This window comes from Triturus cristatus, chromosome 3_2, assembly GCF_964204655.1.
Source record: "Triturus cristatus chromosome 3_2, aTriCri1.1, whole genome shotgun sequence".
Lineage (NCBI taxonomy): Eukaryota > Metazoa > Chordata > Amphibia > Caudata > Salamandridae > Triturus > Triturus cristatus.
This window is the reverse complement of record NC_140584.1, coordinates 75,234,295-75,305,092: the sequence shown is the minus strand read 5'-3', so window position 1 is coordinate 75,305,092 and position 70,798 is coordinate 75,234,295. Positions and strand designations below refer to the sequence as shown.

The following is a 70,798-nucleotide window of genomic DNA, read 5'->3' as shown; positions in this document are numbered from 1 at the left end:
AAACCTTTTCGCCCTGTGACCCTGGCTACTTTAGCTAGATGGGTCAGATGGCTCATGGGTGAGGCAGGTATTGATGTTACAACATTTGGTGCGCATTCAACTCGTAGAGCAATGGCTTCCAAGGCTTTTTCTATGGGAGTGACCTTAATAGATATTATGAAAGCAGCTGATTGGTCAACTGACTCTATGTTTAAAACTTTTTATTATAAACCTATTTTGGATATTGCTTCTGTTGTGGTGGCTCAGCTTTGAACAAGCATAATCGGAGCCTCCGGTCCTGACATAGAATTCAAAATTTGCGAACATACGTGACAAGAATTTTCAATTCTATTAAGGACACAGAGGCGAGGATTATCCCACCCATTTTTTCTGTCGTGTAATTTTGCACATATATCTTTGCATATGGTAATTTTTCAATTCTATATTTTTCTTGTGTATTGTTATGATGTATTTGGATGAATTCCTTGTTTTTTCTTCCCTCCCCTTAGTATCTATACCTTTTTCTTTCATTTAGGAATGGTATATTACGACTTTATATCTTATTTCAGGTTCTGACCCGAAGTAAGTTGCGCTCCTCTATTTTTTCTTGGATTATCTTTGGGATACCTGCTGGTTCCGGTTTTGGGATGTCGACTCAAGCATCAAGTCAGCTGTTCCGACCTGTTGGTCGTTCCGACCTGTTGGTCTGTTGTTGCAGTGATCGAGCTACGTTGTTTCTTCCAAGCTCTTTCCAGATGTTGAACTATTTTCTTCTTCTAACTGTTCTAACTACCAAAGAAAGAGGATGTGGTATTCTCTTGGTGACCTTTTATACGAACATACTCTATGGTTATTACGTCATACCCAGTGGGTTCATGGGTATTGTAGTTTTTTATTTATTGTAATATGATTGGCTGCTGAGCAAATTTCTAGTAAAGAAATGAGAAGCATAATCCTCGCCTCCGTGTCCTTAATAGAAGTGAAAATTCTTGTCACGTATGTTCGCAAATTTTGATTTCACACCCACACCGTGTAAGGCATGGGTACTCACAAACTTTCTCTCGGGGGCCAAATTTACAGTGTGGTTCGTGGTCGAGGGCCGCACCGGTGGGGGCGGGGGCAGTGGGGGAGGGGGCGGGGCTAGAGCAAAAAAATAACTGTGACCATGAGGTTGAACACAGGCCCCTGCAGCGGATGCCTTCATCCACTGAGCCACCAGACACGGCATTCTATCTATCTATCTATCTATCTATCTATCTATCTATCTATCTATCTATCTATCTATCTATCTATCTATCTATCTATCTATCTATCTATCTATCTATCTATCTATCTATCTATGCATCTATCTATCTATCTATCTATCTATCTATCTATCTATCTATCTATCTATCTATCTATCTATCTATCTATCTATCTCGGTCTCCCTCCCTCTATCACTCTCTCTCTCTCTCTCTCTCTCTCTCTCTCTCTCTCTCTCTCTCTCTCTCTCTCACTCTCTCTCTCACTCTCCCTCTCTCTGTCTCCCTCTATCTATCTATCTATCTATCTATCTATCTATCTATCTATCTATCTATCTATCTATCTATCTCTCCCTCTGTCTCCCTTTCTTTCTCCCTCCCTCCCTCTCTCTCTCTGTCTCCCTCCCTCTGTCTCCCTCTGTCCCACTCACTCTGTGTCTCCCTCCCTCTCTCTGTCTCCCTCCCTCTCTCTGTCTCAGTCTCTCCCTCCCTCCCTCCCTCTGTATGTCTCCCTCCCTCTTGTCTCCCTCCCTCCCTCTGTCTCCCTCCCTCTCTCTCTCCTTCCCCCTCCGTCTCCCACCCTCCCTCCCTCTCTCTCTCTCTCTCTCTCTCCCTTTCTCTCTGTCTCCCTCCCTCTCTCTCTCTGTCTCCCTCCCTGTCTCCCTTCCTCTGTCTCCGTCTCCCTCTGTCTCACTCACTCTGTGTCTCCCTCTCTCTGTGTCTCCCTCTCTCTCTGTCTCCCTCCCGTCTCCCTCCCTCTTGTCTCCCTCCCTCTTGTCTCCCTCCCTATGTCTCCCTCCCTCTCTGTCTCCCTCCCTCTGTCTCCCTCTCTCTCTGTCTCCCTCTCTCTGTCTCCCTCTCTCTCTGTCTCCCTCTTTCTGTCTCCCTCCCTCTCCCTCTCTCTCCTTCCCTCTCCCTCTCTCCGTCTCCCTCCCTCTCTCTCTCTGACTCCTTCCCTCTCTCTCTCTGTCTCCCTCCCTCTGTCTCTGTCTCCCTCACTCTGTGTCTCCCTCACTCTGTCTCCCTCACCCTCTCCCTCACTCTGTCTCCCTCTCTCTCTGTCTCCCTCTCTCTCTGTCTCCCTCCCTCTCTCTCCTTCCCTCTCCCTCTCTCCGTCTCCCTCCCTCTCTCTCTCTCTCCCTTTCTCTCTGTCTCCCTCCCTCTCTCTCTCTGTCCCCCTCCCTCTGTCTCTGTCTCCCTCACTCTGTGTCTCCCTCACTCTGTCTCCCTCACCCTCTCCCTCCCTCTCTCTGTCTCCCTCCCTCTGTCTCCGTCTCTCTCCCTCCCTCTGTCTCCCTTCCTCTTGTCTCCCTCCCTCTTGTCTGTCTCGCTCTTGTCTTTCTCGCTCTTGCCTGTCTCTGTCTCCCTCCCTCTGTCTCCCTCCCTCTCTCTCTGTCTCCCTCCCTCCCTCCCTCTGTCTCACTCACTCTGTTTGTCTCCCTCTCTCTGTGTCTCCCTCCCTCCCTCTCCCTCCCTTCCTCTCCCTCTGTCTCCTTGTCTGTCTCCCTCTCTCTCTGTCTCTCCCTCTCTGTCTCCCGCTCTATGTCTTCCCCCCTCTCCCTCTCTCTCTCCCACCCTCTGTCGCACTCTGTCTTCCTTCCGCTGTAAACTCACCCGCTGCTCTCACTAGCTGCTGCCCCCCCTCACCTCACCCTGCTGTCCCTGTCACCTCACCCCACGCTGAGACAGCTTCCCTGGAACACACACAGCCGCCACACCCAAGTACTTTACAGGTCTTTTAAAGACCATTCACTTGTAATGAGGCTTTGTGGAATTTCACCTCTTCTTAGCGCCCCTGCATCTCCACTCAAAAGCGCCCCCGCATCTCCACTCAATCAGAGTGGAGATGCAGGGGTGCTAAGAAGTGGTGAAATACAACAAAGCCTTATTAACAAGTGAATGGTTTTTAAAAGGATCTCCCGGCTCCCATTGCTCCGTGCTGCTGCAATCGGCGATATAAAAAAACAGAGGTATGTTGCCTGCAAGGTCCGTGGGCCGCCACGGAAGGCTTGCCGGGCCGCTGGCGGCCCGCGGGCCGTACTATGAGTATCCGTGGTGTAAGGCATACTCGGAGACTGGCCTCGTGTGACCACGCCTCCCTTTATTACCGCACCTGGACCACGCCTGGTCCGAGCGCATTGGTGCGACACATGCAGCCCACGCAGGGGTCAACCACTACAATGCTGACTCATTACATCCCATCTTAACTCAGTCCTTTTTTTTCCTCACCCCCCCCCCCCCCAAAGCAGGCCAACTCACTCAGCATACAAAGTCCTTCAGTCGGGAGCTCGGGGAGGAAGCCCTCCCCGGGGTCCGAGAAGCGGGGGTCGCCGATGGTCTGGCTTGTCTTCCTGAGTCAGGGGAGATCACGCTGGCCTCCGGATGGACTTCTCTTGGTCTCCTTTTTTCATTACTAGGCGGGGTGTTCAGATCTTCTGGCCATGAGTATTCATCGTCTGCACCTCCTGTGTCCGGCCCTTAGTCTTCGCCTGAGGTTTCGCCTATTTTCTTGAACCACGAGATATTCCTGGTTACTTCTTCCCCGTTCTTTTCCACAGTAACCATGGTCCCTTTTACAGCCACGACCTTGTAGCCTTGTCCATATGGGGTCCGGAACTTTCCTCCTTGTCTCCGGTTGCGCACCATTACTCGGTTCCCTCAGAGCAGATCATGGAGCTGGGCCCTCCTTCGGTGACTGGCCTTTTGGTTCTGAAGTTCTCTCCTCCCTAGGGCTTCACCCTCATTATCCGGGGGTGGGGGTCCAACCAGGACACGTAGGGATAGTGTCCCGACGGGGTCAATTGAACATTAGCACCCACAGGGTTTGGTGCGTGGTGCTGTGTGGTGTGCTCCTGTAGGCCTGGAGAAACTGCTGTAGGTGGCGTTCAGGGTCGGTGTTTTCAGCCACTGCGATGCGCAGGGCTTTGTTGAGAGTCCTCATAAACCTCTCTATTTCTCCGTTAGCCTACAGCCATTGAGGGGTGATGCGGCAGTGTTGTATCCCATAATGTTGCACAAACTCTCCTCCTTGAAATGGGGGCCCATTGTCGCTTTTGATCTCATTGGGGCATTCAAACAACGCAAATATCTTCTCCAGTATCAGGGCAATCCCTGCAAATGCCGTGGAGCTGACAACCTCAACCACTGGATACTTGGAGAAGCTATCCATCATGACCGGGGTTGCCCGTCCGTCCGGGAAATCCCAAAATCGATACTTATTTTCTCCCATGGCATCGTACCATTTTCTTCTGTCTGGACAGGCGGTCAGCTGGCACGCCGGGCATTTCCTCACCATCTCCTCTACCCGGCTTTCGAGTCCTGGGAACCAGACCTTCTCTTGTATCCTGGCTTTCATCTTCTCCATTCCCTGGTGTCCTCCGTGAGCCAGCTGGGTTGCTTAATGTTGTAATGCAGCGGGGATAACTATTCGGGACTCTTGCAGAAGGAGTCCATCCTGGGTGATGCTCAGCTCATGCCGGATCCTCCACATTTTCGTGAGGTACTCTCTGTCCGGCCCGACCAGCTGTTGGCCGCCTGCAGCAATCGATTCCAGCTGCCCACTTGGAACGCGCTCCGTACCTTGGTGAGGACTGGGTCTAATGCGACAGCCGCCATGATTTCTGCAATGGTCAGAGCTTTTGGACAGGTGATTGTTGAGATCATATCCAGGTGCGCTTCCAGTGCTTCGACTTCTTCCTCTTCCCCTTGGTTATCCTATGGAGATTGCTGTTGGGAGAGAAAATCGGCTGGATTTTTGGCACCAGGCCTGTATGCGACCTCCATGTCGTACTGTTGGAGTCCGATGGCCCACCGTTCGATACGTGGGGGGCGGGTGGGGCGCCGATCCTTTGAACAGGGGCACCAATGGCTGGTGGTCCGTGATGACCTTGAATGGTTGTCTACAGACATACAGATGGAAATGCTGGCACGCCCATCGGATGGCCAAAGCTTGTCGCTCGATTTACGCATAGCGTTTCTCCGTAGACGAGAGGGACTTGCTGGCGTAGGCTAACGCGGCCCACCTTACCGGCTCCTGTTCCTGTGTGAGTACCGCTCTGAGGTCCACCGGGCCTGCATGAACGATGAGCTCCGTGAGTTTGGTGGGGTCAAAATACACCAACGTGGTGTGGTTGAGGAGGGCTCTCTTGACTTGCTGAAACACTTCTTCTGGATGGTTCCACTTCCATGTGGCGCCAGCCTGTGTGAGGTTCCGGGGGGGCTCTGCTATGGTGGCCAGATCCGGGATGAATCGGCCACAGTCTGTGGACATCCCACGGAAACTTCGGACCTCCAACACTGTTGAGGAGGGTGGTTCATCTTTTATAGCCTGGGACTTTCCTGGGTCCACCTGTATTCCCTCCTGAGTAAATAAGTATCCCAAAAATTCTCTCTTTTAGGAAATAGAGACATTTTTCCTTGTGTAGGGTGATGCCGTGCTCTTGGAGTCATTTCAGCGTGGCTCTCAGGTGCTGATAGTGTTCATCGGCAGTGGCTGAGTGGACAAGGACATCATCACTCACATTCAGCACTCCAGGTAGACCTGTCAGGATCTCCCTAATAAAGTCCTGGAACACCACTGCCGCCGAGGATATCCAGAAATTGAAGCGCTTGTATCACTGCAGCCCCAAGTAGGTGCTGAATGTGGTGATGTACCTGCTCGCTTTATCCAGAACTAATTGGTGATATCCGGCGTTCAAATCCTATTTAGAAAACCATCTGGACCCATTTACGTTAGCCACTATGTCGTCCATTGTTGGTGTTATATTGCGTTCCCGTCGGATTGCCTTATTGGGGAGGCGCATGTCGATACATAATCAAATTTTCCTGGCTGCCGTGTCTTCTCTGCTATGACCATGGGTGACACCCACTGAGTTGGTTCTGACACCTTCTTGATGACCCCTTGGTCTTCAAGCTTTTGGAGTTCTTGCTCAACGAGCGGCCGCAGATAGAATGGTATCCTCCTGTGGCGTTGGGCTGTTGGGGCAACTGCCTGGTCGATGTGGAGCTTTACTGGGGTTCTCTTAATGCAGCCTAGGCCTTCGAAAAGGTTTGCAAACTGGTCCAGCAGCTCTTCCGTCTGGTTCGCTCATACACTCCTCGCAAACGTCACCGGTCCTGGGTCCTCGGCTGCGTATCCGCCTCTTGGACGATGACATGAACCACTGTGAGTATCTCATTGTCTTCCGATCGAATCAGTACGATCATCTTCCCCCGCAATGGTAGGGGCGAGTCGCTCCCATATGCGAAGATCTTCGTCTTGGATGGTGTCAGTTATGGTTTGGGTCGCAACCTGTGGTATTGCTGTACCCCCATGACATTCACGGAAGCCCCCGTGTCGATGACCGCCTTCACCACCGAGCCAGCTATCTTTACGGTGCACGTGGGTTGTGGTCGTCTCCGACGTTTGAGTTCTTTAGTGAAGGACACCAGGTAGGTCTTAGCTTCATCATCCTCATTTGACGTGCCTCCCACTTGGTAGGATGCCTGTTGGGGTCGCTTGGCACTGTTCGAAGTTGTTAACGAGGAGCTTGACAGTTGGCGCACTAGATTCCATACAGGTTTTCCCCCTTTGCTGTCTTTGCGTTGACTTCTCTTCCGACAGACTGGCGCTAAATGATTCGGGATGCCACAGTTCGAGCATGTTCAACCCTGGGCAGGGCACGCATGTTGTGGTTGTTCTTTGAGTCCGTAATACCCACATTGGCCCGTCGGGGTCAGGGCGTAGCGTCCTTGCTGCTTGGTCACACGGTCTTGTGTCCTCACAGCGTTGACTTTCTCCGTCTTGACTATCGTGTTTCTCTGGGGGTCGTGTCAGGGCTAAGTCCATCTCATCAGCCCAGGCTGCTGAGAGATCGTGTGTCCTGGCTAGGACCAATATGTCGTTGAGAGGGGTATTTGGCTGTCTCAGTATCAGCTCGCGCAGTGCATTGCTCTGGACGCCCTGGATGATTTGGGAACAAATTTCTTCAGTGGCCCTGTCGTCTGTGACATAGGTGCCAGCCAACTCTCTCAGGTGTGCGTAGAACGCATCGATCGATTCCCCTTCCCTCTGTCAGGCCTAATGCAACTTGAACCGCTCAAAGTAGGGGTTCAGCTGCAGGTCAAAGTGCTCGTTGAGCACGGCCACCACAGCGTTGTAGTCTGTGGGTGCGCCGACGTTCGGGAGGTGTTTAAACAGGAGGTATACCTCCTCTCCTGCGTAGTGGAGTAATAATGACCGCTTCAGAGCTCTGTCCGTCTCTCTTGTTGCTACAAAATAATTTTCGAGCCACCCTATCCACGTCTTCCATCGTGGGGACGCAGTGATGGGGTCAGCTGCTTTGCTGAATGGGGGCAGGACCCCTGTTGGAGCGTGCTGTGTGAGAACACATATGGGTGGCTGGTCCGCATTTGGCATGGGGTCTCCCATGTCTTCCTTTTAGGGTGCCGCACCCGTCCAATAAAGGAATGACCTGTTTGGCGTTGTGGATGCCGGCTGGTGGTGCAGGTATGTGGCTGGTGGCACCAGTGTGTTCCCCTTTCCTCTTTACTTTTTGTTCCCGACAGGAACGCGTAGCTACGAGTGAGGAGCCAGGAGAGGAAAACTGTTGTGGGACGGTGTCTGTTGTGGCCCCCCCAGTGCTCGTGCAGCAGGGTGCGTTTACCTGGGGTTTCACCTGCCTTGATTAAGCTACTGAGGCAGTGATGGTGACGTCTGTGCCACTTCTGCTGCAGGGTATGCACTGCTGGTGCTCAGCTTACCTTAACTGAGATACTTGTGTAGCCATCAGATATAAGAGCTGGTTTCCCTCGGGTGGAGAAGCATTGCGTTAAGTGCACACAAGTTGGGCAACGCAGTGGGGCTTCCAGCGTCTCTTCAGGGCGGGGCGAACAGGGACTGCGGGGAGATCGCGCTCTCCAACAGTGCCTGCGATCCGAAGGGCGCTTCGTTCGTCGAGCAGTCACCTCCCTCATGTGCCCACGCCTCCCTTTATTACCACACCCGGACCACGCCTGGTCCGAGCGCGTGGGTGCAACACATCCGGCCCACACAGGGACCAACAACTACAATGCTGATTCATTACACATACCAAACAACGTTGCCAGCAGTGCAAGTTCACACAAATGTTGAATTCCAGGTGTTTCTACAGCTGTAAAGTAACCACATTTTCCAGGATTTGTGAAAAAATGAGCCTCTGACTATGTCAACAAATAGCAATGTAGAAACAGCTTATTTGAGAGTCAATTAACGAAACACTAGAACCCTATTCGCCAAATGAAGTCATTTATTTTTGCGCCTAAACTGGGCAAGATTGTATATTCGCACTTCGATGAGGCAAGATTGCTATGTTGCTTTTAACTACAGAAAGAATGGATGTGATGTGGTAGTGAATTAGTCCCACATCGAGTGTTACTGAAGGTAAGCACATTTTTTCTGTGCATGTATTACAAAAGGGTGTTGAGGGCCAGCAATTATGTTTGCACAGTAGTACAAAATGCAAGACCTATTTTCTTTGCCACTGCTTTTTGCAGGTGCGGCTCCTCCGCTAAGGTGGAGGAGCGTTGCCCCACTACTCTCAGGACAGTAGGAAAAGGGAAAAATAAAATGATAATAACAACGTTATTATCATTTTATTATTTGTTGCTGCAGGGCTGGGTTAGGGCGGCGCGGGGGAGGGGACGGGTGGGATGTGTGTTTTTTACAAGTTTGAGGCTAGGCCGGTGATTAAGCACCGGGTCAAGATGACTTTGATTGAGTAGAGATTGTAGCTCTGGCATGTGGGAAGAGATGACTCAGAAGTCGCACATCCATACTTTTTGTATTCAAAAGCAACATAATCTTACACAGTGAAGTGCAAATATACAATCTTGTCTACTCTGTCACTTACGGGCAGTATGGAGATGTATGATGTCACCTGCAGGCACACTGCTGTTAAAGTTCTATCAATCATGTTGGGAACCACTGGATTTTCTAAAGATGAGGAATATGTTGTCCTATAGGGTATCCACCAGAAGCAGTGTTACTGAAGGTAAGTAACTTGTTTCTCTGTGTTTGTGAGAAAGAGTGTTGAGGGCATGTGTACAAGAGGAATACGTTACTTACCTTAGGTAACACCTTTTCTCGTAGAGACTAACTGCAGCGTCCAGCATATAAAGTTTTGCTAGATGGATGCCTGGCTGCCAGAATGACACTGTTAGAAAAACACTCCCACACCGGAAGGGTGGTGGTGTTCTCCCAGACATACACTGTGGTAGCTTGGCTCGAGTGGTCAGGGATCAGGCACCGTGCTAAGCATACGTCATACCCACACAATAACCATGCGTGCATCCGTTCCAAAAACGACACTACACCTTAAAAATTATACTGAAAATATATCTCTTTATCTTCTTTTCTCTTAGTTGCTGATTAAATAAATAATAACACAATCACAGTACACAAGGCTTTTCCTGTGGAAGGGTAAGTCAAATAAATATTACTTCAACGATTCAATAAATAAGGTAGATCATAGATAATCAAGGCATAAATATAAGTGCATTACATAAAAGGCAATTAAATATTACGAGGCAATAAATACTGCGAGACAATAAATACTGTGCGACAATAAATACTGTGAAACAATAAATACTGTAAGGCAATAAATACTGTGAGGCAATAAATAGGATGAATACAATAAATACAGTGCTCTCAATAAATAATACAAGCCAACAGTGACACTTGAAAATCAGTTCACATTCCTGAGGTACTATGGGGTGATTTGGCCCAATCCCAGCTTGTAGAGTTTTGGATGGCCTGAGGGGTATACTCCCTGGCTTGGACAAGGTTGAGGCCTAAACTGAGGTAGATCAAGGGGGAATCTAGAGATCTGGCTCTCCCACACTACACAACCCCTCTGTATTAGTCTCAGCTCACCCCTGGCACTATCAAGCTGGTTCCAGCACCTCTCTAGCCTCTAGGATGGTCTCTTAGGGCTTCACAGGGCCTTAGGCGCCCTCTATTCCACTTACTGCCCTTTTCATGAAGTTCCGACGCCGCTGGAGTCGTGTCGACGCCGTGAGGCGGTTCCGGTTCGATGTCGGCGGCCTCGGCTCAATGACAGTTCTTGTCGACGCCGGGAGGCGGTTCCAGTTCGATGTCGGCGGCCTCGGTTCGATGACGTCGGGCGGTCTTGGCTCGATGTCGACTTCGGGCGGCTCCGGTTCGATGACGTCGGGCGGCCTTGGCTCGATGTCGACTTCCGGCGGCTCCAGAGTGCGATCTCCACTCCCGACCTCCGGTGCTCCTTTCCTCAGGTTCCGGCGACTCCGGAGTGCGACCTCCACTCCCGACCTCCGGCACGATTCTCTTCAGGTTCCAGCGACTCCGGAGTGCGATCTCCACTCCCGACCTCCGGCACGCTTCACCTCGGTCTCCGGCGACTCCGGAGGGCGGACTTCACTCCCCCGTCGACGCCGCACACTCGACCTCGGGTGACTTCCTCCTCGACCTCTGGTACTCTCCACGACCTCGGTCGGCGCCCTCTCTCGACCTCTGGCGGCTCCGGGTACGACGTCTGCTTTCCAGTCAGCGCCGCTTCTCCACCTCGGGCTCCAGGTCTCCAGGCTTCTCGACGTCGGACTTCAAGAAGTTACCAGTAACCAGGTCAGGAACTTGCTGTTCTTTACTTTTAAGGCCTGTTCCTGCTGTCCAGGTCCTTAAGATGTTTTTTCCTGCTTTCTCCCACACAGGGCTCCAGGCTGGGCTCAGTCAGTAGGGACTAGTATCAAGGGTGGGTTTATGGACCCCACTCCAGGCACAAGTTTCCACCCCTGCTGCCTCACTCCTTCCTCCTTCAGGTTTCTGCTCCTCTCTCTTCACCAGTCAGGTGCCAACTGCCCACTCCAACTGTCAACTCTGATTTAGCTTCCCAACATTCTAAACCGCCTCCAACTGTCACAGGGTTCCAGAATGTTGCAGAAGGTTCTAGTAGGTTCCAGTGATGTCACAGGTGACAATGGGTGGCCACCATTTTGTGTTTCAGGTCCTCAGACAGAAGTTCCAGCGGTAGATAAAATGGCTCCCTGAATCTGCATCAATACTAAAAAGTCTGGTGGTTCCCAAAAAGGAAAAATACTAACAGGGTTTGAGGCAAAAGTGGGACAAAATAAATAATGATGAGGAGGGACCACCCAAAGGGCTGACAGGTCTAACACGCGTCCCCCCCAGCTGAAAGTGGGGAGAGCTACCCAACCCCTTGGGAGTTCTCATCACTAAGGCGGAAATACCTTGAGAGACCGTCTGCATTGGCGTGGTCCACTCCAGGCCGATGTTCCACCTGAAAGTCCATTCCCTGTAGGGAGATAGACCACCTCAACAACTTGGGATTCTCCCCCTTCATCTGCATCAGCCAACGAAGGGGTCTGTGGTCGGTCTGAACTAGGAAGTGCGTGCCAAACAGGTATGGCCGCAGCTTCTTCAGAGCCCATACCACTGCAAAGGCTTCACGCTCTATTGCACTCCACTTCTGTTCCCTGGGAAGTAGTCTCCGGGATAGGAAGACCACAGGTTGATCCAGACCCTCTTCATTGAGTTGCGATAACACTGCCCCAATGCCATGTTCTGATGCATCTGTCTGGACAATGAACTTCTTGGAAAAGTCTGGGGCCCTTAAGACCGGGGCCTCGCACATGGCTTGCTTCAGCTTTACGAAGGCCTGCTGACAAGCCTCCGTCCAGACTACCCGTCGAGGTTGTTTCTTGGACGTGAGCTCCGTGAGGGGGGCTACAATGGTACCGTACCCCTTCACGAAGCGGCGGTAATATCCCGTGAGGCCCAGAAAAGCTCGGACCTCAGTCTGTGTCTTGGGGGGTTCCCAGGCCATGATGGCCTCGATCTTCGCCTGGAGGGGTTGCACCGCTCCCCTACCCACCAAGTGTCCAAGGTACACTACCGACCCCTGCCCGATCTGGCACTTGCTGGCCTTGATCTTCAATCCAGCTTGTCTCAGGGCCTGGAGAACAGCTTGCAGGTGACGCAAGTGATCCTCCCAGCTGTTACTGAAGACGGCTATGTCATCCAGATAAGCAGCAGAGAAACTCTCCATTCCGGTGAGGATCTGGTTTACCAGGCGCTGAAACGTGGCAGGTGCGTTCTTGAGCCCAACGGGCATCACACAGAACTGGTAGTGGCCATTGGGCGTGGAGAAGGCTGACCTTTCCCTTGCTCCATCAGTCAAAGAGATCTGCCAGTACCCAGAAGTAAGGTCAAAGGTACTCAGATATTGGGCAGCTCCCAGCCGGTCAATCAATTCATCCGCCGTAGGGATCGGATGAGCATCAGTTTTGGTTACTGAATTCAGTCCCCGGTAGTCCACACAGAACCTCAGTTCCGGTTGGGCACCCGGTGGTGCGGCTTTTGGTACTAACACCACCGGACTGGACCAGGGGCTGCTGGAAGGTTCGATCACTCCTAGCTCCAGCATCTTAGTGACTTCACTGTTAATGCTGGCCTTCACCTTGTCTGACATCCGGTAGATCTTGGACTTCACAGGTGGGCTGTCTCCTGTGTCCACGTCATGGACGCACAGGTGAGTCCTACCCGGAACAAGGGAGAACAACGAAGAGTACTGTCTCAGGACCTGGCGGCAGTCCTCCTGCTGTTCAGGAGTTAGAGATGGGGAGAGAATCACTCCCTCCACCGACCCATCCTTCTCTTGAGACGCAAACAAATCGGGGAGAGGCTCGCTTTCCGCGTCCTCTGCTCCGTCAGTCACCATCATCAAAATGACTTCGGGCCTCTCGTGGTGGGGTTTGAGGCGGTTGGCATGCAGCACCCGTAGGGGCTGACGAGGGGTCTTAAGATCCACCAAGTAGGTAGCCTTACCCTTCTTCTCCAATACCTCAAAGGGTCCTGACCAGCGATCCTGGAGGGCGCTAAGCTCTCCTGGTTCGATCACCCACACCTTCTGGCCAGGCTCCAACTCCACCGGGTGAGCGTTGTGGTCATACCACGCCTTCATTACTGCTTGGCTGGCTTCCAAGTTGTCAGAAGCTTGCTTCCACAACTTAGCCATTTGGCTCCGGAAGGCCAGCATGTAGCTCACCACGTCCTGGGGAAGCTTCCTGGGAGTTCTTTCCCATCCGTCTCTCACCAGGTTGAGAGGTCCACGTACAGGGTGCCCATACAAAAGCTCGAAGGGGCTGAAGCCCACTCCCTTCTGTGGCACTTCCCTGTAGGAAAACAATAAACAGGGTAGGAGGACGTCCCATTTCCTCCGCAGGCTTTCAGGCAGACTTCTGATCATGCCTTTCAAGGTTTTGTTAAACCTCTCCACCAGACCATTGGTCTGGGGGTGGTAAGGAGTTGTGAACCGGTAGGTCACTCCACACTCCTTCCACATTGCCCGCATGTACGCTGACATGAAGTTGGTCCCCCTGTCGGACACAACTTCCTTGGGAAAACCCACTCGGGTAAAGATTCCCATCAGGGCCCTAGCCACAACAGGTGCAGTAATGGTCCTCAGAGGTATTGCCTCTGGGTACCGTGTGGCATGATCCACCAGAACCAGGATAAACCTGTGACCAGCTGACGTAGGCGGATCTAATGGACCCACAATGTCGATGCCCACCCTTTCAAAGGGGGTGCTAACGACAGGAAGTGGTTCCAGGGGAGCTTTCAGCTTCACCCCTGTTTTCCCACTGGCTTGGGAAGACACACATGTCCGGCAGTAGGTGTCGGACGACACTTTCATCTGAGGCCAATAAAAGTGGGGGGCAAGACGGGCGAAGGTCTTGTCTTGCCCCAGGTGTCCTGCCAACGGGATCTCGTGAGCCAACTCCAGCAGGAAGGCTCGATAACGTTGAGGGACTACCAAGGCTCGTGACGATCCATGTAGGGGTGCCTTGGGTTCACTGTAGAGGAGGCCATCCTCCCAGTAAACACTGTAGTTCCCTTCAACGTTCCCTGCTGCCTGGGCTTCGGCCTGACGCCTCAGTCCCTCAAGGGTAGGGCACTCCCTCTGGCCCTGGCAGAATTCCTCCCTGGTCGGGCCTCCCTCCACGTGCCACTCGGCCGGGATGGGTAGGTCCTCCAGTTTGGTAACATCCCCCACCGCGGACTCCTGGTCCACCACCTCCGGTGGCCTATCCGTCACACGGGGCGCGGATGCCGAGGCAGGCTCCTCCCGTCCTCGGTTCTTCCCTTGACTGGCAGCTGGCTGGGCCTTTGTTCCAGGCTCCAGCCGAAACGAACTCCCTCTCCGGGTAGTCGCGGACCCTGTGCTCACACAGGCCCAGTCAGGTGTACCCAGCATCTCAGTATGAGTCCGGTATTCCACCTCCTTCCAAGCATTGTGCTCCATGTCATTCCCCAGTAGACAATCGACTGGCACGGCAGGGCTTACGGCAACTCGAAGTGAACCTGCAACCCCTTCCCATTCAAAGGGAACCTCGGCCACCGGATAGTGGCCGATTCTGCCGTCAGCCATCGCGGCAGGGTGGAGTACATCGGGAATTACCTGCTCTGGAGACACCAGTTGGCTACGTACCATAGTCATACTGGCTCCTGTGTCTCTCAGAGCCTCCCCTCTTTGGCCGTTGATGGTGACCCACTGCCCATACTTTACGGTATTTGCGGGCACCTGGATCTTAGGAACCATCTCCCGTTCTCCCAGGGACACTAAAGTGACACCCGCCCACTCCCTTCCCTTATCTAAAGGCATCTCCTCCCCGAGCACTACACTAGCTACTCCGGGGACCTTTCCTCCGATGGGAGGGGGTGGTCTTTTCGGGCACTTCACATCTCCCTTATAGTGTCCGACACCACCGCACTCGTAGCAATGGACAACCCTTGGCTGCTGACTCTGGCCAGGATTAGGGTTTCTGGGTGGGTTAGCCCTAGGGGTGAATCCCGTTCCCTTCCCTTGGAAACTATTTTGGGGGCCTTTGGAGAACTCCTTTTTCTTTCCCCCCCCCCCTCTTTCTTCTGGGGGGCGCCCTGTCCGGCCTTTTGAGTTTCCCCTCCAGTCCCCCTTGTGGACACCCGGGTACTAGCCCAAATGTCCGCCTCCTCAGCAAGCTTCCGGGGATTGGTCAGCTTGCTATCCACCAGGTGTTGACGCAGTTCAGGGAAACATTTTTCGAGCAGGTGTTCCTTCAGTACTAAATCAAACAACCCCTCGTAGTTCCTCACTTCACTGCCCTGAATCCAACCCTCTAATGCCTTCTTTGCATAGTCCAGGAAGTCCACCCAATTCTGTGTGCCCAGTTTGTGGCTACCCCGGAACTTCTGTCTGTATTTCTCGGGTGTTAGTCCAAACTTTCGTATGAGCGCCACTTTCATGGTGGGGTAGTGGGTCTGCTCATCCTGCTCTAGGGCCAATAATGCATCCCTACCAGCTGGAGGCATGTACCTGTACAATCCCCCTCCCCAGTACTTCTCTGGAACCCCATGGGCCCTTAATGAGACCCCATAGGCCGCTAGCCACTTGGCAATATCGTCGCCCGCCCCATAGCTAGCTACTATGTCCTTCGGCAAGTATGGTTTGGGTTCCCTAGTGAACTCTCTTTCTTCGCTGCCACCATTAGGAATAGGGTGTGCCCCGGCTCGTAGGATCTGGAGATCTATCTCCCTTAACCTCAGCTCATGAGCCATCCTCTGTTCCTCCTTCTCTTTCTCCAGCCTTGCTAAGTCCCATGTGAGCTGTCTTTTCTCCCTCCGGTCTGTTAACTCCACTTCAGACAAGCCACCGCTAGAGGCACTGCTGCCCTTCCTAGAAAGTGTCCTGGGCCCCGCTAACAGGTTCCCCACCTCAGGTTGGTACAAACCAGCTCCCTCACTGTCGGGCTCTCTATCCCTGTCCTCCTCCTCAGCCTTGCTTTCTCGTCGTGCCTCCCCCCAAGCCCTTAAGCTGGTTTGGAGTGCACCCTTCTTTGCTCCTGGGGGACAATACACCCCCTCCCGCTGACAAAACTCCCTGAGTTGGGCCACAGTGTACGTTTCTAAATTCTCCAGTACAAACTCCATCTTGCCCACTCAGGTCAGAGGACAGTTATTTGCAGAAGCTATGCAGGGGGGTACCTTTTATAATACCTCCTCCCACCACCAGAGTAAATTTGGAAAAAAACAAAAACTCACAATTAGGAAGGCCGCTTTGAGAAAACTCCCGGTGTAGGCCTATGGACTACCCACAGTTATTGTCGAGTATACGTAGGCACAGCTCTATCCCACCGCTGAACACCAATTATGTTAGAAAAACACTCCCACACCGGAAGGGTGGTGGTGTTCTCCCAGACATACACTGTGGTAGCTTGGCTCGAGTGGTCAGGGATCAGGCACCGTGCTAAGCATACGTCATACCCACACAATAACCATGCGTGCATCCGTTCCAAAAACGACACTACACCTTAAAAATTATACTGAAAATATATCTCTTTATCTTCTTTTCTCTTAGTTGCTGATTAAATAAATAATAACACAATCACAGTACACAAGGCTTTTCCTGTGGAAGGGTAAGTCAAATAAATATTACTTCAACGATTCAATAAATAAGGTAGATCATAGATAATCAAGGCATAAATATAAGTGCATTACATAAAAGGCAATTAAATATTACGAGGCAATAAATACTGCGAGACAATAAATACTGTGCGACAATAAATACTGTGAAACAATAAATACTGTAAGGCAATAAATACTGTGAGGCAATAAATAGGATGAATACAATAAATACAGTGCTCTCAATAAATAATAAAAGCCAACAGTGACACTTGAAAATCAGTTCACATTCCTGAGGTACTATGGGGTGATTTGGCCCAATCCCAGCTTGTAGGGTTTTGGATGGCCTGAGGGGTATACTCCCTGGCTTGGACAAGGCTGAGGCCTAAACTGAGGTAGATCAAGGGGGAATCTAGAGATCTGGCTCTCCCACACTACACAACCCCTCTGTATTAGTCTCAGCTCACCCCTGGCACTATCAAGCTGGTTCCAGCACCTCTCTAGCCTCTAGGATGGTCTCTTAGGGCTTCACAGGGCCTTAGGTGCCCTCTATTCCACTTACTGCCCTTTTCATGAAGTTCCGACGCCGCTGGAGTCGTGTCGACGCCGTGAGGCGGTTCCGGTTCGATGTCGGCGGCCTCGGCTCAATGACAGTTCTTGTCGACGCTGGGAGGCGGTTCCAGTTCGATGTCGGCGGCCTCGGTTCGATGACGTCGGGCGGTCTTGGCTCGATGTCGACTTCGGGCGGCTCCGGTTCGATGACGTCGGGCGGCCTTGGCTCGATGTCGACTTCCGGCGGCTCCGGAGTGCGATCTCCACTCCCGACCTCCGGTGCTCCTTTCCTCAGGTTCCGGCGACTCCGGAGTGCGACCTCCACTCCCGACCTCCGGCACGATTCTCTTCAGGTTCCGGCGACTCCGGAGTGCGATCTCCACTCCCGACCTCCGGCACGCTTCACCTCGGTCTCCGGCGACTCCGGAGGGCGGACTTCACTCCCCCGTCGACGCCGCACACTCGACCTCGGGTGACTTCCTCCTCGACCTCTGGTACTCTCCACGACCTCCGTCGGCGCCCTCTCTCGACCTCTGGCGGCTCCGGGTACGACGTCTGCTTTCCAGTCAGCGCCGCTTCTCCACCTCGGGCTCCAGGTCTCCAGGCTTCTCGACGTCGGACTTCAAGAAGTTACCAGTAACCAGGTCAGGAACTTGCTGTTCTTTACTTTTAAGGCCTGTTCCTGCTGTCCAGGTCCTTAAGATGGTTTTTCCTGCTTTCTCCCACACAGGGCTCCAGGCTGGGCTCAGTCAGTAGGGACTAGTATCAAGGGTGGGTTTATGGACCCCACTTCAGGCACAAGTTTCCACCCCTGCTGCCTCACTCCTTCCTCCTTCAGGTTTCTGCTCCTCTCTCTTCACCAGTCAGGTGCCAACTGCCCACTCCAACTGTCAACTCTGACTTAGCTTCCCAACATTCTAAACCGCCTCCAACTGTCACAGGGTTCCAGAATGTTGCAGAAGGTTCTAGTAGGTTCCAGTGATGTCACAGGTGACAATGGGTGGCCACCATTTTGTGTTTCAGGCCCTCAGACAGAAGTTCCAGGGGTAGATAAAATGGCTCCCTGAATCTGCATCAATACTAAAAATTCTGGTGGTTCCCAAAAAGGAAAAATACTAACAGGGTTTGAGGCAAAAGTGGGACAAAATAAATAATGATGAGGAGGGACCACCCAAAGGGCTGACAGGTCTAACAGACACCAACTACTTGGAAGGAAGATGAAAAATCATCAACTGTCACTGCTAAATCTCCAGGCATTAAGGTGTAGTTTGGCAGACCCGGGTGCAAGACCCATTCCTGCTGTGCGACAGGATGCTCTCCCTAAGGGGCAGCTGGAATGAAGGACAAATGCTCATGGACAAACGTTCTATGTACCACTCTCTCCTGCCCAGTTCAGAGCCACAAGTGTGACTTGGGGCCCAGTCTCTCCTGATGTTCTTTAGTACTCTTGGCAGTAGAGGGAGGGGCGGTAATGCGTACACGAGTCCCAAGAACCAGCATTGGGGGAAGGTGTCTCCTAGAGTAGACTGCCTTGGGAATTCTAATGCACAAAAGTTTTGACAGCAACCTTCTCTGCCGTGGCTAATAGATCGAGCCAGTGTTCTCCCCACTGGTGGAAGACGCTTTATGCCTCCTCCAACTGTAACTGCAATTCCTGATCGGCAAGACAAGGGTGGCTGACAGTGGTGGATGCTTGTGAACCGGGGTGGAAGGGCGGTATGAAAAAAATTCAAGGTTAACTTACCTTCTTTGCTGTCGCTGCCTTGCTGCACACCTTTCTCTCACCTCTCCTCCGTCGTCTTCTCTGCTGGAAGAAGCACTGGATGCACCCAGGCCTGAGCAGCCTGTTTGGCCACTCAGGCAGTGCCTGGGGGGGCTGGCCATGTTCTCCATGGGGCTGTGCAACACAGCACAATGGAGAACATGCCATGTGCGCATGACCGTTTAGCCAGCACTAGAGGGCTGGTCAAATCGTCATGAGCACGTAGGGAGGGAGTGCAAACCACTACTGCTCCCTTTGCAGTGAGCCAGCTAGCCAGCTAGCCAGCCCTGCCCAACCTGGCTGAAGTCGCAATGAAAAATTATCATTTTATTTTTGTTTTCCATTGCTCAACGAGCAGTGGGGTGACGCTTGTCTGCCTTAGCGGAGGAGCCGCCACTGGTGGCTGTGTCTGTCCGCCTTGGCGTTCAAAGACCTTACCAGGTGTACGATGAGGGATATGCCCTGAGCATTCAGCCATTTCCAGAATCATAGAGCCTCCTGGGAGAGGGCAGCGAACTCCCACCCTGTTTGTTGAAGTACAACGTGACAGTCATGTTGCCTGTGAGCACCTGCTCTTGTTCCCTTTTGATGGTTGATATGAACCCCTTCAGTGCCAAGCGAATCACTCACAACTCCAGCAAAATGATGTGGAAGCGAGCTTTCGTATTGAGGCCAGAGTCTTCTGATTTCCACTTCTTAGCGATGACCTCCCCAACCCAATAATGATGCACCATCATTAGTTCTGGGTGGGGTAGGGAGAGGGAAATACCGCTGGTCCAACTGCGGACAAACAGCCATCACAGCAGGTCTTTCATAGTCTCTTTTGACACTTGGATGTAATTTGACAGATTGTGTTGGTGCTGAGCCCACTGAAACTTCAGATGTGACTGCAGAGCCCTCATGTGCCACCTGGTGAGGTCCACATGCAGATTGCAGGAGGCCAAGACGCTTCAGAGCCTATCTCATTGGGACCCAGGCTACAGGTTGAAACATTGGGATCATAATCTGAATGTCCGGTGCTTGGTAAGGTACAGGAATGGCTAGGAAAAGCACTATATCCAGGATGGCACCGATAAAGAGAAGTCGCTGTAAAGGAGTCAGATGTGACTTGGGAACATGGATGGAAAATCCCAATGAGGTTAACAGGTCGTTTGGAGACAGTGTATGACCAGTTGAGGTGAGTCTGCCTTCAGCAGCCAGTCCTCAAGGTATGGGAGGACTGGTAGTCTCAAACTCTGCAGATGAGGTGTGACCACCACCATCACCGTTGTGAACACCCGAGGTGCACTGGTCAGGCCAAAAGGGAGTGCGGAAAACTGAAAGTGCTCGTGGCCTACCGGCAACTACAGATGGCATCTGTGGGACTGCCGGACAGGTATGTGAGAACAGGCGCCTTGAAAGTCACACACCACCATCCAGTCTCTAGGATCCAGAGCAAACAGAACTTCAGCCAGCGTGGCCATTTTTACTGGTCTTTGTGAAAGAATAAGTTCACAGTGTAGATCTAGAATGGGACAGAGGCCTCTATCCTTTTTCCACACCAGAAAAAAACAGTAGTAGCAACTAGTCCCGATCCCCGATTCCGGCACGCTTTCTACTGCTGCCTTGACCAAAATAGCCAGATTTTTTTCCTTGGCGAATGTACAAGTGGTCCTTCGGGAGGTGTTGCTGTGTGGGTGGAACGTCCAATGGGCAAACAGGAAGGTTAGGGAATAGCCATGTTCTACGATCTGGAGGACCCTTTGATCGGACATGATGTTCCTCCAGTCAGGGAGGTGAAAGGTGACCCCACCTCCTACCAAGCGATCATGTGTTGGTCAGGGCAAATTAAAGCAATTTAGTGGCACCTGTTGGATACAGGGGTTGGGTTGAGCATTGTTCTGGATGTTGGCAGCCTGTTCCCCTGTCTGTACCTCAAAAGGATTGGGAGGCTGGCTTTTGCTACTGCCGAGGACTGTATTGGTGCCTTTTCTGGTAAGCCCGTCTGAAGCTTCAAAAGGGGTGAGTGGTATATTGAATCTGGCAGAAGGCAGAGCTAGTCCTAGAGAGGGAGGTCTAGAGTTGAGTCTGTCTTTGCACCAAACAGGCAAAAAACATTGAATGGTATGTGTATTACAGTACTGGAAATCTTAAGAAAAGCTGGTGGTGGGCATTCAGGCATGGTGGCTTAGCACCAGATTGATGCCCAATGCCCTACCTAGCCAGTCGTGTCCAGGCCAGAACTGTTGGTAATTTCACTGCATCCTCACTAACCAAGATTAGTCTCTGTAAAGTTACCCACACGTCATTCGAGACAGGCAGCAGAACATATGCCATTTTGTCCCACAATGCATGCCAATGACTGCCCAGAAGATAAGATGTATAAACTGATCTCAGGGTAAGGCTGGAGAACAAAAACAGGAGTTTTGCTAATGTTTCCATTTGCTTTGACTCTATCGGTGGGAGCTGTTAGTGCAGGCATTCACCATCCGATGAAATCCACATGCTTTTCTATTACGCTTTAAGGGAAGGGATGTTGCATTAGAAAATCTAGGTTTCAGAAGCAGCTCTATATTGCCTTGCCACTTGCTACAGACCGGGGTACGAACCTGGATTTGCCCAGGTGCCTACCAGCACATCCATCAATGCTTCCTGAAAGGGCAGAAGAGGTTCTTGGTTTGTTTCAAGTGTTTGAGGACTTCTGTAAGCAGATTAATTTTGATCTCTGTTTTTGGGAGGATGAAGTGTAGGACTTCCAGTGTTATCCTGATTACTGCCGAAAATTAGGTGGAGTCAAATTAAGTCAAAGTAAACTTTATTCATCCAAAAGCCATGAAAGCACACACAAGATAATAAAACGTAATTAAAAATTTCATCTTATACAAGGGTCATATACAATATCCATTTTTCATGTAGCAATTTTATAATAAAATTCAGTTTAAAAATCAAAAACAGGTGCACTATATCATATCTCAAACTTTAATGTTAATCTAGGAAGCTGGCTTTGTATTTACTATATCAAAATGAGATATAGCGTGCACAGATGTATCGGTCAGAACAATAAGATCTCGGTTTTGTCAGAGTTGCACAGCAATTTATTGGCTCTGAGCCAACAAAGCATCGACTTCATGCAAAGTACAAATGGTTTTAGCACTTGCAGAGTCCACATCCTAAATGAGCAGGAGCTACATATCGTCTGTCTATGATATGACCTTGATGTCAAAAGATTCAACCACATATGCAGAAAGGGTCATATAAATGTTGGAAAGAGTAGGACTCAGGGAGGAGTCCTGCAGCAACCCCCACTTCAACAATTCGGCTCCAGAAGCATATGGCTTCATCCAGACTACCTTCTCTCATCTCTCAAGAAAATAACCCAGCCAGCCTAAAGCTGAAAACTGTCACCACCAAATGTTCTAGCCTGTGCAGCAAGATGTTATGGTCCACTGTACCAAATGCAGCTGACAGGTCCAACAGAACTAGAGCAACATTAGATCCTGAATCCAAGCTGGTCTAATAGATTTCTCCAACCTCCGTTAACGTCGTCTAGAATCTAGATACTGTGATCAGCTCTAAAGACAGATTAAGATGAGTCGTACAGTTGTTTTCAGCCAAGAAGGTGGTAAACTGTTGGTTCACCACATTTTCCTGGATCTTTGTAATTGTTGGGATCAGAGAGACTGGTCTAAAATTTGCCAGTGTTTAAGGGTCAGAGTAGGAAGCTGGCTATGTATATGCTATACTAAAGTAAGGTATATTGTGCAGAGTCTAGTGGATACCCAGATGTTTTACAGAGGCAAAAGTAGATAATACTAATGCTCTCTTTTGTGGAAGTGCGGACAAGCAGTTAGCCTTATCAGAGGGCTGTGTTAAGCATGTTGTTGTTCACATTCAGGCAAGAAATGATTACAAACATTCAATGGCTAAATCTGAGACCAATTGTTTGTAAAAATATTATTTTTTGTATGTTTATTACTTAGAACCATAGATACTTTGTTGCAGTAAAATAAGTTTTGCAATATCACAGTTTTTCAGGATAAAAAGTGGACACTGAAATTTTCAAACAGTTCAATGTTAACCTGTAGATGGAAAACAATCATGCAAATACACAGTTAATTACACAACTTACAATTCCAGTTTCGAGTTTTAGGATCAACACTGGGCAAGGGTCAGGTAAGTGTAGAGATTAGACCACCAGCAGCACTGAGGCGGCCGGGTGCAGAAGTCCAATCCGGTCACTGGGGCCCAATTGTGATCAATGGAGACTGGGTATTTGATGCCGATGTCCCATCCCACATGAGCTCAAATCTGATGTCTGCACAGACATAGTGGCTGACTGTGATTTTCCCTTTCCGCAGCCAGACATTAGTAGGGACTCTATAGCCATGCAGTCACAGCACGTTCAGGTCTCTTCTCCTGCTGTAGCTACCACCTTTTTATTTTGGAATGTGGCGGGGTTACGCCATAAATGTAATACGTCTGAGTGGCTTGAATTCCCGTACAAGTTTCATATTCTCTGTCTACAAGAAACATGGGCTTTGGACCCAATTCAACTAAATGGCTTCAAAACATAAAAATCCAGCTATTCCCTCCCCTTGCAAGAGACCTAAAGGGGGTTTATGCATTTACGTGTCTAACAAGACGTGCCTACAGAATATATTGTTGTGATTGCGACCAGAGTTTACTATCATATTATCTCATTCCAAATTAACCAATATACTACTCTGGTTATAGTTAACTTCTATAATAATGCCTCCACGTGCAATATTATACCGTGCTTCATCAACTAGACACCGATTTTGATTCAGCTTTCCCCTCTGGATGTAGGGACCTACTTGTTTTATGGGGTGGCGATTTTAACTTACATCCTTGTCCTCAACCATCTAATTAGATTTGTGGGTTAGCTGCCCCTGACAATGGTGATATCACTCATTTTCTACATACTGAGCATGGGGACTTATTAAATGATTTTCTTTTTAAAAATAATTTGTGTTTCTGCAATTAATCAACTAATACACCTGTTGAAGTTAGGAGTACCTTTAATAGTAGGGGACAGAATAGTGTTATAGATTTTTTGCTGTTTCCCTCAAGTTACTCTGAATTGGTTCTAGATTTTGTTATACACGATACTGCAATTAGTGATCACTTTCCACAAAGAATATTAACCGTCTCATACAGAAGGGTGCTACTCAATGTGTGTTAACTGTGGAGAACATTGACAAACCCCCGCGTAATGGGTATGCTTTAAGATGGTCCCTGGTAAATCCAAATATTTTTCTAACAAAATTAATTTCTACACAAAAGGCGGCTTTTTATATCGTCTTGATTCTGTAGAGGCTCATATTATTATTACGGACTTTGAGCAAATAAAAAAATGTATTAGTGAAGAACTTACCGTTAAGCAGAATAAAGCCGTCCCTAGGAATTGCAGTTGGTTTGACACTGTCTGCACGAAGGCTTTAAGAAACCTAAAGTCAGCTCTAGGTAAATACCCATGGTCTTTTCAGGAAGTTGGGAGTGCAGACAAGCCTACAAGCTTGCTATCAAATACTGGGAAAGGGTTTGAAGGAGGAGACTTGGAACCACCTACTCGATGCGAGCATTACAAAAGATCATTTTACTTTCTGGCGCATTATCAACTCTTCCTTTCTCAACACAGCAGATAGCCCTTGTATTGAGATCGCCATTACAGAGGCTGAATGGCTTAACCATTTTACCAATCTCTATTCAACACAGGAGGCCACTAATACTGCCTCTCCCATAACAGCTCCCACGAGTATTCCTACTACAACTTCTCCCCCTTCTGACCAGATTTACTCAGACTTTTCCTTACACAAGGTTGTTTTGGCTCTGAAAGCAAGTAAAGGCGGCAAAACACCAGGCCCTGACAGGATCCGATTGACCTGTTTAAATCCAATATTAATCTTTGTGGCCCCTGTTTAACTCTTCTCTTCAGAACCTGCCGGAGTGAAGGATTCTTACACGCAAGGCCCGAGTCCCTCATAGTTCCCATATTTAACAAGGGTGACCGTAATAGCCTAGAACAATATAGACCTATTTCTTTTCTGGACTCCTGTAGGAGAGTAGGGTCTGCTATCCTATGGTCACCCCAAATTTTTGCTTTTTGCTTCACTGGTTTTTGACATATTGAGGCTGTGGGCCTGCCAATCAGACCCCCAGCCTGCTGTTCTCTCTACTAAATTAAAACTATGCACCCTAGGTGCATAACCAATTGGAAGTGGATCACCCTGTCAGCCCCTGTACCAGTGTACACTAGGTACCCAGGGCATTGGTGTACCCAAGGCCTGCCAGGGGCTGAAGCATGTATTATGCCACCCCAGGCTTGGCCTAACAATCTGACACAACTGGCTGATCACTCAGCTGGGGTAAGTTGGTGTAATCACCTCTTACTTAGGTGTAGTATACCTATACCTAACCTTAAATGGGACACCTGGTAACCTATAAGTCACTCCTATGGCAGGCCTTAACAATCCTGAAGGCAGAGTGCTTGGTTCCATGTGAGATGGTGCTCTGGCATGAGCTGAGCCTGTCTGCAGTGGTCGGAACAACTTCCTTCTACTGTTTCCAGATATCGTCATACCATATACTCTTAAGTGCATTATGAACCTCGCGGTTAAATGCTATCTTTGGTTTGGCTTTATCAAAACATGTCGAGTAAGGTGTCATACGAATTGGAATACTAACCCCTCGCCAATTCTGGTGACGGGGTTAGCATTCCACCCTTCTAGAGGGACACGACATGTACAGTACGTGAAACCCGGGTAAAATCAGACATAGCCTCAGCTCCACAAAATGGATGCTGCCACCACAGACACAAGTCTGCCCTCCAGCTGCTGGGAGTCCTTCCAGCTTGGGAGGTGTGGACAAAGGGTTTCCTGCCAGGGGAGGTGCATGCACCACCCCAGACAGGATTTTGCGTATTGGTCAGGTAGGGCTTGAAAGAAACCAGACATGCCTGTGGCTCACAAGGAGCCTCGGTGCATATGCCAGTTCAAACCGGTCCTGGGGCACACCAGTCCCGGGCCTGGGGCGAGCTGGACAAAGGATTGGGGGTGTAACCACCCCCCTTCCTGGTCCCACCCATAGGGAGGGACCTAGCAGGTAGTCCGGCCCCTAGAATCCGCTTAAAGGTAGGAGCTGTGTCCTAAGACTTCAGACATCCTGGAATCAACTTGAAACTAAGAAGAAGACGGGAACTTCGACATTCTGCTGCACAGAAGACTGAAGGAAATCTCCCCTGTGGTCAGGGAGTGACCACCTTGCTAACGCAAGCACCATCCAGCGAATCAACGTCTGCTTTGCCGCCGCCTCCCGCCGGAGCCCGAGCCCAGAGACTGACAAGACCTGGACCTCCAGACCTCTCACCGCCCGATCCACAGTCCCTGAAAAGAGGAGACCCGTGGAGGCACCGAGACACGTGGAGCCAGCCATCTTGAAACGACCACGACGAGCTGACAAGTGCAACAACCGAGGCTCCCTCCAAGTTGTGCTTTGGGATCTGAGAAGCCCAACCCTCGAGCAGCATCTGCACCAAAGGTGAGCCCTCCAGCATCTCCACGATCTGCGTGGGGCCCTTCTGCATTTTGTCACTCGACGCGCCTAACCGGTTGCTGGCCCGCTGGCTAGTAGCCATCTTGGCGACAAACTTTACGAAATACACCACTGGTCTGGTTGCTCCAGACTGGCCCTTGCTCCCCTCCAAAGGAGCAGTTCTTCTGACCTTGCTGGTCAGAACCATCAGCTTATTTCATCTCCTACAACAATTGCTTTTGCCAAGGCTTGTTTGCTTCGATCAAGTCGCCGACACCGCCGACAGCGAGAGCCTGCGTGGGACAGCTCGTGAACCGACTCCTGGACGTCGTCGACCTCCAGGGACCACGTGGCTGCAGAGACAAGCTACACCTTTCTTCCTGTTTGCACCCGACATTGCCTGGTACCCACCTGGTGCCACGCTGGTCACTGGCTAGTGACTGTGAACACTGTCCCCTCTGCTTACACGTCTTCAACATCTCCGATCCACTCTTGGATCCACTGCATCTCTCCCGGACCGACCGCCTGCAGCATCTTTGCCTTCAAGCTCCACGGAACAGATAGAAGAAACCCGACGCACTTCGAGGCCTATGCACCCGCTTCCTGTGGGTGAGGTAAAGCTGGCACACCTGTGCCCAAGTGTAGTATTACATCTCTAGTGCCTGTGTTCCAAATCTTGAGTTCCTAGTCCATCCGGAAGATCCTCTTTGCAGTAACTTTGTACTTTTTACGCACCCATTGAAACCTATGGGAGCACGCGTGTGACTATTTGCTCTGCACACGCCACCCGTGGACCTCCTGGTCACTAACGGACGTTAGCTCCTTGTAGGCCCAGCGATTCTAGAGGCCCTAGGCCTTTTCCCTTTTCTGTTCGTGGTACTTATACCACTATTTTAGTATATGGTTCGAGCGCCCACCAGGGCCTATCCATATAAAGTGCAACTTCTGTGTATTCTACTGTAATCTTGTTTGACGATTTGTGCTCCTGTGCTCATAAAGAGACTAGGGGTTACTTTGAGAAATAAATACATATATATTTTGAATATATATCTGTGTGGTGTCCTTTCATTGGTATAAAAGGGGGTTGCATTTGGTAAAACAGCTGGCTTAACACGCTTCACGAGTTTAGCCTCAAAGACTGCTTAGCCTACGCTACCACTAGGGCAGCTAGTCCGAAAAGGTTGACTTACAACCACACCATAAGGGTTGCTTGGCATGGTACAAGGTGATCACTTTAACTAGTGAGCATCATATACCAGGCCAACTTCTCACATTGGTGAGCAGCGGTTGGATTTGAGCTTGCTGTGTTTTACCATTGTAATCTCTTGGTTACCAATTGAAAGATCACATAGGTACCTGTAGGTACATATAAAACAAGATTAGATATACATAAGTTCTACTGAACTTAGTTGTTGTAGAGCAAAGGGAGTAGCACACCCTGACTACAACTACTAGATAGGGTTAGTAGGTAAACCCAAGTGTAGGTAGATTGCAACACATCCACCCACACTTAAGAGCAATGGCCGGGGCAGAGGGGTCCACTGTACCCATCTCTGTTGAGAGTGACCCCCAGAGGGCACCATCCAGCTTTGCTACCCTTAACCAGAATGAGCTCAGGCATTTGGCAACTCTTAGAGGCCTTAAACAGCCCAAGAACCCTACCTCTGCTGAGCTCAGAGAACTCTTGCAAAATGATGAGAATCAGAGAGAACTCAAGAAAGCTTCCCAGTTAGCCCCCTTAGGGTCAGGAACAGGAGGCCCCCCTTCTGAAGATGCCACAGAGGTACCCAGTTCCAATAGCCATCCCTTAGATGAGAATCATACTACAGGGGAGGAAAGTGGTTAGGATACAGAAAGTAGTGAGGATGAAGGGAGAACTAGCCCAGTGCCAAGTGTTATACTTGGCCCAGCTAAACTAAGGCTATTGGGGATTGACAGTGGATTTGCCCCATTGGATCTCCCCAGTGGACTTAACACAGGGCTTGGGAGGCAAAGGAATCGCTCATGTGACTCCAATGCTTCCCATGGCTCTAGAGGCTCTCAAGGTCACTCCAGGAAAAGGATGACCACCCCTCAGAGGAGGGAACATGAGGCCAGAATGCAGGAAGCCCAGCTGAGGATCAGGAAGCAGGAGCTAGAAGTAGCCCTGATGGAAGAAAAACTGAACAAGGCTAGGCAACCTAGAGAGAGTGGGTCTATACCCACTGGTGGCAGCATTGTCCCTAAGGACAAAGATAGGGTCTTTGATAATAGGAACCTGTCTAAGGTTGTGCCCCCCTACAAAAGTGGGGATGACATCCACAAATGGATAACTGCTCTTGAGAGAGCCTGCAAAGTACAGCAGGTTCCTGAAGACCAGTGGGCAGCAATCCTCTGGCTCTCCTTTGAAGGAAGAGGCAGAGACAGACTCCTCACTGTTAGAGAAGAGGATGTCAGAAACTACAGAGTCCTGAAGAGTGTTCTGGTAGATGGGTTAGGCTTAACCACTGAACAGTACAGGTTAATGTTCAGAGACACCCAAAAGACACAGACTCAGGACTGGTCTGAATATGTTGAATGTGCCACTAAGGCTTTGGAGGGTTGGTTGCTGGGAAGTAAGGTATCTGATTTTACTGGATTGTATAATTTGATGATGAGAGAACAGATTTTAAATAACTGTCAAAACCAGCAACTGCATCAACACTTGGTTGACTCTGATCTGACCTCTCCCCAAGAATTGGGAAAGAAGGCAGACAAATGGGTCAGAACCAGGGTTAAGCAAAAGAACCAGAACCAGGGCCAAGGGGGTGATCAGAAGAAAACAGACCAAAAGGGTGGAGATCAGAAACCTAAAGACCAGAAGTCTTCAACAGGGCCCCAAACTACTGCTAAGGAGGGTGGGTCCCAACAACAGTCCAAAAAGAAGAAAGAAGGTCAAAAGAAACCCTGGTGCAATCATTGCAAAAATACAACTCACTGGACTAGTGATTGCAAAAAGGGTGGAGCCCCCAACACTGTTGCCCCTAAGGCACCTGCTCCCAGTACTACTGTTAGCAGTGTTGGTCCCCAGACAAAGGGTGTAGTGGGAATCACTATGGGAACTGAAGGAGATTCTGACTTAGACAGAACCCTGACACAGGCAGTCTTGATCTGTGATGGGGACATTGATTTGTCCCTGACTGTGAGCCCCAGTAACCTGGGCAAGTACAGACAGACTCCTTTAATTAATGACAAAGTGGCTCAAGCCTACAGGGACACATGTGCCAGTGTCACTATGGTGACACCAGGCTTTGTGGACCCTGGACAGTACATACCAGGTGAGAATTACCTGGTGACCAATGCCAGCAATGCCACTACTTCACATAGTGTGGCAGTTGTTAACTTCTCATGGGGAGGGGTAACTGGCCTCAAAAGGGTTGTGGTTAGTGCAGACCTCCCAGTAGAATGTTTGTTGGGCAATGACCTAGAGAGTTCTCTATGGTCAGAAGTGGAGTACAGGACTCATGCAGAGATGTTAGGTATATCATCACATGTCCTTGCTGTGACCAGGTCACAGGCCAAAAAGTGCCTCACTGAACCTCAGGTCTTGGATCCTGGAACAATGGACCAAGCACCTACCAAGAAGAAGAACAGGAGGGTCAAGGCTGTGCCTTCCCCCCTGCCTCAGAGTGATGATCAGCCTTCCCAGGAAGCTGATCTAGAGGACCCTGAAGGAACTGTCCCTGAAGAGCTTGAACCTGATCAGGTTGAGTTTCTGGGGACAGGGGGACCTTCAAGGGCTGACTTGAGGCAGGCTCAGTTATCCTGTCCCTCTCTTGAACCCCTCAGACAGCTGGCTGCTGCTGAGGCTGCTGGGAATGCTCAAGGTACCCATAAAGTGTATTGGGATGAAGGGCTCCTTTATTCAGAGGCTAGAGACCCCAAGCCTGGTGCTACCAGGAGGTTGGTTATACCTTTGCAATTTAGGGGCTTCCTTCTTACCTTGGCCCATGATATTCCTTTAGCAGGACACTTAGGCCAGAACAAGACTTGGGACAGGCTTGTCCCTCACTTTCACTGGCCTCATATGAATGAAGATACAAAGGAGTTTTGTCGCTCCTGTGTGACCTGCCAAGCCAGTGGCAAATCAGGTGGCACAACAAAGGCCCCCCTAATACCACTACCTGTGGTGGGGGTCCCCTTTGAAAGAGTGGGAATAGACATAGTGGGTCCCATGGATCCTCCCACTGCATCTGGGCACAGATTTATACTGGTGGTAGTGGATCATGCCACCAGGTATCCAGAGGCAATTCCCCTTAGGACCACTACAGCACCTGTTGTGGCCAGGGCCCTGCTGGGAGTATTCTCCAGAGTGGGGTTTCCTAAGGAGGTAGTATCTGACAGAGGTACCAACTTTATGTCAGGATACTTGACAGCTATGTGGAAGGAATGTGGTGTCAACTACAAGTTCACCACCCCTTATCACCCACAATGCAATGGGCTTGTTGAGAGATTCAACAAGACCCTAAAGGGTATGATCAAAGGATTACCTGAAAAGCTCAGGCGAAGATGGGACATCCTTCTACCCTGCCTTCTGTTTGCTTACAGAGAGGTCCCACAAAAAGGAGTTGGCTACAGCCCCTTTGAATTGTTGTTTGGGCACCCTGTAAGAGGCCCACTGTGTTTAGTGAAGGAAGGATGGGAGTTACCTCTCAAAAAGCCTAAGCAAGACATAGTGGACTATGTACTTGGTCTCCGCTCCAGGATGGCTGAGTATATGGAGAAGGCATCCAAAAACCTTGAGGCAAGCCAGGCCTTACAGAAAGCTTGGCATGACCAAAAGGCTGTCTTGGTTGAGTTTCAGCCAGGACAGAAGGTATGGGTGTTGGAGCCAGTGGCCCCAGCAGCACTCCAAGACAAATGGTCTGGACCCCATACAATCCTGGAAAAGAAGGGAGAGGTCACCTACTTGGTAGATCTAGGAACTCCCAGGAGTCCCCACAGGGTACTCCATGTTAACAGGCTTAAAGCATATGTTGACAGGGCAGACATGGGCTTGCTCATGGCTACAGATGAAGGACAGGAGGAAGAGAGTGACCCTCTCCCAGACCTGTTGTCTCAGAACCCTGAAGATGGCTCAGTTGAAGGAGTGACCCTTGGAGGCAACCTCACTGCCCATCAGCAGATTGAATGTAGACAGGTTCTACAATCATTTTCACATATGTTTTCCTTGATACCTAGTCAAACTGACTGGTGTACCCATGTGGTGGACACTGGTGACAGTCTGCCTGTAAAGAACAAGCTTTACAGACAACCTGACCACGTCAGGGACTGTATAAAGGCTGAGGTACATAAAATGCTGGAATTAGGTGTCATTGAACCCTCAGAGAGCCCCTGGGCTAGCCCAGTGGTTCTGGTCCCCAAACCTCACACCAAAGATGGCAAGAGAGAAATGAGGTTCTGTGTGGACTACAGGGGTCTCAATGCTGTCACCAGGACAGATGCACACCCTATTCCAAGGGCAGATGAGCTCATAGACAAACTAGCTTCTGCAAAGTTTTTGAGCACATTTGACTTAACAGCTGGCTATTGGCAAATCATATTAGCTGAGGAGTCTAAGGCCAAAACAGCATTCTCAACCCCAGGTGGGCACTACCAGTTTGTGGTGATGCCCTTTGGTCTGAAGAATGCACCTGCCACCTTCCAAAGGCTGGTGAACCAAGTCCTTACTGGGTTGGATGACTTTTGCGCAGCATATCTTGATGACATTGCTGTCTTTAGCTCCACCTGGGAGGATCACCTGATCCACCTGAAGAAGGCTCTTGAGGCTCTGCAAAGGGCAGGCCTCACTATCAAGGCTACTAAGTGCCAGATAGGGCAGAGTAAGGTTGTATATTTGGGCCACCTTGTAGGTGGAGGCCAAGTTCAACCACTGGAGAGTAAGATACAATCCATCAAGGACTGGTCCCCTCCAACCACCCAGACTCAAGTTCGAGCTTTCTTGGGCTTGACTGGGTACTACAGGAAGTTTAAGAACTATGGGTCCATTGTGACTCCTCTTAATGATCTGACATCCAAGAAGATGCCCAAAAAGGTTCAGTGGACAGTAAGCTGTCAAAAGGCATTTGATGACCTGAAGGAGGCCATGTGCTCTGCACCTATCCTGAAAAGTCCTGACTACTCCAAAGAGTTTATTGTCCAAACAGATGCTTCTGAGTTGGGTGTGGGAGCTGTGCTGTCACAACTTAATGTAGATGGTCAAGACCAACCCATTGCTTTTATTAGCAGAAGGTTGACCCCCAGAGAGAAGAATTGGTCAGCTATTGAGAGGGAGGCCTTTGCTGTGGTGTGGGCCCTGAAGAAGCTGAGGCCATACTTGTTTGGCACTCACTTCAAGATTCAGACCGACCATAAGCCCCTCTTGTGGCTAAATCAGATGAAGGGTGAAAACCCCAAACTGCTTAGGTGGTCCATTTCCCTACAGGGGATGGACTTTACAGTGGAGCACCGGCCAGGTACTGACCATGGGAATGCAGATGGTCTCTCCAGGTACTTCCACTTAGGACATGAAGACGAGACTGGTCAAGGCTAGTTTAATGTCCCAGCGTTTGGGGGGGGGGGGTTGTGTAGGAGAGTAGGGTCTGCTATCCTATGGTCACCCCAAATTATTGCTTTTTGCTTCACTGGTTTTTGACATATTGAGGCTGTGGGCCTGCCAATCAGACCCCCAGCCTGCTGTTCTCTCTACTAAATTAAAACTATGCACCCTAGGTGCATAACCAATTGGAAGTGGATCACCCTGTCAGCCCCTGTACCAGTGTACACTAGGTACCCAGGGCATTGGTGTACCCAAGGCCTGCCAGGGGCTGAAGCATGTATTATGCCACCCCAGGCTTGGCCTAACAATCTGACACAACTGGCTGATCACTCAGCTGGGGTAAGTTGGTGTAATCACCTCTTACTTAGGTGTAGTATACCTATACCTAACCTTAAATGGGACACCTGGTAACCTATAAGTCACTCCTATGGCAGGCCTTATCAATCCTGAAGGCAGAGTGCTTGGTTCCATGTGAGATGGTGCTCTGGCATGAGCTGAGCCTGTCTGCAGTGGTCGGAACAACTTCCTTCTACTGTTTCCAGATATCGTCATACCATATACTCTTAAGTGCATTATGAACCTCGCGGTTAAATGCTATCTTTGGTTTGGCTTTATCAAAACGTGTCGAGTAAGGTGTCATATGAATTGGAATACTAACCCCTCGCCAATTCTGGCGACGGGGTTAGCATTCCACCCTTCTAGAGGGACACGACATGTACAGTACCTGAAACCCGGGTAAAATCAGACATAGCCTCAGCTCCACAAAATGGATGCTGCCACCACAGACACACGTCTGCCCTCCTGCTGCTGGGAGTCCTTCCAGCTTGGGAGGTGTGGACAAAGGGTTTCCTGCCAGGGGAGGTGCATGCACCACCCCAGACAGGATTTTGTGTATTGGTCAGGTAGGGCTTGAAAGAAACCAGACATGCCTGTGGCTCACAAGGAGCCTCGGTGCATATGCCAGTTCAAACCGGTCCTGGGGCGAGCTGGACAAAGGATTGGGGGTGTAACCACCCCCTTCCTGGTCCCACCCAGAGGGAGGGACCTAGCAGGTAGTCCGGCCCCTAGAATCCGCTTAAAGGTAGGAGCTGTGTCCTAAGACTTCAGACATCCTGGAATCAACTTGAAACTAAGAAGAAGACGGGAACTTCGACATTCTGCTGCACAGAAGACTGAAGGAAATCTCCCCTGTGGTCAGGGAGTGACCACCTTGCTAACGCAAGCACCATCCAGCGAATCAACGTCTGCTTTGCCGCCGCCTCCCGCCAGAGCCCGAGCCCAGAGACTGACAAGACCTGGACCTCCAGACCTCTCACCGCCCGATCCACAGTCCCTGAAAAGAGGAGACCCGTGGAGGCACCGAGACACGTGGAGCCAGCCATCTTGAAACGACCACGACAAGCTGACAAGTGCAACAACCGAGGCTCCCTCCAAGTTGTGCTTTGGGATCTGAGAAGCCCAACCCTCGAGCAGCATCTGCACCAAAGGTGAGCCCTCCAGCATCTCCACGATCTGCGTGGGGCCCTTCTGCATTTTGCCACTCGACGCGCCTAACCGGTTGCTGGCCCGCTGGCTAGTAGCCATCTTGGCGACAAACTTTACGAAATACACCGCTGGTCTGGTTGCTCCAGACTGGCCCTTGCTCCCCTCCAAAGGAGCAGTTCTTCTGACCTTGCTGGTCAGAACCATCAGCTTATTTCATCTCCTACAACAATTGCTTTTGCCAAGGCTTGTTTGCTTCGATCAAGTCGCCGACACCGCCGACAGCGAGAGCCTGCGTGGGACAGCTCGTGAACCGACTCCTGGACGTCGTCGACCTCCAGGGACCACGTGGCTGCAGAGACAAGCTACACCTTTCTTCCTGTTTGCACCCGACATTGCCTGGTACCCACCTGGTGCCACGCTGGTCACTGGCTAGTGACTGTGAACACTGTCCCCTCTGCTTACAGGTCTTCAACATCTCCGATCCACTCTTGGATCCACTGCATCTCTCCCGGACCGACCGCCTGCAGCATCTTTGCCTTCAAGCTCCAGAACCCGACGCACTTCGAGACCTATGCACCCGCTTCCTGTGGGTGAGGTAAAGCTGGCACACCTGTGCCCAAGTGTAGTATTACATCTCTAGTGCCTGTGTTCCAAATCTTGAGTTCCTAGTCCATCCGGAAGATCCTCTTTGCAGTAACTTTGTACTTTTTACGCACCCATTGAAACCTATGGGAGCACGCGTGTGACTATTTGCTCTGCACACGCCACCCGTGGACCTCCTGGTCACTAACTGACGTTAGCTCCTTGTAGGCCCAGCGATTCTAGAGGCCCTAGGCCTTTTCCCTTTTCTGTTCGTGGTACTTATACCACTATTTTAGTATATGGTTCGAGCGCCCACCAGGGCCTATCCATATAAAGTGCAACTTCTGTGTATTCTACTGTAATCTTGTTTGACGATTTGTGCTCCTGTGCTCATAAAGAGACTAGGGGTTACTTTGAGAAATAAATACATATATATTTTGAATATATATCTGTGTGGTGTCCTTTCATTGGTATAAAAGGGGGTTGCATTTGGTAAAACAGCTGGCTTAACACGCTTCACGAGTTTAGCCTCAAAGACTGCTTAGCCTACGCTACCACTAGGGCAGCTAGTCCGAAAAGGTTGACTTACAACCACACCATAAGGGTTGCTTGGCATGGTACAAGGTGATCACTTTAACTAGTGAGCATCATATACCAGGCCAACTTCTCACAACTCCCTAGTTAAGGTGGCTGGGCGCATCCTTCTAGGTAGACTACAGGATAGTCCAATAGCCTAATCTTGTATCTGCAATATGGGTTTAGCTCAGGATTGAAGACTATAGAGCAGGCTATCAATCTTAATCTACTCATAGGGAACTATGTCCTCATTAAAAGAGGTTGCCTGTTCTTAGCATTTGTAGATTTAACTTCTGTGTTCGATTTTGTGGTGCATGACAAGTTATGGTCAAATATGGTCAGCATGGGGAAAGAGCAAACAATTGTTAATTTCCTCAGAGACCCGTACGCATTGGGACGGGGCAAAGTATGATATGGCCTAAAAGGTGAATGCACCCAGCCATTCAATATAGACAGAGGAGTTCGACAAGGCTGCGTACTCACTCCAATTTTGTTTAACCTCTATTTTAACAGCTTCGGCAGCACCCTTGTAAACAAGTGTTCTGATTTACCCCAAGTAGGGCAGCATCTGATACCGGCACTTCTTTATGCCAACGACACTGTTTTAATGGCTCATACTCCACTTGGCCTACAGCGACTACTTGATGAATTTGCCAAGTTCATGCAGGATCTTGGTTCAAAGATTAACATCAGTAAAACCTTTGTTATGAAACTTTGGAAGAGATCAACAAATTGCTGTGATTTTTTTCATTGAGAGCTCCAAGATCTTGACTTCACCTACATTTTCTTATTTAGGTATTTTAATTAACAAAAACTGGAATTGGTCGAGTGCGATTAAGTCTAGGAGGCTTCATTTTGTTAACAGCCCCACCGCTTTGTTGAAGTTTGCTAGGAAGCTGAACATCAAACACCCGAGGAAAATGATGGCCATCTATAAGGCCAAATGTAGACCGACTGCCGCGTATGGGTCTAAGCTTTGGGAATATGCGAATGCTGATTTATTACAGTTAGTGGATAACACTTACCTCAGGAATCCCTTTGTCCTTCCGAAAGGTTAACTTTGGTTTGCCACTCGGACCTGGGAGTTCCCTATTTAGCAGACATTATCAAGAGTCGACCAGTCTTGCTCTGGCATAAGAGCTGGTCCTCAGAACATACAGGGTCAACTGCTCTATTATAAAGGACTGTCTCAGATCTACGTCTGCATTTAAAACCCCGGCTCAAACCAGTGCATGACTTTTTGGTCAACATGGGTCATCTAGATTTTTTTGACCACCCTGAACTTTTGATTAGCATTCAAAGATAAGCTCTTAAATTGAAATGTTTATCCCTATTAGAGGATTTGAGGTTATCAACAGAGATAATGAAGCCCTCAATTCAGAAGAACCAGTTAATTCTGACTAGTTATGATTTGCAACCCTATTTAGCTCATGTACGTAATCCACACCATAAATGTGTGCTGATTCAGTTCTGGCTGGACATATTTCATCATTTAACCAGCTTTCCCCACATCATTAATAACGGGTCGCACGATCCTGTGTTATGACCATGTGACAATGTCTCAGAGTACTATACATATTTTTTTGTACATTCTATGCAGAGTTGAGAAAATTTTGATAGAGCCCTTGCTAAAAACAACTTGGATTTGTGCAATGTTGCTCAGCTTTTATTTATTTACAATCGCTCTAGAGTTTGTGTATATAAGTGCTGTATTGTTGTGATATTTATTGGCTGTCATTAGCTGTAGGAATCAGTTGTAGATATTTATCGATTACAAGGGGATGTTCTTGCATATTTATACTCGTGTCAATACATCTTTTTTTAACCATTTCTTTTAATCGACCGGTTATATTTTTGCAACTTTTGTGATTCCCTGTGTTTTCAAATAAAGCTTTCTTTCTTGACTGATTGACTGGGGGCACTCAGAGGTGCCAGTTGATGGTAGGCAACACAAACACACACCCTCAGTGGCGCAGAGGCTGCCGGATGCAGAGTACCAACACAGCGTCAGGTACCCAATACAAATTAATGAAGATTTCAAACAAAGGCTGTAGGCTCGGACCGGAAAGCTGGACAAAGGTAACCAGTGCCTCCGGAGGTAAGTTGGGATGCTGAAGAACTCAGCGACACAGTTGGCCGGGGGCTGGGGCGGTGTCTTTGGACATCAGAAAAGTTTTACCGAAGCAGGTCGCAGTTGGGGGACCCTTCGTGTTGAGGCTGCAGGTGTTGTTGTGGAGTCCAGGAAAGGTCACTCGGGGATGGACTCAAGCTCATGACCACTAGGGAAACTTCTCAGACCAGAGGGCCCCTTCAACTTAGGCCAGAGGCGTTGGGTGCAGAGGTAGGTCGGGAGGTCTGGTCGAGCGATTCAGTTGGGCACTGGAGCTCTTTTTGTTGGTTTCTTTGTGGACAGGGCCACTGCCTTCCCTAAAGACAAAGAACCCCCGAAGACAGGCAGTTCTTCCAGGGTTTTGGAGGTCACTGGGCCCACAGGATGAGTCATTTTTTGGAGCAGGTTTCTTTGAGAGCTGGGGCCTAGTCAGTTGTCTGGATTCTTCACTGCTGGTATGGCTCTTCGGTCCTTCTTTAGGTCACCAGGAATCGGAGGATTAAAGGCTCAGGGGTGCCCCTAACTCAATTTAGGGGTGTCACAGGTGGTGGACCTGGTAGTAGCCAATGGGCTAATTACCTTTAAGGTGACTACACCCTTAGTATGTTCACTCCCTTTCGGGAGGGGACATACCCCTAATCCTATTGGCTGAAATCCTCAAAAACAAATGGAGGATTTTCAAAGGAAGGGGGTCACTTCAGCTCAGGACACCTATGGGTGGTCCTGGCAAAGGGGGGAGGGGGACACCTGCTTACCAATTTTCTCACCATCCTTGCTGCCAAAATTGGGTCTTGGTCAGGGGTTCGGGCATCTCCACTAGCTGGAGAGGCCCTGGCTAGCATAACAAAGGGGAGGAAGCCTTTGATGCTCACCACCCTTGGAGACTGTTCCTGATTGGGTGTAGGTGTGACACCTAGAGCAGACTTTGTTTCTGACCCACAAGAGCACAAGGCTCCCACCTCAGGGGGTCATAAACATGTCCGGAAGTAGGAGGCTGGTGCAGAGCAGTCAGCCACACACTAATGGTTTGGTAAGTTTTCAGGGGGCACCTTCGAGGTGCCCTCGGAGTGCATTTAATAATGAATCCACCAGTGTGGGCTAATTATTCTGAGTTGTTTAGTACCAAACGTCTTGAGATTCGGTGAAGCCATCCTGGAGCTTTGGAAATCGTATTGACAATACTCCCAGCCCATGTACTCAGTATGGCATCACTGTGCACTTGTGTCTAAGAATGGACCTAGACACTATAATGGCATATCTGCCTTAGGGCTGTAAGGCCTGCTGTAGGGGTGACTTACCTATGCCTCTTGCAGTGCTGGCAGGCCTGGCACAATGGGATGTGTGGCAGGTCGACTACCACTTCAGCGTGCATGTGTTGGTGCAGCTATAAGTGAAGTGTGCATGTTTTTGGTAAGGGGTTTCTTAGGGTGGCAATCAATGTTTATTAAGCGTTACTAGTCTCCCTCAAGGGTCTCAAGGTACAGGAGGCTGCAGGTCCTGCGGGGTGCTGAGGTTCAGTCCAAGAGCCAGGTCTTTCTTGAGATCCATCCTGCGACTTGGATAGCCTGAGGTGGAAAAGCAGGGTGTTCCAGGTTTTGGTGGTGCAGTGGGAGAAGGATCTTCCTCCAGTCTTGGTCTTGCGGATCAGACAAACGGTGGCAAGGGCCAGTTCAGCGGAGGTGTCTGGTGGGTACGTGGAATGAGAGGCAGTGGTCCGGTGTCATGGATGGCTTTGTAGGCATGTGTGAGGAGCTTAAATGTGGCTCTTGTGGACTGGGAGCCAGTGAAGTTCTGCCAGGTGTTGTGGATGTGGCTGCTGCAGGAGATGTTGAGGACCAGTCTGGCGGCAGCGTTCTGAATGTTCTTTAGTTTCCTGAGGAGTTTCTAGGTGAAGCCTGCAGAGTGCTTTGCCGTATGAGTGCTGCGACTGAGTGCATGGGTGAATGGCTTTCTGGGCTCAGTGGGGATTCATCAGACCAGATGAAGATTGTGGAAGCATGATGCAACGCGATTGATCTGGTGGTTCATCATGAGCGAGGAGTACAGTATAATGCAGAGGTTTCATGCATTGTCTGTGGGTGTGGGTGTGGAAAGGGTTCCTCGCATGGAGGGCCACCAGGAGTCTTCCAAGCAGGTGTTGCACCCCAGGAAAAGACTACAGTCTTGTCTGAGTCGCAACAGTCTTTATCCCTTCATGGAAGTTGTTACTGGCAATTTTGGGCTTGTTGGTGAGGTAGAGGATCAGCTGGGGGTCTTCAGCATAGGAAACAATGTTGTCTGAGGTTCCCGACTTTGGCTGCGAGCAGGACTATGTAGATGTTGAACAGGATGGGGTTCAGGGAGGAGCCCTCTGGGACTCCGCAGCCAATCTCCATGGGTTCTGGGAAGAACAGTGGTAGTCGGGGATACTGGCATTGTGGAGTCTCATGATTAGGGTGCGGTGGGAGACTGTCAAAGGTGGCTGAGAGATCTAGGAGGATGAGGGCTGCTATTTCTCCCCGGTCAAGGAGGGAGTGGCTATCATCGGTGGCGGCAAGGAGGGCGGTCTCAGTGCTGTGGTTGCTTCAGAAAGCAGATTGAGGAGTGCAAGATTTGGTTGAGAGTTTGGTGTCGATAGCCTTGTCAACTACCTTGGGGGAGGGGGAAGAGGAGCAGGGGAATGGGCTTAAAATTGGAGGTCTGTCCGGGGGGGGGACTGTTTCTTCAGCAGGGGGTTGATCTGGACATGTTTCAAGTGGTCGGGGGGGAAGGTGGCGGTCTCAATGGAGCACTTCATGGTGTGGCTTGGAGGGGTGGCTGTGGAATATGGTGCGGACAGGGGTTCGAGGGTGCTCCCGAGTGAATGTTCTTCATGGTCTTGAGTGTAGTCTGTGGTGAGTGGGGTCAAGTTGAGCAGGTTCTCTTGGGGGCATAGTCATCATTGAGTATAGGGTGGCTGAGTGATGGGCTGGTCTTGGGTGTCAAAACTGTCATAGAACTGCTTGATCTTTTGGTGGAAGTAGGCACCGAGCCTGTTGCAGAGGGAGGGTGGCACTTGTGGCCTTGCTTTTGAGTTTGGCAAACTCCTTGACAATGGCAACGAGTTTACTGTTGTGTGTGTTGGCGGCGATTGCCCTGCAATGCAGTTTTCTTTGTAATTTTGAGTAGGTGGTGTGAAGGGATTGGGGCTTTGAAGTCAGCATGGGCTTCCAGGGTTTCTGTTCCTCCATCTCGTCTCAATCATCTACAGGTGCATCTTGACTCATGGAGGGTTGCAGTGAACCAACTGGCTTTCTTGGAGTGTTGCCTGCTGGGTGCTTTGAGGTGGAACTAGTTGGAGATCCATCAGTGGAGGTTGCTTGCTGTGTTTTTGGCATCTGTGGATGTCAGCGGTGTGGTTGTGCTGAGGGTAGCACTGAGATGTCCTTCGGCAGTGGGTGCGATGGTGTACAGTGGGTTTGGTGAAGACAAAATGAAGTGGTTATTGGTCCAGAGGAGTTCGGAGGTGTGGCTGTAGGTGATTACACTGGTGGACAAGACCGGGTTGAGCGTGTCCCACTGCATGGGTCAGAGAGGTGACTAGCCGCTCGAGTCAGATGTCAGCCATGTACTCCAGAAGGGATGCAGTGTTCTGGTCATTTGGGCAGTCCATGTCCAGAGCATAGGGTGCCATGAAGTCAATAATGGTGCTGGTGAAGGGTAGGTGGGGCCCAGCGGTGTGTAGATGACGGTACTGCAGAGGATGATGTTGGGGTTGGTCTGGACCTGGAAGTATAGATGTTCCATGGTTGTCGTCGGGTTGTCTAATTGGGTGGTCATACAGAGGGAGTTCGTGTATGATGGCAAAGCCTCCTCCTGGTCAGTCAATGTCCCTTGCGGGTTCTTTTGTATCCGTTGGGGATGGCGGTGGCTGGGCCTAAGCTAGGGTTTGTGCAGATTCCGTGAGGAAGGCGATGGGGGGGGGGGGGGGGGGGGAGACAGTCGAGGAGGTCCCAGATTTCCGTGGCGTGCTTTTGGAGAGCGTGTGTTGGACACAGCTGAGCTGATCAGGTGCACTGTGGGTTGACTGGGCAACGGAAGGAGTTGGAGCGCAGAGGAGGGCGAGGGTGCAGATGCAGTTTCTGCAGTAGAATGGTTGTGAGACTTCGGTGACACAAGGAGGTGGGTGGTGTCCTATGTTGAGTGAGGAGGATGCTGGTGTCTTATCAGTGGAAGATCCAAGAACTAGGGTCCGTGGCGCTGAGTGCAGTCCAGGCATGGACGGGGCAGACAGGCTTGCCTGTGGTGCAGCCGCCATTAAATAGTGTGACTGGGAGGGCAGGACAGCTGGGAGGTGGGAATTGGGAAGCAGGAAACGTAGCAATGGAAGGGGGTGGGGCAGCAGGGACCCAGCACTAAGAGGGTAAAAAAAAAAAAGAATGTAAAACATGGGGGGGGGGGGGGGGAGTGGCAGAAAGAACAAGTAAAAAAGAGGCACCGAGCACAAGGACCAGCAGCAGAGCAAATATGCTCCCCACTAGCACACCAGGGATGAGGCACAGGCGGGAGCCTGCAGGTTAAGGAGGGCCAACCAGCAAGGATTAATGAATGTGCAAGGGGCAGCAGATACCAGGCGGAGCTGCGCAGAGAGGGAAGCACACTGGTCAGTGAAATTACTCCTTTCCTGGTGCAGCAGCTGCCATTTAGTGTGAAGGGGAGGGCTAGACAGCTAGGAAGCATGAAACATGCCGCGTGAAAGGGGCAGGGTCGCAGGGGCAGAGAAGCACAAAAAGAAACTGAAAAAGTATGCAAAAGGGGGGGGGGGGGGGTGGAAGAGGCAGAGCTAGGGAGGGAAGCAGTTCACTCCTGCAGCCTTAGAGACCCCCTCTAGTTGCAATGCTCTTGGTACCACTGGTATCTTTTACAGGGGGCATATATGTGGGCCAGTGGTTTGGCGATTGTGGAAACAAGGTAGTTGAGAAGGAACTGGGAACCTGCTTAGCATGAAACCTGTGCACATTCAGTCAATGTGCATTAGAATCTGGCAAAAAGCATGGGGTAAACATGCAAAAATGGGCCTTTCTACACAACCCCCCCCCCCCACCCCCAAAGGATGACTAACCTTCCCCAAAAGAGACTTCATTGCCAAAGTGGAAAAACCTAGAAAGTACCTGTGCATTAGCATGGGAAGTCACAGGTCTATGCATGTAGGGTGATGAACCACCTCAAAAGTTTTGGGTTCTCACATTTTATCTGCATAAACTGAGAGGTCTGTAGTCAGTTTGAATAAGGAAGAGAGTACCAAACCGGTATGGTCTTAACTTCTTCAGGGACCAGACCACAGCAGAGGCCTCCTTTTCCAAGGGCACTGCAATGCGGTTGCCCAGGGAGTAAACTCCTGCTAAAAACACAGTCTGGTCATGACCATCATTGTTGGTTTGGGATAGGACTGCCATTTCTAGCTCAGAAGCTTCAGCCTGCACAATAAACTGCTTAGAGTAATCCAGCGATTGCAAAATTGGTGCTTGGCACATTGCCTTTCAGGGCGTCAAAAGCCCTTTGACTGCCCTATTCAAGTTCTTGGGTGATTTTCTTGGGGGAGAATTCTGTGAGGTATGTCACAATTGAACCATACCCCTTCACAAACTTCTAGTCAAGCCAAGGAATGCCCCAACTTGGGTCCCAATACAGAATTGTCAGGACCTTGGGTTGCACTTGGCCTCCACCTACTATGTGGCCCAAGTATACAACAGTAACCTGCCGTATCTGGCATTTGGATATCTAGATAGCTAGGCCTGCAGATTGGTTTAAAGAGTGCCCCAGCTGAAGTCCACGTGCAAAGGGCATAACAGTGAACTGATGCCAATCTGGCAGAGAATGTAGTTTTTAGCATTGCCTCAGGAGCAAAAGAAATCTGCCAGTACCCTGCAGTTAAGTCAAAAGAACTGAGAAATGTGGCTGCATCCAATTTGTCTACACACTAGCGTTTTGAGAATAAACCTGTCCCCTTGCAACATTTAAGCATCGATTTGGATTTAAAGGTGTAGATAACATTTTTTCCCTTATTGAAAAAAATGATTCCAACTAAAAATAAGGCCTATAGTCTATGTATTGCATGGAGGAATGGGTGTGGAAGTAGAACATAGGAACATCTTGTCACTAGCTACGAGAACACTTCTGGCACAAAGGGAATTCTTAATTTTTCTTGGATGTGAAAATGAGACCAGCTGGGCGTGGCATATAAGCCAGCAATGCAAGTCGAAGAACTTGAGCAAAATGATAATCACGTAAGCATTGGTTCTTGGCATGCAGAGAAATATATGTAAATGTTTTGCATAAGTACGCAGTCTAGAGTTGGGCTTGTATGATTACAAGCAGTTTCAAGAGTCTCTTTTCAGCCACCAGCCTGTGCGACTGTTGATTACCATGAAGTTTTACCAAGCAGTGTTTTCCCCCACTGATGGGTTTGGATGTAATCTCACACTGGTTCGAAACTCCTACTGCACACATGACTCAAGCAAGTTATTTTACTCTGAATACAAGTGACTATGCAATTGATACCACACCGTCTAGGTAGGAGAGCTACTGGCAAACCAAAGACCCCAATAAATGTTGCATCAAACTGCAAGAATACATTCGAACCAGTTTGCATAAACAATGGCGCAGATACTCACTGCAGCATCACCAAAACAAATAGAACTTGTCACAAGGCTGTGAAACTCGTAATGATCCAAGTTAAACACTAAATGACAAACTTATGCTAAGCAGGTGTATCTACAGCCACACATTCCTCCAACATGGGTTTTCCCTTCCACTACATGTTCCCCACCCCTTTGCATTCTTCTGAAAAATATTTAAGGAGATCTACCTCCCAGTGTGCCCTGGCATATCTAGAGAACCTCCCAGTGTGCCCTGGCATATCTAAAGAACTAGCAAAGCTCCAGTGCATAACTGCTTGTACAGTTACTGTCTGCCTTGTTGAATCTAGAATTGTGTCTGGTGGGGTGTTTTGAAGCATCTGCTGTCAACTTGCTAGCATTACAGACAACCAATCTGGCGATGCTGCCCTATGAATATGGTGGATTGATTTGGGAGACTTAGTAGACCTGAGGCGCGAGCCATAAAAAGGTTCTCTGCAGGCATTTGCATTCCCTTTAAATTGGGAGAGAATTTGCCATGCAGTGCCCTAGACAAGAAAGTCATCTTTCTTGAAGACCTACATGCCCACCATCTTCTGGTAGGTGGCACGCGATGTAATTGGGGACGAGTGGCTTGACTGGGCAGACTGGTGTCACCACAGGAATCTGTAGACCTCCCATGGGTCATCCATAGGGGCAAGGCTCAAATTGTATCACAGGGTTTAGAGATGGCTTGGGTTCCCATACCCAAGCAAACATTGGGGATGACCCCTCTGAAGGGTGAGGAACGAGGGAGGTGGATGAAGCAGGTGACCCTTTGTTTGAACATGTTGTATGTGGTGGCAGTCCCAAAGCGATCTTCAAATGTAGCATTCTTTTCTAAGTCTGTTGACTTAGCCCAAGCCTTTGGTTCTCATCTCACTGTTTAGGGATGAATAAGCTTTAATTTCGGTAAACCATTCTTCCTGCAGGTGCCAACAAAATGGGTTGTTTAAAGTCATCCAATAAAGACTAGGCCAATAGTGCACATTGGACTCAGTTTGGCAGACTTTGAATTCTGCTTTAACTGGTTCTGGCACCACTAGACTGTACAAGAGTAAGCATCAAACGTTATTTCGGCCTCGAATTGTTGTTTGGGTGGTTTTATAAGACCAGTTCAATGTCTTGAGGTCTCAGTTCTGACCTTGGCCAGAAGGCTATTGTGGCACACTGAACATGTCGAACCTAAGGATTGTGTTGGGCTTGTAGAGCTGTCCCTTAGGAGACTACTCCAGATGAACATCCAATTCCTCAGACCAGGGAGTTCCACCATGACATTTAGAGACAAATGGTCAAGCTCAGACTCCAATGGGATATTCTTGCTCTTCTGCCTCAATGTCCTGCTCCCTGAGGAGAGCAAGAGTCTTTTCAGACAGCAAGGCGAAACACATGGCGTTTTTGGAAGATGTGATTTGGAATGGCCCTGGACAATACTGGAAAAGTGCCTCAACCCTCGTGCAGGTTATTAACCTTTTGAGGCATCCCATGAAAAAAAAAAAAAAGCTAGCTGCACTTAATTAGTAGCCAGCAGAGATGTTAAGGCCAATGTTTTTGGTGTTGGAACACAGTCCCACCAAGGGGCCAGATTACATTTAGGAGTAAACAGATGACAAAAATTTAACAGGGCATCGTGTATGATTATTAACACTTGCTACAATTATACATGGTGGTCTTGAATATGAGATCTATACACCGCTAATGCAGCCCACAATTCATTTAATAAAATAAAAACACTAGTTCAGACCTCGATGCACTATAGCCAATTTCAAATTGCATGCCACGCTACCAGGAGAAACTTCCTGCCAGCTTCCACAGAACTTATGAACAAAATAATCTGCTCTTGCCATCATAGGTCAAAGCTAAAAATGAAGGATATAAATATATAGGTGGCAAAACATGTTTGAATGCATGGAAATAAAAAGTTGTGAAGCACACACACACTCCAATAGAGAAAAGGAGTGAACCAGTACTGCAAAACCACAACTATGAATTCATTAATTCCGTTGAAGCTTCCCAGGGTACCATAGACTGATCCATCTGAAAGTTTCGAAAAATGAATGTTATGTAGAACAGCGTTAATGAAATCTAGGCTTTGCAATATTGGACCAATGTTACACTAGAGCTTTGCTACTAGCAGCACGCGATAAACCATTTCTCCTGGAAACAAATAATCGCCAAGTCGAATAGAATGGGAGCCCTGCTTTAGAAGCCTACAAAAGTCAGTCAATAATATGGATTACTCAGCCATATGTACTCGTGGCCTGCGTCTTGTGGCAATTGTCCTTTCATGGCTACTCAACACCTAAGCTGTACGGTTTACAAGCTGTATCACTGATGCAAATTGTGAACTCTAAAAGTTTAGGAAACGTCACTATCCAGTTGCCACTTCGCATACAAACCCTCTTAGCACCCAGCTGCTGCTAAAGAACGTCCACACCACAAAAAGTTAACTGCCAATTAAATAGATTTTATTCGTCAGGACTCAACGTTTGTTACAGTACAGATAAGTAAAGTGCAATGCTGTTCTCTCCTCACGCCCCAGATTCAAGTACTCTGAATGCCCAGTAGTTGCACAGCAGCTTCAATGTGAAATCGGGTTTGCTTTTTAAACAGCTACCGTTACAAATTTGTGTCCTTGGATCACCTTTGACGACAAAACCCTGCGAAACAAATTCATCTTTTAATCGACTTCTTCGATAGTGGGTCCGGATGAGCCACCGCTGCCAGCTGGCGCGCCGCCTGCGCCTGGGAACCCTCCTGGCATGCCACCGGGCATCCCACCAGCACCCTGGTACAGCTTGGTGATGATCGGGTTACACACCTTCTCCAACTCCTTCTGCTGATGCTCGAACTCGTCTTTCTCGGCAGTCTGGAAGAAACGCGTCACGTTAGTGAAAGCATACGTGGGTGAGGCTGCATTAGTCAATGACTGCATTACACGCAGCAGCAGGGTACGACTATAAGAAAGTTGTAGAAAAGGCAGCGAGCAGCGCAGACATCGCACAAGTCCGTTAACAAGAAATGGGCGAAATCAAGAGCAGTAACTGTATAAGCGAGGAGGGGGCAGTCTAGTTCAAGCATAATGCCATAAATGGAGCACACAAGCTTGAGTGGTCCGATGAACAAGTCTATGCGACAATGATAACCGCATTGTTTCGAGACCGAAACATCTCCATTACACCCCCACTCAGAAAGGGATGTCATGTTTATCCCCCTGGAGTGTGACCCAGATTTGCCAGGACAGTCCAAACTTTACTCGGCTAACATGGCAGACTTCAGGAATGTAGCTTATGTCCCAGTTTGAATAGAGGGTTGAGTGAAAACGGGAGGTGCTAAAGGTTTACTAAAGCAGGGATGGTTAGTGGCCCTTTTAAGAAGGCAATTCCATCGAGGCAGAATCTTTAACTTCAAAAATAGTTTTATCTATGTTTTTACTGCCTCTTCTGTAATTCTCTGCTGAGTAGCGCGCTCATTCTCTGCATTAGGGAAGTAAAAAAAATGTAGTCTTAGGTTTGTGAAATGTCCCGGTTTTGGACTTCTGGGCACCCTCGCCCTATGGCAGCAGTAATCATGTACCATAGTATTTAAAGAGGTGGAAAACTACACAATTTACATCAGATTACGAGATAAATCATGGTGATAAGAAGCCTGCAGAGCTACGCTGAACATCTAATGTACTACATACAAACGCACACTATTGTGCAGTACTAACTGGGGCGTTCCTAGTATGGAAAAAACAAAACTTGCCATGGATGGAGGTTTGAAGTGCAGGGCAAGACACGGTTAATAGTATTTATGGTGGTGCATGGTCGCTCAGACATCCAAGGAAGGTACTAGCCAACATTAGCCTTTCGGCTTCTGGTGGAAACTACGAATGGCTTTGGAACAAAATTCATCACAGCGACCAGCTCAAACCCAGGAAAGCATCGGACTGTCATGTAAACACGTACCTGATTCTTATCCAGCCAGGCAATTATTTCGTTGCATTTCTCCATAATCTTCTGTTTGTCCTCGTCACTGATTTTCCCTTGCAGCTTCTCGTCTTCCACCGTTGCCTTCATGTTGAATGCATAGGATTCCAGAGAGTTTTTGGACGACACCTTGTCGCGCTGTTTTTCGTCCTCCGCTTTGTATTTCTCAGCCTCTTGGACCATCCGCTCAATATCTTCCTTGCTGAGGCGACCTATTAATAACAACGTCAGGTCATGTGGCAGGCAATCAAGTGCACGCAGACAACCTTAGTTGAGCAGATGCGGTCGCTCAGACATCCAAGGAAGGTACTGGCCATCACAAGTTTTTCAACTTCTGGTGGAAACTACGAATGACTTTGGAACAAACTTCATCACAGCGAACACGCCCCCTCTGCTGTTAAATACATGCTATTAAAGCCAAGGCGCAACCCTTGCATGGCAAGGTAACAACTTGCATCAAAGCCAAAACTTTAAGCCTCGGCCACGAGCATCTTACCTTTGTCGTTTGTGATGGTAATCTTGTTCTCCTTTCCGGTGCTCTTATCCACAGCAGATACGTTCAGGATACCGTTGGCATCAATGTCGAATGTCACCTCGATCTGAGGAACGCCTCGAGGAGCTGGCGGAATACCAGTCAACTCAAACTTGCCTAACAAGTTGTTATCTTTGGTCATGGCCCGCTCGCCTTCGTACACCTAAAAGCATAAGGAGTATGTTGAGTGAGTCAGCGCACATAACACAATTTGTACGCTTTTCAGAAACACATGGGCAATGTACAGCTCCAGCAGATAGAACATGTAGAACGGCTACAAGAGCCAACTGAATAGCAGGACACTGACACTAGGATCCAGATGGAAATATGCCGGAGTGTAAACCTAGGCTATCACTGAGGTTTCTTCTAACCAGATAAGTTAGTGACATGTCAATGGACTGGATTCAATGAGTCATGCAAATTTGGTTGTAAAAGCAAATCATGAAGCCTCTTATCTTAGAGACGACTGGCACTAGCAGTAAAACCTACGTTAACGAATGCACAAGTTAAAAATAATCACGGACACAAATTTGGTGTAGGCCTGGAAAATGGCGAGGCGTGTTTTAAAAGCCAATAGCAGATTCCCACCATCCCAACTTGTGAAAACAGGTGAATGAAATTGAAAGCCTCAGCCACCTGCAGTCAGTGTATCCATAGAGATCCAAGCCATACAACCAGGAATTAAGATGTACGTTCAAGAAGGCAAATTACCAAGGGCACACAACACAAGGGGGTGCCATCAGTAGACAGCAACGTGTCCTACAGATAACATGTACCATTAAATGCAAAATGGCAGAACTGATTAAGTTACAATCTAGTGGAGTTCTTCTCTTGAGAAGTTGCAAATTGAATAAGATTATATGTGGGTGCAGTCATGTAGCTGGGAGGTCATACACGGGGTCAGTTACAAGTTTAACAGCAGCACCAGTCTGCATAAACGAGAAAGCAGAACAGGGAGGCTTCAGAGAAGAGGAAAGGTGACAAGAGGGGAAGAGAGGTAACGGGCCGACGAGCATTTCTTATCAAGGCTCCTTTTGGTTGATTAGATCAACCTTAATCCCAGCAGCAGCCAAGGCTGTTCATGGAGCAGAAAAAGAATGGGTCATGTTCATATTATCACCTTTCCTAAGTAGCATGTGATTCCCAAGTTTGCACTACAACTTCAAGCCTGTGTGTACTCACAGTCGCTCAGACATCCAAGGAAGGTACTAGCCAACATTAGCCTTTCGACTTCTGGTGGAAACTACCAATGGCTTTGGAACAGAATTCATCACAGCGACAATTGAGTCAAGGAGGCTTTTGCAAGTACGCAGGGGTCCTAGCAACCATTACAGCTTTAAGAAGCTATTGAAGCCAATTTAAATACCTGAATCAGTACACCAGGTTGGTTGTCAGAGTAGGTGGTGAAGGTCTGCGTCTGCTTAGTGGGGATGGTGGTGTTTCTTTTGATCAGCACGGTCATGACACCTCCAGCAGTCTCAATACCCAAGGACAATGGTGTGACATCGAGCAACAGCAGATCCTGTACATTTTCAGACTTGTCTCCAGAAAGGATGGCCGCCTGCACAGCTGAGTTAAGATGGAGATGTATTCTCATTAAGAACAATGTATTGCATTCTGAGTCAGAAAGAACTAAATACATAACTTACAGGTTACATTACACACTTAAAGGTAAACTAGCATCCATCACAAAAAAGACGGCGTTAAGGAAATCAAATAGGAAAAAACACTAAACAAGAACTATTGACACTACAATGTACCATAAAAATGCCAACTAACCTGCACCATAAGCCACAGCCTCGTCAGGGTTAATGCTCTTGTTCAACTCTTTGCCATTGAAAAAATCCTGGAGTAACTTCTGGATTTTCGGAATTCGAGTGGACCCTCCGACCAGGACAATGTCATGGATCTGGCTCTTGTCGAGCTTGGCATCACGGAGGGACTTCTCCACGGGATCGAGGGTTCCCCTGAACAGATCAGCATTCAGCTCCTCAAAACGGGCTCTGGTGATTGAGGTGTAGAAGTCAATGCCCTCATACAGGGAATCGATTTCAATGCTGGCTTGGGTACTGGAAGACAGAGTGCGCTTAGCACGTTCACAGGCTGTGCGCAAGCGTCGAACTGCTCGCTTGTTATCTATGATGTCTTTCTTATGCTTGCGCTTGAACTCGGCGACAAAGTGGTTGACCATTCGGTTGTCAAAGTCTTCCCCTCCCAAGTGAGTGTCACCTGCCGTGGACTTCACCTCAAAAATGCCATCTTCAATGGTCAGGATGGAGACATCAAAAGTACCACCACCAAGATCAAAGATCAACACGTTCCTTTCTGCGCCAACCTAGACACGAACATAACATTTACGGTTACTGCGATGAAGCAAACGATTGATACACATTTTTAAAGCAGTTCTAAAGGAATTTAGCGATTATACTAAAGGACCTAGATTTTAGCCGCCTAATCAGCAGTAACCTTAATGGTGCATACAGGATTTCGAGTCTGCGAACAAAAGGCAAACGACGGCACAAGGAACCTCTCATTTCTGGCTATACTTATTTATAATATTGACAAAAAGGCCCCTAGGACTGCAGTTATTAAATAATTGAGAGCGCTAAATACAAGCAAGTTGCTTATAGAACTAGAAGATAAAAGGTGCGAGGTAATACCAATGAAACTTTAGTCCGGCCTACCGATGGATACATATTTTTCCATAAGTTGCATTTTAAATAGGAACGTTAAAAATGCGCATGGTACACAACCAAAGGTTTGTCCAAGTCGGACTGACCTTTATTTCATCGGGCATATAAAGTCAAGTAGAGTTTTGAAAGACCAGCACCTCTCCTGCTCATAGGGGTCAATTGCAACAAAACAGGGAGGCTTCAGAAAAAAGAAAAGGTGATAAAGTGGAGGTAACGGGTTGACAAGCATTTCTTACCAAGGCACCTTTTGGTTGCTTAGATCAACCCTACTCCCAGCAGCAGCCAATGCTGTTCATAGAGCAGAAAAAATAGCATGCGTCATGTTCCCCAAGTAGCATTTGATTCCCAAGTTTGCACTACAACTTCAAGCCTGTATGTGCTCAAACAGTCGCTCAGACATCCAAGGAAGGTACTAGCCAACATTAGCCTTTCGACTTCTGGTGGAAACTACGAATGGCTTTGGAACAGAATTCATCACAGCGACAATTGCGTCAAGGAGGCGTACGCAAGTATGTAGGGGTCCTAACCATTACTGCTTTGAGGCTATTAGCCAACTCTTTAAATATCAACACAAGTCAGAAATGCCTAAGAATTTACCAACCTTTTTGTCTAGACCATAAGCAATAGCAGCAGCAGTAGGTTCATTGATGATTCGAAGCACATTGAGACCTGCAATGGTGCCTGCATCCTTAGTAGCTTGACGCTGGGAGTCGTTGAAGTAAGCTGGAACTGTCACAACAGCATTGGAGACGGTCTAAAACAACAAAATAAATGTGCTAAGGAAGATAATGACGGTGACAACCCAACGTAACTTCAAAAGTCAAGCATAGGGAAGCCAAAAAACTCCACCCCATTATCTTCTAGTCATTGGCATCCAAGTAAGGTACTAGGAAACATTAGCCCCCCCCCCCGGACATTTTCGAACAGCTACTTTGAGGACTGCACAGTACAGAAGAGAATGTTCCGTGGAAGTCATATTCGAAAAATGCTTTAGCAGTGTTACCTTGCCCAAGTATGCCTCTGCAATTTCTTTCATCTTGGTGAGTACCATGGAGGAAATTTCTTCAGGGTAGAAAGATTTGGTCTCCCCCTTGTAGTCCACCTGCACCTTTGGTCTCCCGCCATCACTTATTACAGTAAATGGCCAGTGCTTCATGTCAGACTGGACAACACCATCTTCGAACCTGCGGCCAATCAACCGTTTTGCATCTACAAAATGTAACAAAAGATGAAATCCTGAATCGATGCCACAAGGTAATTAGAAGCAAATGATATACAAGTGGCCGTACAGCGACTAGAGACCCACCAGTTCGGGCAAGGGCTGATGCAAAGACACTGAAACTGGACCAAGCAAACAGTAACAAGGGTGGGATCCATATGCGTACGTATCGTTTAATAAGTTACAATACCCTGCCCCCCCTCCCCTCGTGAAAGCCAAAGACGATGGTACAAGGCTACTACGTGGTCGCTCAGACATCCAAGGAAGGTACTAGCCAACATTAGCCTTTCGGCTTCTGGTGGAAACTACGAATGGCTTTGGAACAAAATTCATCACAGCGACCACTTCTAGAAAATTGCTCATACGGTCTTCACTGACACATTACCGTTCCCCTGCGATTAGTAGGAGAAACAGCCGCTTCTTGTAGTAAGCTATAGCAATGGCCCCGCTCACCAATATAAAAAGCATTAAGCCAGCAAATGCACCCATTTAAAAGCAAATTGGCGATAACAGCCTTTAAATCGGAGCTCGCGTGTCACACTGGTAAGCCAGATGTTAGTGACAGTACCTTGGACTAAAACCAAGTCATCTGAAACACCAATTGATCGCTTCCACCGATGTACACAGGTATAATGAGAACGGTTGGGCCTCGAGTTAACCGATCCCAACTGTAACTCCTAATGTCGCTGCTGGGGGAAAGCAAGCGAGAGATGTTTGAGTGGGAACTCAAAACCTATCAACCAAATCAATGCGGTACTTGACTCACCGAAAACTGTGTTGGTGGGGTTCATTGCAACTTGGTTCTTTGCCGCATCGCCGATTAGCCTCTCTGTATCTGTGAAGGCAACGTAGCTTGGAGTGGTTCTATTGCCCTGGTCATTGGCAATGATTTCAACTTTGCCATGCTGGAAGACGCCCACGCAGGAGTAGGTGGTACCAAGATCAATGCCAACTGATGGTCCTTTCGACATTGTGCCTAGAAAAAAGATTGACGTGAAAAGCACAGCATTAAAGGCAAGCTTCACAAATTGAGTCAACAAGTAAAGCAATAACTAGAGACGATTCGTTGTGTACGGCAAGCAATACATTGTTGTCTCAGTAAGCACAAGTGGGTTGTGAAAACAATTAACACGCAAAAACGTATGGCACTTTACACAATTCAAGTGTTTCCAAATGTACTGACGATTGCCTTTGTTTAGGTCTCTAGGTTGTGCACTATGAGTGAGGCAAAACAACCATAGTTATCAATAGGACAGAAGAAACCACGAGGACCCCGGTCTAAAATGGCCGCCGATTTACATCACTTCAGACTCCTCTCCCAAGCCCTGCTGGTCATACATCAGTTACACACACTCGCATGCGTCATTTCCGCCTTAAATGCCATCGTTTCCTTCTTGCCGGTCGGCCATCGCACTTCCTAGATTCAAAACTGCTTGCTCTACCCAGTTAGTCCATGGGAAATACTTCCACAGACGAGCAACAATGCAGCTCACCCCGAACATCAAACAAAAACGACTCCCAGAATGCCGTTAGCGGTGTATCACACATGAACTAGGAACAACTGCCACAAAGCCCTCTATATTCACGAAGCCCACTAAAATGGCGCGCATAAAGAGGTTTCCAGTACCTTCGGGTCGAGTTCGCGCTTCATAAAATCGTAAAGAAACAGTGTATATCACATGTTTATACACGCTAGAATTCCACAGCCCACCCCGCGGCCACTGAGACGATGACCATAAAACAAAGATATAAGACGAATATCTTACGACTTTTGCATGCCAGACGAATACGTTCTCCCTTCGCTATTATTCCCACTCCACCCATCGAACAGATAGACCCGTCATCTTAGCACCAGGCCGCTTACCTGCTGATCTTCGCGGTTTTCTTATCACTTGTTTCTAAGACAGAAGCTGATGCCTGTCTGTGAACCGCCGGCGTCTGAATGGGAGGAAGCTGAAGGCCGGCTTCAATTTATAGCGCAGGGAACCTTCCAGAAAGGAAACGCCCGACTAAAGTACGTCACTGGCCGTGTAGCCTATCAGGCACCTCGGCTTTCTTCCTCTGCGCGCCCGCTGATTCTGGCAATTTGCGTTATCCACACGGGCGATCTGCACTGACGTTGAAATGGGAAACGTAAAGTCAATGAGAGAAGGCTCTCCAGGGCACTGGAACAGAGCAGTTATTTCTTACACATTTTTAGCAGAGCGTTGAATATTATCACCGTTTTTATAATTACTGCGAGACAGATTGATACATAATTCGAGTTACAAAGTATTTTGTTTGCAGTGGTGGTATACATTCAACGTATAATATGTGGTTGCATAGACAACGATCATTGGAATGCACCAACGATTCTTTCGTGTTATATTCACAAACTAAACATTTAAAAGAAAGGGCATTCTGTAGCACTGTTTTCAAGTTGATCTGAACGATTATTTCTTTCATTGTATTTAATCTATTTTACCTATCAAACGGTACCCTTTAGTTCAACGCTGTTTGTTTTTGTCTCTTTTCTCCGATCTAGCTGTTAAGCACTTCTGACACGCAGTTGTTTACCTCAGTGTAATACTCATCACCTTGGCTTTTTTTATGTCCCAAAATTATTTACCATTCAAAGATGGCCGTTTTATTTGCATTGGCACAACATTTCCAGGCGACATTGTCTTTGTTCTTTCTTGGTTTTCATGCGGTACAATTATTTTGCATACTCCAGTGTGCGCGCGCCGGTGTAAATGCGGCCGCAGAAGCAAGCAGTCTCACAGACCAATGACGTAAACATATGCGAAAGAGCCATCTGTCAAAACATCTAGACCAATGTGACTCGAAAGGCTTTCACCCAGTATATGCTGTGTTCACTTTTTACTGTGTAATATTCAAACGAGGCTTCCGCGCTCTAGCTTGAGACTATCCCATAAAATTATATTTAATAACAAAAGGATGCATTGGAAAATGCTATTAGGAAAATTAAAAATTAGCTCTTTATTTTTTCGTATGGGCATATAGCTATTCTGTGTCAAATTATCACAGAAGTTAGTTCCATCTAAAATTTAGCTAGGGCCATCCCCCTTTCCTGGTGCCATTCGCCTTCAAAAGGCCTCCACCAACCATTCGCTCCCGTCACTGCTCCGTGACTCGGTTTGCTTTAATCTTTGTGTTTGGTCGCACTGAAATGGAGTGCCTACAGTCGAACAGGACGGACGTTAAAATAGCCGTTCGTTATATACCTTTCTGACGGATTTAGTCATGAACGCTATAAATATACGACCACGACAGTTTATTTATTATTATTTATTTTCATGATTTTGAGTGATGTATTTACCAAAAATCTCTAGTCAAGCTGTGAAAATTAAGGATATGTTTTACAGCAGTGAAAACACACCGCCTATCGTGTGACATCTTTTAGTGCCCTGTCTGGCCTATTTGTACCTACTGCGGTGTCCTGGTGGATGTTGGCTATCACTATTGCAATTACGCTGTAGAAGCAATGACTGAATACACACTTGGTATCAGTATCTGTTGCATCATGGGCCCTCATGCTGCTAAATCATGGACACCTTTGGTATGATACTGCGACTGGCCTGGAGCACGTGCACTCCGGCCCATTTTATTGACAGGGTCACCTGACTGGTGACGCCTGTGAGGGGTGGATGTTAAGTGTGAGTGAAACACGAGAATGTATCCAGCCGGGTACTACATCCCTCCCAAACTTTAATGAAAAGGAACAAACAAAAGTCCAACCTGTAAGAAAAACAAATAAGCAAAACACACCACCAAATGAGTCTCTTCAGGCCGTCTGCTGGGCGGTGTTAGAGTTCTGGACCGCAAGGTGAAGATGCTTGACTCCCCCTCAGTGGTGTAGTACAGACCAGCCTGGTCTCGCGGTGTTAAGAGTCTATTTGCAAAGTTCTGCTGTTGGTACATCTGGAGCGGTGGAATCCACTCTGGCTTTCAGATCATACCAGAGTTAAGCAAACAATGGGGTAACCCAGTATCCCTCAGAACCTGGGCGATATTATGTAAAGAAAACAGTGGTTCTGTTGGGTGAAACAATATTTCTTTGTACATATAGCATGTGTCATGCGTTATTCAAACATGCGATTTTTAGTCATAAGCAACACACAAAACAGTTTAGGCCCTGGGTGGATGACAGAACCTGCGGCTGTCGGAGACGATCTCTGTGAGCGATGCCTTCCTTTGGAGGTGGCGTGCTCGATGGCCTTCGTTACTCCTGACTGCTGAGCGATGTCCGACTTGCCTCTCTCGCCTGGACTCCCCTGCCACTCGAGCCTCTTGGATGGCTTCCCTTGCCGGCTGTCATGGGGATCGTGTGGACCGTGCGGGGCTTCGCGTGAGCCGCGCAAAGGCGTCCCTGAGGAACTGCCAACGGATTCACAGCTAAGTCGCTCATGTAGCCTTCGAGGGTGTTGTCGTTGTCTGGGCGTCCTCGCCGTCTGGACTCAGGTTCTGCGGCCGACACATCTCTCCTACACGGACTCCCTTTGCACGGGAGCTCCGTCGAGGCCCTTCTCCCCTGGACTGCCACGTGACCGCGTGGTCTGTGCCGGCCATTGTGTAGGCCACGCTTAGGGGTCGCTGCAGAACTCCCCCACAGGGCCACTGCCAAGTCTTGTGTAGTCCCCAAGGGCGGATCTTCCAATGGCCAGGTGTGCTCGAGTTCGGCAGACTGTAGGTTGACTGAGGTGCACAGAAGGTTTCTAGGTGATTCGCCTCATTGCCCTCCGGTTGTTTGGGGCATGTGTGAATTCCCTCGGGTGGTGCGATGCTCTTTGGCGATGATGGACCTGGATGGTGATAACATCATGTTGGTTTTCTTCAGTGGGCAAACAGGCGGCGATCTTCTGTCGGGGTGACCTTGGGGAGTGAGGAGGACTTGATGCACTCCGTGGCACTGCTCCGTTGTCTTCAGGCAGTTGCACCGTGAGTTGTGGTTCTATCGATACCAAGCAGCCGGTGACAGGTGAGAGGACGGTCGAACTGCGAAGCGTGGGGCCAGGGCGCAGATTGCGCTGCTAGCGGCTTACGGTAGGTCCTCCTGCGGAGCTGTCTCCAGTGACGGCTCTGCAACCCGGTGGCTGGCTTGTGGGGATGAACACCTTCCTTAGTGCTGGTGTGAGTCTTTGATCCTGTCGCTCTTCTCCGTTCCATCTTGCGTGCCTGTGGTGGTTGTCTGCCCTGTGGCGTCATACCACTGTTCTTTCCTCATTTGCTGAGTGGCGTTGTGCCACGCTCTTCTCCTTCTTATTGCGGGCCTGTTGTAGGCCTGTCCTGTCCGTAGGACTTGCATGTGCTTCTTGGGGACTTCTATTGGCACCACCCCCTCCTCAGGGATTTCTCTGTGTCCCTCTTCTCTCTTCGCTCGAGGGCGTCATGCTTGCGCCTCGAGGCTGCGCCGTTGTGGCGGCTGCTTCTTCCTTTCTTCCGGTGCGCTGGTCCGGACTGGTCACTTTGCGTGACGGGGTTGTCACTCTTCTCTTATAGTCCTCCTCCTGGTGCAGTCACATGCACCTTCTTCCTCCTGGGTGGCATCCAGCCACTTGACTCCTGTGTTTCCTTTGCTTTCTTCGCTCGAGAGCGTCGTGTGTGCGCCTCGAGGTTACGCCGTCGTGGCGCTTGATCCTGCCGCTGTTCCAGCATGCTTGGCAGGGTCGGTCACTTCCAGTGACTTGCTCCGTACTTGCTATAGGGATGTGGTGTCCGGCCACGTGCTACTCGTCGTCCTGGTACCTGTTGTGGTGGCGGATTGCCACGTGGGGTGTGCGACTCTCCTCTTGCCTGTTTTGGGCATCTGGCGACTCCGTCTGAAGGCAGTGTGAGGGCAGGACACTCTGTGTGGTCTTCGGCCCGCTGCGGGGCGTCGTTGGCGTGATGGAGATGCGGGTGATCTCCTTGCTGTGTTGAGCCACAACTTACCAGTGCTTCATCATTGTGGGGGTGTCTCTATCCCTAGGGCACCTGACCGGACTATCAGGGTATGCGCTCTTCTTGGGCGTTCTCTCCTAGCTTGCGGTGGTGGCCATTCACCACTGGGTTGGGTGGCGCGCGCTTCTCGCTGACTCAGTCTGTGGACGTTCCCTGGGGTTTGGCGTGTATTGTGTTCTGGGGTCCTGGTGGCGTACTAGCTGCGCTGTGGGACTTGCCGTCCTTTACTGTGCTGTGTGGGTGTACCTGGATACCTGGCAGCTTTTGCAGTTGGGCAGCTATGACTTTCCTGTGGGAGTCAACAGTCTGTTCCCGTCCTACAGGATAGGTGGCCCTTGTGGGGTTTCTCACACTATGCACGTCTTCCTTGCGCCTTTCTGGGGCTTGTCGCCTTGGGGCTGTGCTGTGTCCCTCACTCTGGACTGTCCCTGGTGGCACATGGCTTTTGCTGTGCTCCTGGCCGCTCTCTTGGCAGGAGCTTTGTGAAGGGGTTAGCAGTCTGTTCATGCGTATCTTCGCCTGGCGCATTGGGCTTGCTGCGTAGGGACAAAGACACTGTAGGCCTCTCTCGTGCCTTTCTCTTGCAGGACAGCTGGGTGCAGTCAGTTCTTGTACTGGTTGTGCTTCGCAACCTCAGTTTCCGTTGAGCAAGGGAGGTGCAGAGCTGTAGATGTCCCTGTTTTCAGCCTTGCGTTAGGTGGGGCAGTGCACTACAGAAGCATAGTCGTGGGGCACTGCTGACATTCTGGACGCATTGCCTTGTATGCTGCACAAGCGTAGGTGCTCCAGCAGCAATCTCCCGGGCCGAGTGCAGTGAGGCCTATTGATCACCAGGTGGCGGTGCACTATTTCACAAGGCCACAACAGCCTTCCTGATGCTGCAGGCCTGGTGACCGTTGGGGGTGTAGCGGTGCGTGTGAGAGGCACGAGGTCCTTTGATGGGAGCTGGTGGTCGCCGGCAGCATTAGCGGAAGACTCACTCACTGGCAGGTAGGGGCACAGCTGACTTGCGGAGTGTGCGGTGGCTTCCTTGCTAATGCTGGTCGGCAGGGAAGCTTGCTGCTACGGGTCCTCCCGCCCTTGCGGGCACTGCCGGTATGGTCAGATGATTGCAGCCTTGACTGCCGGATGGCGCAGAAAAGTCTTTACACGGCTGCGGTAGCCTCCTTCATGCTACAGTTCATGCCTTACACTGCCGGCGGGGTATGCAGGATGTGTCAGGGGCTGGCCCTACTCCCGCTGAAAGAGTCCTTTCCTTTGTGCCTGCGGGGTGCTGGAGCATGCGATGCAGGAAGGGTGCAGCTCAGAGCATGCGGTGCAGGAAGGGTGCAGCTCGGAGCATGCGGTGCAGGAAGTGTGCAGTCTTAGACTTTGCAGGCGGACGCTGTCTGGCCCTGACGTGGTAACACAACAGAATATACTCTACCCTTATTATTGAAAAATGTACAATGTATCATATGTTTAAATGCAAACGAAATGACACTCTGGCTGGATTAAGGTAGTGTTGGACTTGGCCCTTCTGACAGGTTCACCCCTGAACTTTTTTGCTTTTTACTGATGACTTGGTGTGGTGATTTTTTGGTTTCTGCGCACTTTCCCTGTGTCCCAGGGTAAAGTGCGTGCGTGCTCTGAGTGCATGTGGTGAGATAGGCCTGCCCTCCCATAGGAATGCATGGGGAATGTATGTGTCCCTAGTAGTTCCTGATGCGTGGGGTGTGCAGGCCCGAGTTTGGTATGTGCGGACTCGTGGGAGTGAATGCTGCACGATGATGTGTGCGGCGTGCATGTACCTAGTGTGGAAGTGCCACTTCTAGAAGTGGGCACTTCTGTGTGCAGTGTGTCTGTCGCGTGATTGGCTGGTCATGTCATGTGACGGGCTAGGGATTCCCCAGAGTCAGGATGAGTCACCCAGTGGTGAATGGGGAGATCAGCAGCTAGATGGGTGGGAGGAGTACACCTGGGTCCTGAATAGGACAGGGTTTTCCACACACAATGCTGGCCCCGCCCCCTGCGGTGCGACTGACGACCCTAGCCCTGCCAATGAATAGAGTGAGGGGCTGAGCACATCAAGGGTGCTCCCCAACCAGCTGCGACTGGTTTTCCCCCTCACCCTGAACCCAGAACAAAGGGGTTTGCTGTATAAAAATGGGGCTGTGTCCCCACAGAAACTGTTCTCTGCCAGGATCTTACCTGAGGGGGGCTGATGCTGCTGGGCGCCAGGAGAGACCGCCACTGGGGACTGCCTCCCTGCTGGAGGGCCCTGTGAGCTGGCCCCTGGGCCCAGTCCTGACTCCCACATCTGAAGACTTTGTTCTGGACCTGGTTTTTATCCCTAAGCGCCTGAGAGCGCTTTCATTTGCTTCATAGCGCTAGGAGCGCTTTATGCTGGACCCCAGCACTTCTAGAGCGCTTTTACTTTTGGCCATAGCGCTAGGAGCACTTTATTTCTGCCAGCCGGTGCCCACCCGGCATTTGCCCTGTTCCTTGTCAAAACCTGAAGTCCCCCGGCAGGTGCCCACCCTGCCAGGGACATTGTTGTGCCGCGTTGGCGGGTGCCCACCCCGCTTATAATTATTGCCTTTACGGGTGCCCACCCCGCTTATAATTATTGCCTTTACGGGTGCCCACCCCGTGTTGCCGCCGTCACCGAGAACTCCGGGCCGCCGCGCTGCCGGCGGCGACCTGGAAGCAAAGAGCAGTCACGCCTGGTGGTGGGCGGGGCATTGACGCCGCGCTCGGAGTAAAGGAAGCAAACAGGAGCCTACCCCGCGCTTCCAGGAAAAGAGAAGAGGGGCCAAGCCTGCAAGCAGCCGCGTCGCGGCCGCCGGACGGAGTGCTGCCGGTTCCGTGGAGCAGGTGGCGGAGGGCAGAGACGGCGCTGGAGTCCCCGGAGAGCAGCCCGGTAAGTACAAAGGGCTGGGGGACTCTGCGCAGGTGCTGAGGGTGCACGGGGCCCCAGGGAAAGCTGCCGGTGCGCTCCCAGGTAGGGAGAGGGGGCTGAATACCCCGCAGTGTGGGTGTCACCTGGAGCACCTCTCCGTTGCCGGCGACATCTTCCCAGCTGCGCCGCAGATGCGGGCAGCTGCAACGTGTGGGGGCAAGTCCTGGTTGAGTCCCAGAGGGGGACTCGGCGACAGTACTGTTTAGAGCCAGCTGAGGCTCCCACGAAGGGAGAAGTATTGTTCTCGAGCCCACGAGGCTCCAACGAGGCCCGCATTGGTTGCTCAGAACGCCCAGAGTGCTCCAACGTTGGGGGCAATATTCTCAAGAGCCTACGAGGCTCCCACGCGGCCCACATTGTTTAAGAGCCCAGAGAGGCTTCCACCTAAGCCATATTCGTTTGTTTAGAGCCCAGGGAGGCTCCAACCACTGCCCTACTTGTCTTAAGAAGGCACAGTGGTGCCCACGCTCGTTTTTCTCCAGCTGCCCAGCACTTAGTGGGCAGCTGCATCGTTTAGGTTGTGCCCCTGTGCATTGTGCGCCTGGCTTGCGCAGCCTGCGCAGTCGCGCCCTGACAGTTGGATATTGGCCATTTCTGCACCCCTGAGAGGCCAGTTGGCCTGGGGACAGTTCTGCTGTGTTGTGCCCTCCCCTAGGGTACTTGGTGATTTTCATACATGTACTTTTTGTGCCTGCGCAATGCCTTCATGATATTTTCTGTCCTGAATTGTGTTTACACCTCTGAATGTTTTTATGCGCGTTGTGTAATGTGCGTTTACCCCTACAGGTATTGTGATACTTAGGTGGTTGTTTGTTTTCTCCTAGTACAGGTGGTGCTAGTGAGGTCCTAGTTCCCTGCGTGACATTTTCCTAAGGTGGTTAGGGTTGCGTAGGTGGTACTTACCTGTTACCAGTAATTACTAGTTGTGTGCTACATTTGCTATTTTGTACTACAGTATTATTCCTATGTTCTAAAAGTGCTAATTCCTGACAGTGGTCCATGTGGCCCTGTCCCCTGTATATATAATCCCTTGTAAATTCTGCCCGTGCCTGTTGGCACATTGTAGAGTGTGTGTTTTTATCTAATGTGTTGTGTATAATACAAAGGTTATTTTTATATAATACCTTGTGTGGAGTTTCCTTTGTGGTGGGCCTTGGGTGTTGTTGCTGGGTGCGCGCGCAAACGCTTCACACATCGCCTCCGGGATAAGCCTGTCTGCTCGTGCCAAGCTACCAAGGGGGTGAGCAGGGGTTATCTTTGGCGTGTAACTTCCTTGCCCTGACTAGAGTGGTGGTTTCTGCCTGACTTTGGCGCAAGCCTTAGCCAACCAGAAATCCCATTTCTAACATTGGTGATCAGCGGTGGGATTTGGACTTGCGTTTGCGCTGTACCGCAGCGGCAACTGGCCACACTACAAAACTCTGCATTTAGATAAATCACATGGTATAGGGATTATTGTTCTAAGTTTGTTTTTAATTGTCATTTCTTTGGAAATGTGTTTTTGTGCACTGTGAGTTAGGTGTCCCTAGCTCGGGAGGGTAGATCATCCCCCTTAGTGCATTGTGTTTTCTGGATTCACCAGAGGGTGGGATCCAGTGGTGGCAGCGTAATAGTGTCCTGTACATTTGTCCCCCGCCCTGCGCCCAGAGTTGGTACCTGTGTCACGTGGTGGTCAGGTTGAGGAATCAGGGGTGGTAGAAACTGCCTTACCAGTCCGAGGGGAGGGTTGTGTGTGGATGAGTGGTGAGTGGCACTAGGCAAGTGAGTGCGAGTTCTCTGGGTTAGAGAGCTTGCTGAATCTTTTTGTGAATTGTTTACTCCTGTTAAACTCAGACCCCTAGGTTCCCTGTGTGATCTTTTCTCTAGAACGTCTGCCAGAATGGAGCCTGCTTTTGATCTCAGTGATCTAGTTTATTACAGTATGCAGGAGTTGGAAAGGTTCTGTAGAGAAAGAAACATAGGGGTGAGAGAGTCAGACACTGTGTACGAATTGAGGAACTACATGATTGGATGGCAAGCAGATGAATGGAAACGTGAGCGCAGTGAGGAAGAAAGGGCCCGGGCCTCACACATGGAGGGTGGTGGGTCTGTGGGGAGCCCGGAAGACTCAGAAGAAGATGACAGTACCTGGACGCCAGTAGAGAGTGAGGACCCCGTAGGTAGGGAGTCCCTTGCTGGGTCCAGCGTAGAAGATAGCGCCTCATCCCTTTCCCTGTCCCCTGAGCGCAGTGGTAGTTTTCTGGATTCCCCAGTGAGGGTGGAGTCCAGGGGGGGCAGCAATATAAAGTGCAGTATAGAGAGTCCCAGTCCCAGTTCCCCGAGTGTGGTACCTTGTTCCCGAGAGGAGGAATGTAGGTTGAAGTTCAGGGGCAGTAAGAAGCTGTCTCACCAGTCTTGGGAGGAGGCTGTGGAGGAATGTCATGATGCCCTGGTGGACTGGTTGGTGTTTAACCCGGAGCAGGATTTGGATGGAGTACTAAATATGATTATCAAGGAGCAGATGCTCAGTAGTTGTTCTCCAGGGTTGCGCCAACACCTGTTGAGGTATAACTCTTTTTGTCCATTTGAACTTGCAGAGGAAGCAGACCGCTGGGAAAGGGCCAGAGGTTCTCTAGTGTCATTAGTGAGTGATTCCAACAATAGTGGGTCAGAGATCCTCCAGCCCAGCGTGGTGGAGGAGGCTCAGTGTAGCCCAGCTAGGTCCCAGGATAGCGAGGAGGGTGTAGGGGCTCACTGCCTGGCTCAGTGGAGCAGGAGTGAGGGGGTGACCGAGGGTCCCCAGACGCCCGAAACCCTGCCTCAGGACTTGGATGGTTTCATGAGGAAACACCAAGTTGGGGACCTAGGCTGTCCTGTTAGTCCACTTGAGGAAGATCTCTTAGTGAGTGGAGGACCTGGAGCGCCTGTAAACAGGGCTCCTGTGGTTCTGGAGTCTGGCAGTACCGCTCCGGTAGGGAGGGTACAGGAGTCCAGCGTGAGTGATTGGGGGATGAGTTCCCCAGTGGAAGAGCCGGTGGGTCAGGGACTTCCCAGTTGGGCTAGGATCCCGTGTAGTGACCAGGGTGACACCACTTCTGTTCTGGGGGATCTCCGCGCACTGTCAGGTGGACAGGGGACGGGAGATCAGCTCCAGTCAGACAGTCGCTCGACATATGTGTCATTTGATAGCCTCAGGGGGAGGGAGTGTAAGTCCCCCAAAGTCCTGGAGTGCCAGGCGATTATTCCACCAAAGGTTCTAGGCCGGAGGTTGGAAGGCCAGGTTCGGGATCAGCCTGACCTGAAGGGTGGGACGTCTGTAACCAGCGTCCCGACCAGTTCTTCTTCCAGAGGTACCGCCCCAGTTGGTAGGGAGCAGGGCTCTGGAAGGGGGTGCAGAGGGTGGGAGAGCCCACCTCTGCCCCCGGTACAACCTGAGGGGTTAAACCCTGGGTTGGAATGGCGTTCTAGGTGTACCCCTCGCCAGAGGAGGAGGAACCCTAGGAGAAGAGGTAGGGGGAGGAGAGCCTTCCCTGAGACTCCTGGTCCACCTGAGGGTGTAGACCCTAGGCTGGAGAACCAGTGGCAGTCTAGTCCTGTCTTTCAGAGAGGAAGAGTGGAGAATGGCCGCTATGTGCCAGGGGTTACTACCCCCCACTCTGTGATTAGGCAAAGACCGGTGGCACCTGGGTGGCCTAGGGCCTGGTCTTGGCCGCGGACAGCTTGGGAGTACCAGGGGGGTAGCCCAGTTGGTCCAGACAGTAGTGTTAGAAAGAATTCCATGGGTTCACCGTGGCGTAGAACCGGAGGGTGTCCCTGCAGTTGCGGGCCCGCGTCCGTGTTCTATCGCCCCAAGCAGGGAAGTCCATCACGGTGGTGATTGGGCTGCCCTGCGTTTTGGCTGGAAGGGGGTTGTGTTGGACTTGGCCCTTCTGGCAGGTTCACCCCTGAACTTTTTTGCTTTTTACTGATGACTTGGTGTGGTGATTTTTTGGTTTCTGCGCACTTTCCCTGTGTCCCAGGGTAAAGTGCGTGCGTGCTCTGAGTGCATGTGGTGAGATAGGCCTGCCCTCCCATAGGAATGCATGGGGAATGTATGTGTCCCTAGTAGTTCCTGATGCGTGGGGTGTGCAGGCCCGAGTTTGGTATGTGCGGACTCGTGGGAGTGAATGCTGCACGATGATGTGTGCGGCGTGCATGTACCTAGTGTGGAAGTGCCACTTCTAGAAGTGGGCACTTCTGTGTGCAGTGTGTCTGTCGCGTGATTGGCTGGTCATGTCATGTGACGGGCTAGGGATTCCCCAGAGTCAGGATGAGTCACCCAGTGGTGAATGGGGAGATCAGCAGCTAGATGGGTGGGAGGAGTACACCTGGGTCCTGAATAGGACAGGGTTTTCCACACACAATGCTGGCCCCGCCCCCTGCGGTGCGACTGACGACCCTAGCCCTGCCAATGAATAGAGTGAGGGGCTGAGCACATCAAGGGTGCTCCCCAACCAGCTGCGACTGGTTTTCCCCTCACCCTGAACCCAGAACAAAGGGGTTTGCTGTATAAAAATGGGGCTGTGTCCCCACAGAAACTGTTCTCTGCCAGGATCTTACCTGAGGGGGGCTGCTGCTGCTGGGCGCCAGGAGAGACCGCCACTGGGGACTGCCTCCCTGCTGGAGGGCCCTGTGAGCTGGCCCCTGGGCCCAGTCCTGACCCACACATCTGAAGACTTTGTTCTGGACCTGGTTTTTATCCCTAAGCGCCTGGGAGCGCTTTCATTTGCTTCATAGCGCTAGGAGCGCTTTATGCTGGACCCCAGCACTTCTAGAGCGCTTTTACTTTTGGCCATAGCGCTAGGAGCACTTTATTTCTGCCAGCCGGTGCCCACCCGGCATTTGCCCTGTTCCTTGCCAAAACCGGAAGTCCCCCGGCAGGTGCCCACCCTGCCAGGGACATTGTTGTGCCGCGTTGGCGGGTGCCCACCCCGCTTATAATTATTGCCTTTACGGGTGCCCACCCCGCTTATAATTATTGCCTTTACGGGTGCCCACCCCGTGTTGCCGCCGTCACCGAGAACTCCGTGCCGCCGCGCTGCCGGCGGCGACCCGGAAGCAAAGAGCAGTCACGCCTGGTGGTGGGCGGGGCATTGACGCCGCGCTCGGAGTAAAGGAAGCAAACAGGAGCCTACCCCGCGCTTCCAGGAAAAGAGAAGAGGGGCCAAGCCTGCGAGCAGCCGCGTCGCGGCCGCCGGACGGAGTGCTGCCGGTTCCGTGGAGCAGGCGGCGGAGGGCAGAGACGGCGCTGGAGTCCCCGGAGAGCAGCCCGGTAAGTACAAAGGGCTGGGGGACTCTGCGCAGGTGCTGAGGGTGCACGGGGCCCCAGGGAAAGCTGCCGGTGCGCTCCCAGGTAGGGAGAGGGGGCTGAATACCCCGCAGTGTGGGTGTCACCCGGAGCACCTCTCCGTTGCCGGCGACATCTTCCCAGCTGCGCCGCAGATGCGGGCAGCTGCAACGTGTGGGGGCAAGTCCTGGTTGAGTCCCAGAGGGGGACTCGGCGACAGTACTGTTTAGAGCCAGCTGAGGCTCCCACGAAGGGAGAAGTATTGTTCTCGAGCCCACGAGGCTCCAACGAGGCCCGCATTGGTTGCTCAGAGCGCCCAGAGCGCTCCAACGTCGGGGGCAATATTCTCAAGAGCCTACGAGGCTCCCACGCGGCCCACATTGTTTAAGAGCCCAGAGAGGCTTCCACCTAAGCCATATTCGTTTGTTTAGAGCCCAGGGAGGCTCCAACCACTGCCCTACTTGTCTTAAGAAGGCACAGTGGTGCCCACGCTCGTTTTTCTCCAGCTGCCCAGCACTTAGTGGGCAGCTGCATCGTTTAGGTTGTGCCCCTGTGCATTGTGCGCCTGGCTTGCGCAGCCTGCGCAGTCGCGCCCTGACAGTTGGATATTGGCCATTTCTGCACCCCTGAGAGGCCAGTTGGCCTGGGGACAGTTCTGCTGTGTTGTGCCCTCCCCTAGGGTACTTGGTGATTTTCATACATGTACTTTTTGCGCCTGCGCAATGCCTTCATGATATTTTCTGTCCTGAATTGTGTTTACACCTCTGAATGTTTTTATGCGCGTTGTGTAATGTGCGTTTACCCCTACAGGTATTGTGATACTTAGGTGGTTGTTTGTTTTCTCCTAGTACAGGTGGTGCTAGTGAGGTCCTAGTTCCCTGCTTGACATTTTCCTAAGGTGGTTAGGGTTGCGTAGGTGGTACTTACCTGTTACCAGTAATTACTAGTTGTGTGCTACATTTGCTATTTTGTACTACAGTATTATTCCTATGTTCTAAAAGTGCTAATTCCTGACAGTGGTCCATGTGGCCCTGTCCCCTGTATATATAATCCCTTGTAAATTCTGCCCGTGCCTGTTGGCACATTGTAAAGTGTGTGTTTTTATCTAATGTGTTGTGTATAATACAAAGGTTATTTTTATATAATACCTTGTGTGGAGTTTCCTTTGTGGTGGGCCTTGGGTGTTGTTGCTGGGTGCGCGCGCAAACGCTTCACACATCGCCTCCGGGATAAGCCTGTCTGCTCGTGCCAAGCTACCAAGGGGGTGAGCAGGGGTTATCTTTGGCGTGTAACTTCCTTGCCCTGACTAGAGTGGTGGTTTCTGCCTGACTTTGGCGCAAGCCTTAGCCAACCAGAAATCCCATTTCTAACAGGTAGTATAACATATATATACATATAGACACCCAGAGGAATTTATAGAAAGACAGAAACAATAAGTGTTACAGAATTTTTTCTTTTTTATTTCATTATTAATGCTTCTTTTTAGTATATATAAATAAAAAGTTAGTAAATTCTTTATCAAAGTGATCACAATGTATAAATCAAGTGTTTTGTTCATATAATACAATGTTTTTAAACACACAATATATATCAAAAATTCATACAAAAAAATACACAGCAAAATCACTTTGATAAAGAATTTAATAACTTTTTATTTATATATACTAAAAAGAAGCATTAATAATGAAATAAAAAAGAAAAAATTCTGTAACACTTATTGTTTCTGTCTTTCTATAAATTCCTCTGGGTGTCTATATGTATATATATGTTATACTACCTTAATCCAGCCAGAGTGTAATTTTGTTTGCATTTAAACATATGATACATTGTACATTTTTCAATAATAAGGGTAGAGTATATTCTGTTGTGTTTCTGCTTGGTTATTTTCCCCTGTTTCTCTACCCGTATCATTTTACTCTGGGTTGCCCCATGTTCTTTGGTGGCCCTGATGTGGTATCATACAACAGCTACCCTCTGGCACAACGGACGCCTCAAATGGCAGGCTGCGACCATCTATCCCGAGTTGCGGGCTATGGCTCATTTTCATGCGTGCGCTGTCTATATCGCTGCGTGGTGGTGACACTCACCGTGGGAGCAACTGTGGATCCATGCACCTCTCCCTTGTGTGCAGGGCCTCAGCAGGCAGTCGGCTGGCCTCTCGCTGGGCCTCTGCACTGCTCTGGTTACTGCAAAAGGCTGATGCTGTTCCCTTTTCCTCTGCGGGCAATTGGGACAGTCATGGTAGGTGCGGGTGGCAGCCTGAATGCGCTTCAGCCCGGTGTTGGCTTCGGCACCCCACTCTTTTCGACGGATCTCTCGCAGCAGGGCCTGTCAGCATGGTGGGGGCTGCCGGTGGGAACTGAGGACCTTTGTTTTTGGGCACCGGCGTGCTCGCTCTCCGGGAGGCTTTACTCTTGTTTTCCTTCAATCGCGGTCATGCTGGTAGTAGGCGCCTTGTGACCTGGCTACTCTTCTCCCCACCAGGGACTGCAACTAGCACACGTGCGGGGCCGACCCGCTCGTCGCCATTGTGGCATCATGGGCCCTGGGCCCGCATGCTGCTAAATCATGGACATGGACACCGTATGATACTGCAACTGGCCTGGAGCACGTGCACTCCGGCCCCTTTTATTGACAGGGTCACCTGACTGGTGATGCCTGTGAGGGGTGGATGTTCAGTGTGAGTGAAACACTAGAATGTATCCAGCCGGATACTACAGTATCAGCAGTGGCAACGAGCGACCATTCCCTCTTTTATTTCTAACCTTGGGCCGTGCCCAGCTTGCAGGCCGGGTGGCACTCTACATTCCTTCCAACTTTTACTGAAATGCAATGGGGTGTCTGATAGTTTGCAATGGACGCATATGGTCTCTTAGTCTCTAGTTGGAAGCGGGGTTTGGATGGAGGTCATACTTCTGACTCAGAATCCTTTCTTCACTTCCGCTCACCAGACCGGGCGCGCCCCTGCGAAGGGACTTGTCGAACCATCACTGATTGGAGGTGTTGACCTGTGATCATCTAGACAGGTCCTTGCACTTGGGCTATCCAGCTGCACACCTACCTGCTCTTGGTGACTCTGGTATTACCAGTTCATCTTGAGGAGCCTCGTTGCCTTTGTTGGGCCTCACATCGGGTTATGTGGCAGGGCCATGCACCTTCATGGACAGTGACACATTTCTCGCAGCGGTATGATGCCCCTGTTGTACCGTGACCATTGTGCCATTGATCTTCACCACGTTCCAGGTCTCTGCCTCAATGGCGGTGTGGAACTTATACCCCAGGTGTCGGTCTCGCATGAGGATGCCACCTAACTGGATAGTTGGAGTCACTGCTCTTCTCTCTAGACTCGCCCTGTCATTGGTTGACTGCCTTCTCTCTTGCATGGTCTGGATGTCCAGAATGGTTGACTGCCACTCTGGGCCAACCGAGACGCTGTCTCATGAGACTTTGGAAAAGGAGGTCTGTCAGGGCACAGTTGGTGGTGCTGTGCGGGGTCAGTCGGTAGGCCCTCAGGAACAGATGCAGACCGTACTCTTTGCACTGGTCAGCTCCTGTTCTCAAGGCTCAGTTCAGGGTCCTCCTTAACCGTTCTGCCTCCCCATTTGCTTGAGGCCACTGCGGGGATCACTTTACTTTCATATGTTACTGGTGGGGCGCTCTGAGCCGTTTATAGGATAACATCTCTGTTGTGGAAATTGAAGACAAGTGAGTATAGGTCTGGGGTAGCCCCTGGTTTTG

General features: G+C 50.0%; 1 protein-coding gene and 5 non-coding genes across 6 annotated transcripts; all 6 read right to left on the bottom strand.

Moving 5' to 3' along the window:
• Positions 1-46,905: 46,905 nt before the first annotated feature.
• HSPA8 (heat shock protein family A (Hsp70) member 8) lies at positions 46,906-54,821 on the bottom strand. Its single transcript, XM_085647261.1, has 9 exons — positions 54,739-54,821; positions 53,641-53,850; positions 52,659-52,864; positions 52,257-52,409; positions 50,742-51,297; positions 50,329-50,531; positions 48,927-49,125; positions 48,410-48,642; positions 46,906-47,328 (listed from the first exon to the last, which is right to left on the bottom strand). Exons 2-9 carry the CDS (start codon positions 53,843-53,845, stop codon positions 47,140-47,142), a joined length of 1,944 nt encoding a protein of 647 aa, XP_085503387.1. The 5' UTR covers positions 53,846-53,850; positions 54,739-54,821; the 3' UTR covers positions 46,906-47,139.
• On the bottom strand, positions 48,269-48,363 carry LOC146856825 (small nucleolar RNA SNORD14). The gene has a single exon (XR_014980421.1). It is a non-coding gene; the product is annotated as a small nucleolar RNA SNORD14 (small nucleolar RNA).
• Positions 48,716-48,810, bottom strand: LOC146856824 (small nucleolar RNA SNORD14). The gene has a single exon (XR_014980618.1). It is a non-coding gene; the product is annotated as a small nucleolar RNA SNORD14 (small nucleolar RNA).
• Positions 50,147-50,241, bottom strand: LOC146856823 (small nucleolar RNA SNORD14). The gene has a single exon (XR_014980503.1). It is a non-coding gene; the product is annotated as a small nucleolar RNA SNORD14 (small nucleolar RNA).
• On the bottom strand, positions 52,044-52,138 carry LOC146856822 (small nucleolar RNA SNORD14). The gene has a single exon (XR_014980432.1). It is a non-coding gene; the product is annotated as a small nucleolar RNA SNORD14 (small nucleolar RNA).
• Positions 53,121-53,215, bottom strand: LOC146856821 (small nucleolar RNA SNORD14). The gene has a single exon (XR_014980142.1). It is a non-coding gene; the product is annotated as a small nucleolar RNA SNORD14 (small nucleolar RNA).
• Positions 54,822-70,798: the final 15,977 nt, after the last annotated feature.

Excerpts from the sequence above, each read along its gene's own strand:
- HSPA8 (XM_085647261.1), bottom strand. The coding sequence starts at position 53,845 with ATGTCGAAAGGACCATCAGTTGGCATTGATCTTGGTACCACCTACTCC. Across the intron at positions 50,532-50,741 it reads GGCTGTGGCTTATGGTGCAG|CTGTGCAGGCGGCCATCCTT; the intron begins GTTAGTTGGCAT and ends ATCTTAACTCAG. Across the intron at positions 48,643-48,926 it reads TACCATCACAAACGACAAAG|GTCGCCTCAGCAAGGAAGAT; the intron begins GTAAGATGCTCG and ends TGTTATTAATAG.